This window comes from Battus philenor, unplaced genomic scaffold (genome assembly GCF_028537555.1).
Source record: "Battus philenor isolate CCGP_79_NKW_IND1 unplaced genomic scaffold, ilBatPhil1.0.hap1 SCAF_20, whole genome shotgun sequence".
Lineage (NCBI taxonomy): Eukaryota > Metazoa > Arthropoda > Insecta > Lepidoptera > Papilionidae > Battus > Battus philenor.
The window spans coordinates 1,972,324-2,027,751 of record NW_027181683.1 but is presented as its reverse complement, the minus strand read 5'-3'; the positions used below and the strand labels follow the sequence as shown (position 1 = coordinate 2,027,751).

Here is a 55,428-nt window from a genome sequence, read left to right as displayed (position 1 = left end):
TAGCTTAGTATTCAGCGCTAAAAATTCCATGGCACTGGCCGAACGACAAAGGAAAAAGAAACAATCCATTTTTGACATTAGACACACCCCCGATTCGTTATTGGTTGCTAATATAGAACGTAACGGTTTTTCAACCATTATATGTGGCAAATGAAAGTGTATTTAAGGGGCTTATACTTACAGTTGCATTTTGTTTACAAAGCCAGAGTGGAACATGTTATATTGAAAGATAATAAAACGAAAGAAGGATGGAGTTTTCCCGCCATTTTTAAGATTTGACAGATTTCAGATATATCGTTTAAGAAAGGGTAATATCTATAATCGATTAGTCTCAACAATCAACTGTCTATGAAAATATTTAATTTTATACAATACTGAATTAAATATATATACAGTATATTTAATTCAGTATTGTTGTTGAAATAAATAATACAATATTGAATTAAAAAATTATAATTACTACTAACTATAAAAATTAGATTTATTATAAATCTGACATTTTGTTTTTGTTTTTAATTTTGAGCATGATATGATTGCCTGTGATTAGTCCAGTATTTTTTTTACTTATATATTATCGAATATTGTTAATTTTGTTGGTATTCCAAATGGTAAATAGATAAAAAATGGTGACCTTTTATCATGTCTTAGATATATTTAATATGTACCACATCGTCGTCGTCGTTGTTTCAGTCTATAGCCGCCCACTACAAGTCACTCCCCCAAAGATATCTCCCCTAATTATCTCTATGAGAAGATATGCTGTAATCCTCATGCTTGGCATGGGATTGGTGATCACAGTATGGTATTATAGTACACAAAGGCCGCTGCTGCCCATCCTCTGTAAAATTATTTGTGAGCACAGACAATCCTATATAATTAATGTACAAAATGTGAATTATATAATATTGTACCATATATAAAGAAAGAATTGACAAATTTTGTAGAAAAACAAATTTCAACATCCTTCCAATCTGTAGCGGCCCGGGCCGACGCTCCTACGAGCTCCTATGAGCTGCACTAAAAAAAACACTAATGGCAATAGCGTTTTAAGTGATGAAAGAAACTCCTGCTAAGGTTCTATTTTCTTCTTTTTTGTTTATTCTTCTTTTCTGAAGATCGTGACTGAAACGCCTTGATGGGATCAATAACAAGCTCTTTCCATACCATCTCTGCTTTCCTCGTGGCAATTGAAATGATCTTTTAGTGATTTGACTTGATCAGTTGTAATATCTGATCCGACAAGTCTTGTCGATCGACATTTTGTGTTAATTTTGTGGGTTATGGTTGTTCCAACGTCCGGAAAGTAGAGAAATTATTTCAGTCACCACGGTTCAACGTAAAACATCTATCCATAAATTACAAATGAACTGTTTTGCAGGCTGCAGTTAAACTTATATCTGATTTAGGTTAAGTTTCTAGAATTAATTTCTTCGCATCAATAAAGAACTGACAGTAAATATATAATAGACAGCAAGAGATATCAAAACTGTGTTAGTTCATTTCGTAATTTTTATATTAAAAATAATACATAGCACTAATTGGTTTGATCTCGACAATATTTCATATTTAAAACTCGTGAATAATACGACAAATTACCGCCCGTAATAAAACGCAACCCATATTTATGCAGTTCCTCGCATTCGCCACGCGCAGTTGCAATGGGGAGATGTCAAAACAAAGTTTAATTTTAATAAATTTCCCTTCGAACTTTTTAAATGGATTCCTATTTAAATTTTATAAAGCTTTTACAAAACTTTTTATAGTGATTATTATTTAATACATTAGTTTGCACATTTGGATGTATATTTTTTATTTTACACCGCACAACAACAATGTTAAAAAAACATATCGCCGCCACCAGCAAATAAAATATTTATCAGGTTTTTATACATTTGCAATCTACGAGTTCCAGTACACCTTGTCAATTTTCTTCATAATTTTGTGAAAATGGCGGCGATAGGCAAAGTTATTTTTTTCTCTAAATGAACAAGGCAAAGTACAAACAAGAATAAAAAGATTATACCCAAAGCGTTCTTTCAAATATAAATAATTAAAGATTGTTCGGTCTTTCGGTCTGATCTTTCAAATTAAACATAGATTATAGTTTTAAGTTTTTGATATACAACCAATATTTAATTTTTCGTCTCTCCTCCAAAAGTTCCATTTCCTAACTTATCATTTTATTCGGTGGGGGCTGCGATTTGCGAAAAAAAAGTAAATCTTAAAACTAGTGCTAATAATAGAAAACATTTTAAATAATTGTTCAATAATGAAACACTCTTATTACAATTTAATATTTAACTTAATTACAAGTTTTTTTGGCTGAAGCCAATATATTCAAGAACTATTACTTTCCTTAAGTCGAAGATCACTGAAGGATAAGGGGGGTCCGCATCGTTGGCTACTTGAAAGGATTTTTTGTCTTATGGTTCTAGTTGGTCTCATAATACATTAGATAGTTCAAATAACACAATGATTTGTGTAAACATTTACCTCCTGTTTTTTTTAATTAAAGTAATTGCAAAAAAAAATTCATTAAAAATTATTTGAATATTACATAAGGATTAATTTTTTTATTAATTATCTTCTTATCACACTGGCAACATTCAGTTCATCTTAGTCACAGTACTGTCACTCGGTTCGTTATAACATATTGTCACTACAAGACTCATCCCGTGTCGGATTATTGATAAAAACATTTCAATGTTATCTTCCAACTAAAATATGCAGTTAAAACGTAAGTTCATTTTTGTACACATGTATATATAGATACATAGTTATATTTAAATTAATACTACATTATCAATAAATCATGCATCTAAAAATTAATCATGTTGTTGTGACGCTTGGAAATTAAGATTTTTAACACATAGTGGCAATTACGTCTTAACACGAAAAAGATATGTTCATGTAGTTATGGGTTCGAATTACGAACAAAAGAAAGGACAATAATTTATTATTTATACGTGAATACAACTTTAATAAAAAAAATCTCATTAAGCAGCCACTGTCAGCAATAATTTAAAACTTTTTAACGAGCGCACGCGGTTGTCTGGTGACAAAAGTTTTGGCGGCAAACTGCCCGCACGTGACGCCATCTTTTGTTCGATTCGTCGCGCTTTCCATTCATATATTTGTCACGCGGATTTAGTTTTGTCATAATTATACATTATATCATTTTGTTTGGGCGCACGCCTTTGTCACAGTAATAGCCGATTAAATGGTCTGATTTAAATTTATTAAAATCTGTTATGGTTACTTATTTATATCGATCGTGGTTTTAACGGGTTAAAATTAAAATTTTTTAGTAAAATCCTACGCAAATGAATTAGAATGAAACAACGAATTTCGCTTCTAACGTTTTATGTATTTCGTAACTGTTTTATGTATAAGGTAATTAGATGAATAACATACAATATTTAGAAACAACTCAACACTGCCATCTAGTGTTGAGTAGAACCACGAAATAAAATTTCTAACCTCGTCTTTTTAACCGTAGTGATTTCATCAAACATTTTTTTTGATATGGAATTTTAAATTTTGAAAACAAAAATGTTTAAGGGTATCGTAGCGCGTCAAAAAATTCTTGACTTTTCTTTTTATGCACTTGGATCAGTATTATTACCATATTACATTTTTTTTTAAATAACAAATTTATCATTAAAGACCAATTAGTAGGTAGGACCTTATATATCTAGTTGGATCCGGTAAAGTACGCGGATTGTTAGACTATGAAGGGTAATGACATGTTAGCAATTACAAGTTATTTCGTAAAATTTTGAGTTTTGTTTTGAGTACGCATGAAACAGCTCTGTTTTGCGTGAACTATTTTATAGTAACTCTAAATTTTATATCCGTTTCTTTTATCGGTACTTATAGACCACACGAAATCAGATTTGAGTGTATATTTACATATTTGTGTATATTTACATATTTTTAACTTGGACCACTATAGTTCTTCCTTATTTATTTATCAATACAAATAAATAAAATTGGAGTGTCTGTTTATGTATAAAATTAAAATAACTGCTTTTTACTACATGCTTATGTATATATGTACGGTACATATACCTTAATTACATTTTTTTTTAATTTTGTTAAATTGTTCCTGCTAATCTTTAAATGGCTGCACCCTATATTGACGGGACTTATACTGGCAAGTAACTGATGTAATAAGGAGTAACTAAGGCTACTTTCATTTTAGAAAAAGCCTTAACGTCAAAAACTAATATTTTTGTTATACGAGGGTCAAACTGAAAGTTCTTAGAAAATCAAAAACTAAGCATTCTAGCAAGTTATTAGTTTTATTATAACTTTTCAAAATAGCGTCCATTTACATCAATACATCGCTGCATTCGATGGAACCATTGAGAAAAGCACCTTGCCCACTCGGCCTTGGGGGTCTCTTCGACGGCGTTTTGAAACGCAGCCACTACTTCTTCGGCGTCCATAAAATGTTTTCCTCGAAGTTTTTCTTTTATTTTCGGGAATAAATAAAAATCGCAGGGTGCGAGGTCGGGGCTATACGGCGGGTGACCCAGTAATTCCACGTCTGAGGTCGCCAAATAGTCGATCGTTTGCCTGACGGTGTGCGACGAGGCATTGTCGTGATGAAGGAGGATCCTGCTGCGAGGTCGTTTCTCCCGAACTTTTTCCAAGACAAGTGGCAAACAGTTGTTAGTGTACCACTCTGCATTAACCGTTTTCTGATCCTCTAAGACAACTGTCGCGTAATGACCTGTCTTTCCGAAGAACGAGGCCACCATCTTTTTTCCAACACTTCGACCTCTCTTCACTTTAGTTGGCAACTCTTCGGAAGGAAACACCCACTGAGCAGACTGTCTTATGGTTTCCGGATCATAACAGTAAATCCAGCTTTCGTCACCCGTTAGTATGTCGAACACAGCATTTGAGTCACCTCCGTTAAATTTTTGGATCATTTCTCGGCACCAATCAACACGGCGGAGTTTTTGAGCCTCGGTCAAATTATGCGGTATCCAGCGGGCACAAAGCTTCCTGACCGCTAAATGTTCATGGAGGATTTTGTGCACTTGACTCATACCTATGCCTAGACTTGTCCGAATCTGCTGATCGGTCACTCTTTTGTCAGTCTCTATCATACGCCGCACAACACTGATATTGTCTTCAGTCGTCGCTGTAGAAGGCCGTCCCTCACGCAAATCATCGGTGAGATTAGTTCGACCACGTTTGAATTCATTAAACCAGTTGTAAACTGTGGCACGAGATGGGGCTTCATCGTGAAAAGCCAATCGAAGTCTATCATAACTTTCTTGTTGACTTATATGACATCGAAAGTCATAAAAAATCATTGCACGAAAATTTTCTCGGCTTAAATTCATTCTGACGTGCACAGACAATTTTCAATTTGCCGCCAAATCGTAAAACAAATGACAATATAAGTCAAGTCGTCAAGTAATAATAATATAAGTCTTAAGGTGTTAATGGTTTCTAGCATTCAAGACAAGTATACTTAGGTAAAAATAAAACAACAAACTTATCGAAACAAGCACATTTAATTAATATTCATATAATAGCAAATATACAAAATATTCTTTCAACATATCCACCTATCCCGTTCCTGCTTTGGTCAAACCTGTGATAACGAAACACTAGAAACCAGGAGTCATAACTTCTAACGAAAACTTACAATTTACAAGCCAAATTACAATAGATACAATTCTTTTGATAATATGATTTTTGTACTACACACTATAGTTTATTACTAAATTTAGTAGAAACTAATCTCATACATAGACAAAAGTTACTAATTTATACAAAAAAAAATTTCAACGATTTGACCAATTTTTAACCATCAAACAACTCTGCCGTCTCATATTACAATTAATAATTATTAATGTTATTTGTTAATAAGAGAAGATTTAAAAACACATTGAGATCCATAACCCTAATGATTAGATTCACCAACTACCTTGTAGAATCTTACACTACCAAACATCACTTATGTATATTTCCAAATTGATAAGATTAACAGAACTACATTTAAATAATAATAATAATAATCAAAAAACTTATTATAATCAGCTATATTAAATAATAATATAATTTAAAATTGGTAAATTATACATGGTGGGTTAATAGTGAAGGCACTGTTTAGAAGACTTTAAAAGGAGTTATACTGACACGGATTGTATGAACTTTTAGCCGATCTGCACTTTAGTTCATATATCAATGTTATAATAAATTGGTGGGAAATATACGCAGCTTGGCTTCGAACAAAACATGTGGCAGACATTTTGATATGCATAAAAGATATATGTTACATTTATATCTTTCCAAATGTCAATTTGTGTTATTACTATATAAGATATGCAAGACTAACGAATCTGATTATCGTTGTGCGGAATAGCTACAGTACCCGGCGATAAATATTGCACATCGGCTAATTTCGGCTTCGTAGAGCACTATCTCTGTCTCACACTACCTATATGACGTTTTGTCAGTCGTTGTATTTCGTGCGACAGAGATAAAGTACTACGAAGCCGAAATTAGCCGATTGTTTCTTTCATAAAGTCAATGTGCAATATTTATCGCCGGGTACTTTAGTTCATTTGCGTTAAGAATGTTCGATGATCTACACACGGTGTATAACTAATCAAATTGTTTACAGATTAACTGCTGTTTAAAAGTATTCTTTTAAAACAATTTTCAGTTACAAACAAATTTGGTTAGGTCTGCAAACAATAATCACACTCACATTTATAACGCAAATGAACTATAACGGGAAACATATATATATGAACATGTATTTATACACCGCTTAATATATTACAAAATGCAACATCTATTTAATAATTTAGTCTATTATTTACGTCAAATCGTATCAAGCAAATATAGTCATTGTTAAACAAATTTGTATGAAAATGAATATAACCAAATAATTATGTATATCTTATATAGGGTAAACCAAAACAATCCCGGCAATTGGGTTGAAGCATGCCAAACATATCTTATCACACAGCTATTCAACTTAAATAACTTATGCACTTAATATAAAAATGTTATATCTTTAATTCTATACACGTAAATATAAATATTACATACATTCCTTAAACTAAACCACTAAGCTACCATATATTGTTAAGCTGCATATAAGTATAGTAGGATGATCATGCTCTTGACTTGTATTCTTTATCACCATTTATGTTTGCTAATGTATTTCTTTAATCCAACTGTTGGGACAAAGCTAACCTGTCTAAGAGTACTGTTGTATATAATATCTTTCACATTTTTGGTACTAATATGTGCTTGTTTTCCCAAGTTTTTTTTTCACAATAAAGTAAATTTCAGCCTGTAATTATGTTGTCACTGCTTTAGAATATGTAACATGACAAATGACTTTTTTTATTTCCAAATGCAGCCAATAGCCCAAAGATCTTGAATATGTCTTTGGTCCACCTGGTATGGTCTGCTTACATCTCCCAGCTTATAGATCTTACCCGAGAACCCTTATATATTAAATTTTACAGGAAACTAATTTCTCTTTTCTTACATAATATCAATCGTGTTCTATTATGTTACCCTCCAAAGTTTTTTGCAGTTATCATTCATAAAACAGAATCAAAGTGAACAATTAATACTAAAGAATATATCAGTGATCGGTGAAATAACAATCATAGGAAGTCCACAGTTGGACATAAACCTAAGATTTCCAATAAGACCAGTAGGTAGCAGCCTATACCCAGTATCTTCCAATGACCTTAATTTCGTCTGTCTACCTTATTGACTGTGTTATCTCTTTAAAATGATAACAAACAAGAACGGCGACAAGGAACACAAGCATCGAACATTACCTTACGTCTAAAAAAAAACTAATAACCTTTCAAACAAATATCACAAGAAAGAAAAAAAAATGGAAGAATTATATATCAAAAAACCTACGTTCCCTCGATTATAAATCATACATTAAACATATAATACATCTAAATTCGTTAATTACTAGTAACAAATCACATTTTTTTTTAATTTTCATATAAAGGCACTTGTATTATGACAGGTCATTCCTTTCAAGTCAATGTTTCAAGTCGTAAGTCGGCGGTCACAGAGTTTGTTTGTTGCAATATTTTTCAATTACAAATATTGAAGGTACCTCAACATTATTGACAAATTTGTTTCACAATCATTTTTAATAATCTCCTTTTTAATCTGTTAACATACCAGACAAATTATTATCTTTTCACTTAATACAAAACATCTTGAAAAACAATAATCAATTCATATATTATTAAAAAGGGGTTTCATACTGTTGCACACATGTATTGTAATAAAAAAAATGTCTATGCTCAAGGAATAAACATTTAATTGGACCAACAATATAACTATTAACTAATTATCAACTTTCATTTTTAATTAATAGACACCATATTTATTGAATAACTAGTTTATTGTATGTTAATTAAACTCATTTATTGACAGAATGCATTATACATATAAGAGTTATGAATATTTATATATATTTTATTAAATATATAATTTATTCATTATATTTTTTATTTTTTTCTTTTTTTTTCTTTGTGACTATTTCATAGTTACATTTTACTGAAACATTTTTAGACGCATTTTTATGGATATGTAAATTAATATTAAAAAAAAGCTTTAAACTAAACATCACTGGAAAAGCTTGTTGGTGTAGCAAAAATTAAAACATATTAATTCTTTTAATAATTAAAACAATTAATTTGTCAAATGTTAACTGTGACCGCAGCAAAGTGAGAAGGATAAGAAACGGTCCATTAAGGCTTTTGATTGCAGTATAAAAGTTAATTATTAACAATATACCTAAGCCGTAATCACTTTAACCTTATAATTAACGGCACTTGTGACCTTAATTTGCTTTGCAGAGAAGTGATGGAGAGGTGAAATGGGAGATTAGGGGAGAAGTAGGAGATGCAAGCGGAGTAGGGATGTGCTGTCAGCCAATCCCCGAGGCGATGGGTTGACCGCCTCTGTCCAAGGTCCTGTCACTTGTCAATAGTTGTCTACATATGTTACTTTAAACTCGAAGTGTAATTGTGCGAATCATTCCCACTGTTAGCTCATTTTAATTGTAATTAACATTAATTAGTATTTTAATATACCGATGGGATATGTTGTGTGTAGCATATTTCTACCAACTCGCTGTTAGAACTTCTTACCCCTCCTGTCGGCGTGTCGGTCTGTCCGTATGGGGGACGTCACTGATTTTATGATGTCCACTATCTGCGAATCGACCCTCGGCTTCTGGAGGCGCTTGGCCGATCTGGTACGAAACTTGGCCGATTCTTGGTTCGCTACAATGTTTGATTTTATACATCTGTGAAACAAAAATTTAATATTTAAAGTCTATGCTTCATTTATACAAATTTTAATGGAAATTTGTAGGGTAAAAAGACAAAGTAAGAAAAAAAACAATAAGTAAGATTGAAATTTTGTTAAATCTTGTAAGGTCATCGGAAAAGTCTGATTGCTGATTGCTTCTAACTGGTCCTAATGGAAAGGCAGCAGTCCAACAGGACATCATTATGATGAAGATTGATATAACCTTGTAATTTTCTCTTTGCGATCTTTGAGATTGTATTACTTAATAAAGTAACTAAACGATATTTGTCGGATATAGTTATTAAAGAGCTGGTTTAAATGCACTATCATATGCATGTGAAAGAGGTAGATCATTCTAGAGAGCGACAATAACTATTAAGTAGTTTAAAGATGAGTTTACATGCTTTTTAAAAGACTTGTATTAGTAACAATACTTGTATTTCTTTTTACAATCTTCTAGAATGACGAAAGACACAGTCACAATCTCTTTTGCAATTTTTTGACAAATGGTAATAGTCAAAATACATAATGTCACTGGTTATACAGGGTGATTAGTTACATGTGTAAGAGATGAATGTATAGAATGATATCTTTTGTCAAGAAAAAGCTCTAAAATATGTTACATCAATTTTTCTTCTTAAGGAATGCAATAGGCCAGTCATATCTGCCAATGCAGTCTTTATGGATAAATAATAAATAATTTTTTGAATATGCTTTTACTTACTGTTTATGGAAAGGGTGTACCATATATTAATTAACAATAAATGTAAATATAAATACATATACATACACAATAAGTATAAATACATGTTATTAAATCTTTTACAACTCTAACCAATCGCCTAGTATATAAATTAATCCAAAAACATAATCGATCAAGATTGCACTTTGCAAAGGAAATACATTTAAACGCATCTTCTCGGTGTTACGACTAACCGATGAGACGCATCAAATATAGCGGAGCTGTTGAGGTAGCGTTCCATACCTCGCCGCCTCCTGCAGCTTGCGGGTAAGCAGCTCGTTCTTCAAGCGCGCTGCAGCCAGTTCTCTCCGGAGCTGGGCTTTACTCTTGTTTCCCGCTGGATGGAGAAGAGGATGCCTTTTTAAACGCGCCGCTGACGGTCGCTGCGTGGGATCCGGGTCTACCATTTTCTGTAAAATTAAAAAAATTATTTAGAATTTTATAATTACTTGAACTAGTTTGACAACTCAAAACGCTAAACTCTTTTATTACCAAGGAAAAGGGGCGCACCTAAGCGAAGAATATAGAGCTGAATTTGCAGGGATTTGCGAAAAAAAAGTTGAAAAAGCAACATATTGCAAAATAAACAGACAAGAAAACGACGCGAATCGTGTTTCAATATTTATTTGAATAGAAAAATTCTATCAGTTTCTAAATGTGTATTTTCAAAGATACAAGCTCTGCTAAAAGGCATATTGTTCTATTTTAGAGATGTCACTATGCGAGCAGCGGAAGACTGGTCATCATGGTTATCTTTGACGACTTATGCCTTGGAGTGTCTATCAGCTGATATAACATACCATATATAACAAATAACAATTTTCTTCTAGTTAAGAACATTTACATTTAATGAACGCTAGTATTAAATAGGTTTTAATAATTTAAAATGTTTGATGACATACTTTTAATAGCTCATTGAACTCTCTAGAAAGCTTCGGCAAGTTGGGTAACTTTCCGTTCCTTATGCTGTGCCACTCTTGGCCGTTCTTCGGTAACGGACCTCCACCACCGGCTTCATATAATGTTAGACCTGAAACAAAAATATTATTAGGAATTTTGTTTAAATAAAAACTTAAATTTGTATATATATAAAAAAGTACAGCATCCGGAGATAAATATTGCACATCGACCTTTGGAAAGAGACAATCGGCTAATTTCGGCTTCGTAAAGCGTTATCTCTTTCGCACGAAATACAACGACTGACAAAACGTCACATAGGTAGTGTGGGACAGAGATAGTGCTCTACGAAACCGAAATTAGCCAATTGTCTCTTTCCAAAGCTCGATTTGCAATATTTATCGCCGGGTGCTGTAAAAGAAGAGAAGTACCAAATTTATAACAATTATATGACAGTACAATTCTTATCGGTAAAATGATAAGTTACTATAGAATCGATATATATTATCTAGCTGAAAGGATCATAAGAAAAAATTATATGTACAAATTTTGTGTATATAAACCTAAATTTCAGTGTATAAATCTTTCTATATGCAATATATACACTTTTACATCCTGGGTAAAGTATACAAAAAGCTAAAATTGAAAGATTGAAAAAGAATGTTTGCATGCTGAGGGCAACTGCACTGATAATGTCTTAAAAAGACACATCTTGCAAATGAAATGTTTGACTTTAGGCTATTTCAACAAATTAATTATTATTAAAAATATTTAGTCCGATATCATCCAAACACAAAGAATCAACTCGGAATCAAAGTTATGTCATCGTATGTTAAATAACTTAAATTCATGGTTTTTATAAATTTCACATGAAATAAACTTAAAATTAAGGCTTATAAATTTATATCTCACCGAAAGCAAAAATGTCAGCTTTGGTGAGATGAGAGAAGTCTTCCTGTAACACTTCTTTGGGCAGATATCGGCAATCGCCTTCCTCTACTGACGGTGATGAAATACACGTCACATGGCCTAGGTCACCTGCAACAAAAATAAATATATATCTGGATTAATAAATATAATCTATGAGGAGTGAATTCTGAAGAGTTAGGTGACCAGGTGAGAAAACCCCTAATGACAAGGATTACTTGCTTAGATACAGTAGGCAAAGGAATTTTAAAATTTCTATCAAGACACCCAACTTGTGTAAAGTAATTTTATCTATCATTTTTATGCATATGTTAATAAATAGTAAGTGATGAATGTACAGCACAAGTTCAGGTAATGAAATTTTTGAAGATCTTCCATTCAGGCCGCGTGGGGCGTATAAGACCCACACTTTAGAAATTAAAAGAAGTTTCTTAAGACGCATGCTTTACACTTCTTCAATACTACAAACCTATAATTAGCGGGAAAAAGTTGTCAATTTTAATATGTACGAGCATGCGTAATGTGAAGTTATCTACATTCGAGCCTACAATTAATTTGTTTAAACTTCCTTTGTTTTTCAATGAGAACTGCAAATAACCTGAACGGGAAGTGCTTGGGGTCGTATACGCCCCATATGGCATGGAATGTGTTAATGACCATCCTAAAATTCTATTTAGGTGTGACAGGTCAATTTCTTCTAGCAGTACATCTACAGGGACAGATAATAAACAATAATTCATTTGAAACCGAATTATTATTTCTGATGCCATAGATTTTTAGTTAGGATGTACCATAAATAAATTGCATGTAAATATAATGCAATAATAATAAACTTTCAAGAAACATGTGTATATGATTTAGTTTAGTCTCCAACAAAAGGTTATATGGATAAGTTTTTTAAACCCTTTTAAAACTTTTAGATCTATAAACAATCATCATCAGTATTACATATATTAGTATTACTGCTTGATTGCAATATTCATAATCTTGATTATTGCAATCAAGCATGCAAAGTACGTAATAACAACAGCTCCGCAGTGTACAGTCTATGTAATTATTTCTACTGTATGTCTATGCGAGTGTACACTCACCGAGCTTGTACTTGTGCTGCGAGTTGTGCTGCGGGGCGTCGTCGTCGTCGTAACCGTCGTCGGAGTCGAGCGCCGGCGTCTGCTCGGCGCGGCACACGAAGATGTTCCCTGGCTTCACGTCCATGTGGACCAACTGTCGCGAGTGGATGTACCTGATTCATACAAACACAGTAATGTATAACAACACACACACACACACACGAACGCACGCACGCACGCACACACACACACACATATATATATATGCCCATGTATCTTAAATACAACAATATATATAATTAATTCCATTAACCAATGTAGGTGAGGTAAACCTATTTAACTTTTCCTTTGTCTATGTATATTCAGGTGTATATACCTGAATATACATAAACAAAGGCCCACTCATAATAGGAGAGGCATGGAGAAGGAAAAATAGAGGAAAGGGAGTTGAGACAGAGAAGAGAGGGGAGAGAGGTAGAGAGGAGAGACAAGGCAAGACAATACACACTGACTCGCATGCCATCTGCATTATAAAAAATAAACACCTTATTTTTAGCGACTACACTTCACTGTTCAATGCCCAGACACAGTTGCCTTTCCTACCGAAATTCATCTAGTAACAATTTTTTCTATATATCATTATATTTTAATTTTTATTATAAAAATCGAAATTATAGAAAGTCCTTAAAGTACATATGAATATGAAAAACCAACGTATTTGTTACAAGTACTGCTGCAGCTAATGCAAATAAATAATATTGCAGCGATTCACCACTTACGCTAATCCATCAGCAATGTGTGCCAGCAGTAGCAACAGCTCACTCTCCGGCAGCGGCCCCTCCTCCATCATCTGCTGCAAGGAACCACCATCACAGTACTCGTTCTGGATTATCATGTGATCGTCCTCCGCCCACGCCGAGTAATACCTGTGGCAAATACATTATAACATTATTGATCACAATAATTTATCCAAAGACACAAACATAAGAGCATACTTGTATAAATATTAATTTTGTGTATTCTCCTTATTGCATGCCTGTTAGCTTTTTTTTGTTTTTACATCTTGGTATGAATGATTTAAAGGGGTGAATGTATAGCACATTTGTCAGCAAAAAACTTTTACACCTATTTCCAAGCACCATGTATAAAGTGATCACTCAGAAACTATTAATATTAATATGTGCAATCACAAACATTACATTATTAATCACTTTTGCAACCATTTATTTACTATTAGTGTGTAGCATGCATATTAAGAATTATGACATTAAATGAAGAAGCTTTTACATCTAGAATATAAACAATCAACCTGTATATTTAAGATATTGATACCTATGTTTGAACTATCATAATATCTCTGGAAACATTTAGAGACTTAAATTTTGGAAGGAATATTCATTATATCTAATAGTGTTCAGCTAAGAACGGATTTTATGAATTCCCATCTGGAAAGGAGGCGATGGCGTTTGAAAAGGCTTTGATTAAGGCGTTGATTTTTAATAAAATTCTGCAAAACATTACTAAACTACCATACTATCTATTGATTTCAAAATAAATTGACAAAATATGAGAAGAATCTTTGGCGATGAATGAAAAAAATGTGTTCTTGTGCAGTTTCTTCCTGCTCCTTCTGCACAACTATAACACCTTGCAAAACAGAATAGAACCAGAAATAAAACAGATTTCAAAAATTCGGTTTAGTCTATCCCATGTTGAATAAATTAATTCACTATATATGTTGTTAATTATATATATCCAAAACATTTCAGGTGTTATCTATCTACTATAAAATCCACATTTTTTAATTTCTAGTAGTCCCCGTTTTATTAGTAGTCCCCGTTTTATTAGTAGTCCCCGTTTTTTTAGTAGTCACCGTTTTATTAGTAGTCCCCGTTTTTTTAGTAGTCCCCGTTTTATTAGTAGTTCCAAGATGCAGGCTTACCGTACTACATGCGGATGCATCCCAAGAACAGCGTGCGCGTACACCTCGGTGAGTGCGTTTCGCTCTGCCGCCGATCCCGCCACGGGTCGCAGCGAGCGCTTGAGCGCGTAAACGCACCCGTCCAGCTTGTTGACGCAGCGGCTCACGCGCCCAAACGCACCGCGACCCACCGTCTCCAGCTCCACGAACTCCACGCTGTACCGCGATATGTTTGACTCCTGAAAACATGCATACTCAAAAAGAATACCTACTAAAGGTAAATAACACTTTTAACCCTTTAACTGTTTAATTTTGTTTCGAAAAACTTTTTCTGCCTGCTTAGTTAATTTCCGAAACGAAGACGAGTATACTCGTCATAAACGAAGTAAAAAGGTTCTGCCTATAAAAGTAGGCAGTTATGATTAAAATCAAACGTTACGTGTTTGGTTTTTTAAAAAATATTGCTAACAAACAACCGTCCATGTTGAATTTGAATTACTTTTATTTTCTATGCCTAGTTAATTGTATTCTACATCTTCCTTATCTTCCTGCACCTTCATCACTGCTATCATCAGAAGACGACAAATGTATTATTGTTTTGCGTTTTTTTGTGTTCAAACACATATCTCCGTCACTATCGTAATAACTCATCTGGCAGGGATAATTAAAATTATGTAATTCACAATTTTATGCCCAAGGAATTAAAGCATTTAATATTACTTATCATATCAATAAAATCCACAAGTCTCTTTCTTTCTTTCAATTATTGCATCGCACAATCAACTGCAAAACGCACCGATAGTGCTTCTTTATATAAAAAAATCGTTTTGTAACAGTGCTTCCCCGTTTGTAATTTCTGTTTAATACAACCCATTGTGTAATAAAATAAATAACGTTGCCAGACTAACGAATATTCTAAAACTATCTTTATTTGACGTTTTTTAGGACAAAAAATTACAGTTGATTCGTTTAATAATAAAACAAATGCAATTTAATTATCTTTGCGACGAGTATACTCGACATTATACCAAAAATTAGTTTCGCTATGACGAGTATACTCGACATAATCAGTCAAAGGGTTAATATTACTACTGTTGACCATACACACTATCCCTGTGCAATTTGTGAATGTCACATAATGCAGGTTTTTTAATGACTACTTTTAAATAAATTATCTAGTATTGTAAGTGATTAACTTAATCAATCACTAGGCTACGAGCACAATAAGACACATGCACTAATCTAATACTTGCATACATGCACTAGTCCAAACTACATTAACAACTTAGTTGAACACTTACATTAGTCTAAATCAAATAATTTTAATAAATACATATACCAGGGGTGGCCAAGCTCCTTGATACTTCAAACCATTGTTCAATATTTGAAATTTTTCAATTCAATAAGCATTTAAAACAGGCAAACGAATATTTTAAAATATATGTTTAAATTATATGACAAAAATACAAAATATTTGTATTGAAGTAAGATATAATGCCACATGTATATAACAGCACTTCTAATAATATTTAAGATGCTTGTTAGTTAATTATGATTGGTGTTTGGATTTTGCTAATTTTATAGTAGAATAATAACAATTATTTACACTAGTAATTTGTTTCAATTTCCCAGGAGCTGACATAGGTTATATATATATATTTAAATATTGAAATAATTCGACAATCCAAAAATAGTTGTTCGAAAAGCCAGTATGGCCACCCCTGACATACACTATTCAATTTGAACATGCATATTGTACATACTTGTGTATTACATGAAACACATAAAAAGCTACAAACCCTTAATCTCTTGGCAGGTTGCTCCGGAGACCTCTCACCCCAGAGTGTCGGTGTTTTAGACAGGGCACGCTTCTTCTTGTTCAGCGCTTGACCTAAGCAAACACCAATTGAATTAAATATTTTTAAATTAGTTAATTTAATACATAGAAATAACATAACATACTATACAGAGATAGTGTTACATTATAAAAGGCTATATTTCTATAACTTCAATGACCGATCTGAATTCTTTTTTGATAGTTTTATCAAGCCATGCACAGTGGTGTTGTCCAGCGAGTAGGTGACCGTCATTAAATAAAACTGTGCAAAATAAAATCCTTATTAGTTTTAGCAATTTCATTATTTAATTCAATCAAAAACAGTGCGTGATTAATCATATTATTAAATAACTATTTTTAATATATACCCAATTCTTTTTACACACTGGATATGTTTCTTAGAAAAATGTGCAAAAAAACCGGTGACATGATAGTTTGAGGACATGTTAGACCAATTTTAAAAATTCTGAAAACTTAATATTTTTCCAAAATATTCATAAGGTAAAATCCATACTATGTATTTATAAAACCAACACAATAACTTTTTATAACCAAAAAAAATGAATTTTGGACCAAAATTGGAACAAAAAATTTTTTTGTGTCAATACCAGAAATAAAAAACCCTGTAAAAAGTGCATTTATTCCCATATATATATTGCATTATTTCAACTTGTGTAAAAAACCGGGATGTATGTATATTTTAAGGCTAGATACAGATGGCTTCCTATCTCCTATTGGAAACACTATATATAGCTTATATCAAGGATGGCCAACCTGCGGCTAGGAAGCCACATGCGGCTCTATTTAGCAAACAATGTTCTACAGCCTAAATGATGTTAATTACCTTTATGCATGTAATATACATCATGTGTTCATAATAGCCTAGAAAATGTTAAATTAATTTTTATTTGTAGATTGTTATAATTAAAGATTTTGTATAATACACTCACCCTCCGGCGTGAACGGATTGATGTTGACGAGCGGACGGCGAGAATCGTCCAGCTCGTCGGGTGGCAGGCTGCCCAGCGCGCTGTCATCATCGGCAGACGGTGGGTGCAGGTGATGACTCGAACCCGATGGTACGCCTGGTGTATTGACATTACCTTACATTATTTGCAATAACTATACATGTTTATGCTATGTTTCCGCCAGAGATATGTGAGAACCAATAAAATAGATTACATCTAAGTACAAATCCTCGCACTCGCCAAATTCCGTTACATATATATATATTTAATTATAGGAATCTGGTTTACCTTTAAGCCATATAGCAACTATCTCCGTCGTATATTAAAAAATGCAGGGAAATAAATGCTTGTTTTATTTCCGTTTCAAGTTTAAAAATAGAATTTAAAGATAATTATTCACACCAAAATATCTCACGCACGAAATTTCCGGTACCGGAAGTAGTGGACTGAATGCCAATGTGGCGGCGATGTCGAAATCTTTTTCTCTTTGTTATATAATTAATACACACGTAATATGCTCGCGAAAAAAACGGAACATAAGATTCGGTTCTCGTAAACAATCGAGGTGAGTATCATCGACTAGTTAGTGAACTAGAAAAGAGTTACGGGATTAATAGACTTCTGCAGAAAAGTCATATGAGAAATTATTAAAGAATGATTATTTACGAAAAGTTACAGATACTGTCATTGAATAGTAATAAAAATTTATGATAAAATTGCATAGAAGATAAAGAAGTAAAATCAGAAATTAAAAACTAAAAAGCTAAAGAAACAAAAACGAAATACACCAAATTTGTAACATGTAGTATTTCGGATAGATGGCAAGAGATAAAATTCGTTTATTCGTCATTTGTTGTTTTTACAGAACTCTTATTGATCGTCAACTGATCTATGTTTTAATATACTTTATTTTTGACTCTACTCTGCTTCGCAAAGTTATGGGAAAGAAGCAGGAAGAAATTCCGCTATACACATTTTTAAACTCGCAAAAAGCCACCAACAGCTGGCAACACTACAAGTAGTATCGCGCGCAAAATAGTATCGCTGAGTTCTGTTAGTGTTTTGTTTAGGTACACATGTCAAAAAGTTTTTTGTCTTTATAAGTGCTCGTGCCCTTTCATCATGGCAAACGAAATAGGCGACACGATTATTTATGATGAACGCGCAGACGTCTTGTCTGACGTTCCGGACGATTTGGCCGATTCGGAAGAAGACATTGAAGATGAAAAAAGTGAAAGTGGAGCAGAATCGTAGGAAGATAGTGAAATATTTACAAGGCGAATTCGACGTTACATTTTGGAGTCTGTTTTGTTTCCTACCATACGAAATAAAAATACTGAATACCAAAGAGAATGGAAATAAACAAATATAAAAAAAAATGTATTTATTAACGTATGTATATCTTCGAAATTTCTTGAAAGTAAGGGAACAGAGTTGAGAATGCATGAAAACTAGCGATGAGTTGATTAAAACTTTACAATTCATAATTTCCAGATAATGTCTAAAACGGCCAGCGACTGTCGGCTGTCGGCGCCAAGCGAATAGATTTTTATGGAACGTGCGGACGGCAAAGTGTTAGTAGTCTGCAAAATGCTTTCGCTTATCTGTCAATCCATCGGTCTACGCATGCGCAAATTGTAAGAACGCGCGGCGTATGATTTGTAGTCGGTTGTCAAAAACCGCGTCTCGCGCCGAAAAATATTATGAAATATAATAATGGCGAACGGCGTCATGTGACGTATGTGTTATTGTTTGTGAATTTGTATTAAATCTTTAGTGCTTGATGGGATATTGAATTAAAGACTATCCTATATTAATTTTGAATCAATGTTTAATATGTACAAATGTGTGGTGAAAGTTTTATGTAAAAATTATTTCATTCGCATGACAAATAATTTATTACGGCGTTGGTGTGTCTGAAGTTGTTGGCGGATGACTTTTAATATAAACTGTATCTTTCATCCAAGCGTTTTAAAAGTTCAACGCAGAATTAAACGTATACACTATCAGATATAGCCTAAAAGAAATCAAAACAATCAGGCGATGTCACTGCCAAGGATTATTATCATTTAAATATTCGTTTATTATATAATAAACTTATTCTGCCAATTTATTTTTAATACGCGTTTTAAATTCTTTTAATGGTAGCCCAATAATATTTTTAATTGGAAAGCGACGGAAGCGACGCGATTTATGGAAGGATATGTGATATTGAAACAGATACAACATGAGAGTGAAAATAGAAATTTTATGTAGTGAGGAAAAGTAAAAAAAAAAAACGAAATATGTTTAGAATGTTTTTTGTTTTTAACCGGACAGAGTTTAGAGGAGCATAGAATAAAAAATCGTATTGGGAGGAGCTTGGGATAAGAGACTAACATTGGCTAGTGGTGTTGTAGTATACTTTAAACGATTGACCCTTTTTTATTTAAGTTGATTTCTCAAAAATTAATACGCAATAGATAATTACAAATAAACATTAACAATATTATACATATACTATATATAATATTATATAGTGAAACAATCATTAATCTATGGAGAAACTGCATGCATTACGGAAAAAATAAGACAAATATATTAGGGGGACCAAGTAATATCGCTTTCTTAAGTTAAATTCACACGACTACATTTAAACAAGTTTTTATTTCTAATCAACTATATATTCGCCCTCGTTATCAACAACCTTTTGCCATCTAGTACACATCTACCAAGTAAGTAATGAGCTACCAAATGGCAATCAAATGTCGACAATACTATGTGATATTAAACTAAAAATATTGACAACAAAAATTTAAACATCTGAAGAATATTTAGATGAAGAAATATTAGAATATAATAGATAGGTTTAAGGATGCTATTATAAGGGAGATCAATCTGATTCTTGTATCTATCGACATGATATTCTTCACATGACGTACACACGCGTTCAAATTGCCCTTACTGGATAGTAATACGTTATATACAAGATATATCATTATTTATATTTTTTTAATATTTTTTTTTACCTACAGTTATTTTCGTCGTGTGAAATCAAATTATGGGCATTATTAAATACAATAAAAACTTTTTTTTGCAAGTTAATCATATTTTGAAAAACAAAAAATATAGTTAAACTTACCCGTAGGCGCACTGGCTTTTGGTGGAAAGAGTCTAGCTCTGGACGGATACTGTGACGGAGTCGAACACTTCTCGAGCAGGGCTTTGGGCGTGAATGGGGTGTCAAACAACCTGCAAAACAATTAACATTTAATTATAATCAACAGAAAAGTGGACTACCACGCTTTCTCATCATTACTACTTCAGCCGAATGACGTCATTTCGATTTATTCCAATAGGACCGGTAAGAAACGGCCTATATCCAGATTTTCCGATCTTAACCCTTCCCTTACCGCAGTCCGTTCCGCCAAATTGACGCTACTGAACCGTGCATATGCGCCGCGAAGTGAGCACATTGTATGTCGGTAAGCTGATGTTCGAATTTTCTCATTTGGTGTTACATATTTAAATATTTTACTGGTATATTAATTAAAAATAGAAGTTAGGATAATTCTTAGTAATTTATTTGGCTGTAATAAATCTTAAAACACGGATCTACACATAAGCCCACATTACAAGGTGGACGCCGTCTAACTCCGGCGCTTGTAACGAAAGGGTTAACAAGATCCTCTATCCACAATATGAGTGAACGTTCAACGCTGGGATTGCTATTCCGTGATCTCCAATCCACAAGCTTAAAGCCCGCCATCTTTTATCTGCTATATTCCAATAGTCAGTTTCAACACATTATCAAATTTTTAAATCCGTGACTTCCGACTTCGAACAATATTAACCCTTTGAGGCACGGAATTTTAGAAAATAAAAATACCCATGTTGCGCAGAAATTTAATTTCGTTCAAAATTTAACAAAATTGGTGTGTTATGTATTAATAAGGATATACAATGATATAAAAAATAAAAGTTAATTCTATTATTAACTACTAAAAATTTTCGGTTTCAACACTTTATGAACCTGTCATATGATGATAAACCTTGCCAGCGCAATCGGATATATTTGTAACAATTGCTAATGGTGTTGCCAATTACTTTAAATAATAAAGTATAGAAAAAAATGTATGAGCGCGCAACTATTCTAATATTTCCAGGTGGGTCGAGAAATGTCCCACCATGCGTTATTACGCATCAAAAAGGTGCCCCAAAGGGTTAGATCGCAGTCTGACAACTCGCGGTCGCCACTAGAACCTTTCGGACGCAACAGCCATCAGTTACACGAGCAATGTGTTCCTCTCGCTGTCACTTCAGACGAACAATTCTTCTAACATTCGTTCTACCACCGATCTCCTCATTTTTAATTCGATCTGACTGCGAAACTCCGAGCATTGGCCTGCCTCTCCATCTCTCTGGATGACCTTGAACTTTGTTGGCCCATCGTGAACGACTCCGAGTTAGAGCCACATATAAATAATAATGAGTTAGAAAAGGACAAATATTTAGCCACTTTCGCACATGCAGCAGTAGTCGTGCAATGTAATGCACCGCCCGCCAGCCAGCTGATAAATGCGCATGCGGCAAACAATGCGAATCACACAACTGCCACCGCCAAATCACTCAACACGTGTTTCACCCCTACACGGGGCATCTTCAGGAGTTATGTTACACCGATTAGTGCCAAACACAGAGTGACTAGACTCTGTGTTTGGCGGACGGTGCACTTTGTTGCACGACTACTGCTGCATGTGCGGAAGTGGCTAAATATTGGTCCTTTTCTTATTTAGGATGGACTTCCGCAAGGTAACGCCTGATTCCATTAAATAATGATGAAATTTAGGATTAGCTTAACCTATATTATATTTTAGTGTATTGTAGCGACTGCTATATGTGTATTTTTGCAGTTTAATTACGTTTCAATGTAATGAAAATTTGTTAAAAAAAAATGTATTTGTTATGAATTTTGTACAGATTAATAATAAATATATATAAAAAGCTATTTCAATATTTGCTCTTAAAATATACCAGACGCCAGTTTGTCAGTTAAGATCCGAAGCGAATCCATTGTACGACGGTCCCCTATATTTTTTAAAAAAGGAACTCCGACGCACACAAACGTGATACAGCTACGATCAAACGTACACACACGCACAAGTTCTATTCACAACACCTGAGTGGCGAATTCTTAACAAAAAAAAACCTTCAAGAAACAAGTTACATTACAATATACACCTTGAATCTACAACTCTGTATTTAAAACTCCTTGGCAAAAAAAGGATACATTTTTTTCTACTAATTCGACAATTACGTAACATATGCAATAAAAGATTACCAGTCATAATATAAAAGCAATATTTATACAAAAATACACTTTATTACCACGCAGCAAAAACCAAAATGATACGTATTTTTGAAGTAGTATGAAAGCTACGATGTAGTAGAAAGTAAATTTTATGCCATAACCATAAGGTTCAAATTGTAATGGTCGAACAGACTCAAGGTGTTTATGTCTGTAGTTTTTTCGAAAGTGTAGGCGTATTTTTTTGCACTGGGCAGATGTCAGCTGTTCTCCGATCATATGTTTGTCCCTTTGTGTCGAATAACTGTAGTACAACGGATTTTTCAAACGGATTCTTCAAACATCTGACTTGTTAACAAGAATATCTACACCATCGTGTTTGAAAGAAATTTATTTTTGCGTTTTAAGTACTCTAATATGCTAACCATATTAGCTAACTATAATATTTGAGCAATTTACGATCTTAAATCTCTAATAGAACCTAGAGATGCAATTTACGATCTTAAATCTCTAATAGAACCTAGAGATGCAGCTCACTCTGAAATATACAGGATGATTATTGATGACTCAATAGTTAGTAATCTGAATATATTACATTAATTTTTTTTTTTCGAGTGAAATGGTCAATAATTTCTGTCAGAATAAACTCAGAAACAGAGAGTAAAAAACAATTAATTTTACTAAGTAGTAATCCGAATTCTAAGTGTTTTTTCGCCACTACGTTATTTATTGTTTCTGAAACCATAGGTTCATGAAAAGGGATGCCATACATTATTTGACATAAATGAGCTATACATTCTACCTTTGAAAGCCTATAACCCATATATATCTATTTTCGACATTGAAAATTGTAAAATATCTATATAACACAAATATCTTCTCTCTGAAGACCTGTATAAATTTATTTTTATAGGAATAAGGTCTGTCTACCTCCTCATGTAGGCAAGTAAAGCTAGACCCTGTAATCAATAACAACACAAATGGCCTAGGCTAGATGAGGCTACTTCTGATCTTTTAGAAGTGTAACTATGAGATATAAACCTAGTACACCAGTGCACCTTAGTGGTAACTCAGATAACTCTCTAAGCTATGATCTAAAAGCCTGTATGCCCAAAACTAGAATAATCTTCTAGTTCCATTTACTAGATGAGGAACCACAGAATTTCATCAACTACATCTTAAAGATTGTTTCAGATTTTTTTTGTTTATAGTAGATGTATAATTTGTAATATACAAGAAGATTAGATATATGTAAAGGGGAGATTGGTAAAGGTTTAAAGAGGTAAATATATAGCTGTTCGCTAATAAATTACTGTTACAGAAATAATAAATTACACATTGATAATAGAGTCAGAAAAAACATTTTCAAAATTTGATTATTAAAATTACTTATAACTTATTATCTGTACATATAGACTACTGATAAGATATTGTCTTGTTGCATTTTAATAGGAAAACAAATTAATGTAACTTATCTTTTAGTGACTTACTTTACAAAGAGTGATTAAATTAGGTAAAAATGTAAAAACTTTTTAGTGAGTGATTCACACCTTTAAAGTTTTTAACAACTATTGACAATCATACTGTATAATAAACTAGTAACATGGATATTATAAAATATTCCATTTAAATAAATATAAATGCTATAAAGCGGTATACAAAGAAAATGCTAGAAGAAACAACTTTTACCAAAGTATGTACTGGTCAGGCGAGTTTGGTATTACAAATTCTTGTTTAGACATGTTTATGCATGAACTAATTTTTGGGCTTGTTTGGAACATGTTTTATACAGGATTTGTCATGCTACACATGTTATGTTTATCCTTAAATTTTATACATTACATAATAAATACAGTTATAATACAAATTATTAATATTTATTCCTAATAAAAAAGGTCATTGTGCTTTTGAGATGGAATACAGATTTTATTTATAAATGAGGAATATTTGAGGAAAATGGGAGTTTAATTTTTGTATGTCATAAGTGTGTAACATATATATTTAAATTTTTATTTAAATATTAATAGGTACACCCATAATAACATTTTTCGTATGGTTGTTTGGAAGATATCGCTTTATATATTAAGTCCATGTATTGTTACAATAGCATCATAGCATAATGAACACAATGATGTACACAAAACATAAATGGTGTGAGAATGTGTAAGGATAATTAGTATAAGGATATATTAGACTTTTTAGCAAATTTAGAAATCCTTCAAAACTATTTTGAATTATATATGAACAATAATCCTACTTTTTTATATTACTGCAAACATTTATCCTACTAGAACTTTAATAAAAATTATCATATAAGTCCCAACTTAACCCTTGTACCAGTGTCTTGTAAGTTTATTCAATTTTTATGAAAACATCAAGCTTCCTTTTATATTTATTGTCAGGGTTGATATTTTTATATATACACAATAAATTATTGTGTGAGAAATATTGTCCTTGTTTAAGACATACAATGTATATATTAACAGGTCAATAGAAATAACTTAATCTATGCTTTCTATTTAAGTGCACCTGTCATATAAAAGTATGCTTTGGTAGTAGAAGTCACAAACTGCCTACAGACAATAAGTTATTATTAATATTCGGGGGACCAGAAAGTAATGTTGTTTCAGTCCACATGTTTTACAGAAAAAAGTTTTTACCATTCCGGTCTTGAATATTTGTATACTAGATGGCACAAGGTTGTTGAAAACAAAGGTGAATATATTGTTGGTTAGAAATAATAACTTGTTAAAAATGTAGTCATGTGATCTTAACTTAAGAAAGCGCCATTACTTTCCTGTCCCCCTAATATATGAAATGTACTGAAGCCAGTTTAAGATACCGCTTTGGGCAGCCAAGAACTCTGATATCTATATTATCTAACACACAGATGATACCGAGATACAATCTCATGGTACATAACACATACATCCACAAACATCTAAAGAAAACAACAGTCAAAGAATAAATCAGGACATTGGCCAAGTCCTTTCAATAGCTTGCTAACCATCCAAACCAGTTGGCCTCACAAATTCCTCACATTGGCAAATTATACATGAAACTACATAAATGCATCTATGTGTGCAAAGGAAGTGCCTTTGGTGAAAAAAAAAACATTTACTTTCCTATTTTAATAATGAGCACAAGTAATTAGAAATAAGTTTAAGATTTACTGAATAGATCAGCCAGGTTCAGATTTGTAGAATATTATTTCAACACACAGTGCTCTGACAGCTTGATATGAATGTAGAGTAATTAAAACTGATCAAGTTTATTTATCCATTTAAGAATCAATATATCTTGCTGGACATAGGATGACCATCCACAGCCCTGGTTGGAAGTGGCCTGTACCCAGTGTCTTTCAACAGTCCTAATGGGTGGACAGTCTATTATACATTTGCAGATTGTATTTAAGTTTAATATTTCAGATGTGCCAAACCAAAAGCCTGACAGTATACTATAGCTTGTTCTTATATGAAGTTTCAATGCAATATTAAGGGAATACATTTAATAATCAATTGTCAACTAGTATAAGGTTGAAAATCATTTTAAAATATATCTTTTATTGCAGTTCAATGTAGTTTCAATTACATCTTGTAGAGTTTGGGTTAATTGGAATCCTTTAGGAATGCATTACAAAACAGTTTTATGTAATACACTCATAGGATATAGGGTCAAAAATTAGTAAAAATGCCAGGTTAAAAGTTAACACTTTCTATGACATACAAATTCCAGTGAAAACTTTCACCTTGTCTTTATTAACTCCCATTTGGTCCTTAAAATATAAAGTTGATTTTTCTATGTACAATCAACAAACGCTCAATATAAAATCGAATACAACTCAAAATGGAATAACAAAAAGAATATGACGCGTTAAAAGATCTAGATTGTTCTTCGAAAAAGAGATGAGTAAGCAAGGGAAAACTAAGACCGTTCATTTACTAAAGTTCGTGCTTTTATTATCAATTTTGTTATTTATTTAATCGAAGTTTTTGTCAAATTTAACGATTTTCTAATGCTTTAATGTAATAAAGGAAGTGTCACTGATTTTGAATTCATGTATCTATAAGACAGTCATATTGGACATACGCAAACTCCAATATACACCTGTAAACCAAAACAATAACAATAAAACAGGTAAACGTTTTTTCCGATATTTTAACAGTAATTTCCCAGATTTTTGATGTTTAATGGTCGTACAATTGAACTTATATGAACTTACCTCAGAGCTCTAACCCTTTTGTAAGGTGGACTGAGCGAAACGGGTGCTGGAGACGCATTCCGTATACCTTCGTCCTCGTCGTCATCCAAGTTGCCGAAATCCAATTTCCTAGGCACAATCGAAGGCGGTATGGGGCTCAAATAGTCCGAAAACATGTTATACGACTCCGACATCTCACAAGAGGTTTCCACTGACAATTCTGACGAATCGTGCTTTTTGTTATAACTATTTTCAATTCTGTCCCACTGACTCATATTTGTTAACACATTAAATACACTTATATAAAACGAAACAAATGAAAATTCAATATAATTCTTAAGTGCAAATAGAATTCCGCTTGACTTTCACAAACTACAACGTTATGGCGGATGACGCATAGCACCTGTTTAATGGCGCGGCCAATCAGCGTTTGGCTTTTGACCGGTGAGGAAATTACTTGAATTCTATTGGCTGCAGTTATTTTTTTAAATAACGAAGACTCTTTGTCTATTCTTGACCATAAAATACCAGATACATCCATAGTTCAACAACGCTAAATTAAATTTAAAATGAAATAAAATTATAATAAAATGAAACATCATTCTATTAAAAATAGGGCAATCCTTTTGACTAAAATGAATAACAGGTCAAATGCATTTTTGTTATACATTATAAGTCATCTGTATTGTTTTTTTTCCATAGATTATGAATAGAATTAATTTTTTTTTCGTAAATTTACTCGGTTTAATGTTAAAACTTATAATATTTATAGACAAAAACCCGTAACAGATTGTAAAGTACTTTTTGTGATCGTGGATTTTATGCTTTATTTTAGTTCTTATAACTATTACGATGATCCTATTCTTTTTAATACTTTGTGAAATTTAATTTTGGACTTCGAGATTATCTAATTTAAAAAAGATTAGGCTATGACTCCTATATGCGTGAACACCTAGTCTTGTTTTCATTTCAATTAATTATTCTTAGGTCGTAATATATCAGTCACGTAATTTTCTTTATTTCTAATAGAGACAAAAATCGAAGCGTACTCAGTTGATGTTTTCTGATGTTGAAGATTTTTTTAAAAGAAAAGGGGGTTGAAACTGGGAGACGATATATTTCCGAAAGTGTTGATTGCTCTCATGGAAGATGTCTTCAAGCAAGCACGATTCTTAAAGTTTTTGACTCGTAATTTAATCTTTAAGAAACTTGGTCCTTTTTAAGGTCTTTGAAAAATGCTGAATGAAGGTTGCTCCTAACCGGCCTTAATAAAAATCTAGAGGAGTGGATCTAGCAGCAAACGTCCATCGGCTAGTTCTGATTTTGTAAAAGTATTAAATTAACATTGAGATAACAATAAGCATTTAATTTTCTAAAAAACGGTTGTAGAAGATTTTATTCTGGCAATTTCATTAAGCTGTCTGACAGATGTCATTAATTAACATGTCAAAACATTTATACGTCATTCATCATTGTCTACAGTGGTGTTCGATATTTCTTTTTTCAGTTTTATTTAGATCAAATTTTAGTATTTTTGATTGAACTAAATGAATTTTAATTTCGTTTTATAACCATGATCTCTGACGTGTTTAATTTTATTCTAGTGATATAAATTAATTAAACAAAATGTTGTTAATGTTATGTCTGATATTATTTATTCCTTCAACTCTTTGTCAACAGAAAAGGAGCGGAGGAATAATATTTCATTACAATAATACGTGAGTATTTAAATAATTTATCTAAACATTTTTATATTTACCATTCTAATAAAAAGTAAATTGATCTTGTAATGATTTTATTTTAAATGTTGTGTAATAAAAAAAAAGTTACGATTTGATTTTGAATGTCTAAATAATTTTTCTCAGTGTTTAAAGACACTCCATTTGATTTCACTGGTTATTTCGTGTATTCAGTGATGAAATCTCAAGGTCAGCTAGAAACGAACTTCTTATAATTATGAAATAGTTATTACAAAATGAGGCTTCGGTTTTTCAGAGAAAAAAAAATTAACACAGTAAAATCTTCACTATTGTTATGATATTGTATGAAAATGCTCTAGTTTGGTAAATCAGTGTTGATAAATAAAACTATTCATATATCACATATAAACAAAGAAATTAATTTAAAATTAAAATTGTTATGACAATATATTGTTAGTGTCAAAATATGCAATCCCACAGCTGTAGGGGATTTTTTTCACACAACCTTTTTGTCTGGTCTCTAATTGCATTTAAGATAACCATATAAAGATAAGTGGACTTAGTAACATGCTGCATGCAAGCTGGAGAAAGTATTTATATTCCTAGAAATTTTCTTAATGTCTACACACATGAATTTATGAAAAAAAATGAATGTTAAAATCTATCTCAATTTTATTTCATTTATAAAAGCATTTTGAAATTTTATATTACTTATACAGTAAAAACTTTTTTCTTACTGTATTATAATTACATTATTTATTATCTCTGAACATATTTTTGGATAGGGTGTACTATAAATTAATTATAAAACAAACTTTAAACCAAATAAATACAAAAAAGACCATCAATGGATTATTTATTGCATCTAAAAATAAAATATGGCTATATGTACCGAGTTAGTTATCATAGGAAGTAGCTGATATTACTGGCACAGGGAACCGCTTGCATGTAAAACATAAAATGTTGTTCCTGTGTTTGTATTTATCATAAAATGCGGGAAATAATTAAAGGCTCATTTGCAAAAAGTATTAAAGCTTAGGCATCAATTTTCTATCATCCTGTATAATGTGATTGCTCTGAAATTCCTTCATTTATGTCAGCTGATAGACACCCACTGCAAGGCCTCCCAAATATTGTCACAAGGACTGGTCTGCAGGACTGGGTCACAGGTACATGAGGGTCTCTTAAGTGTAGTGTCTCTGTAGATACTCTGAGAATCTCCCATGTGTAGGGCTGAATCTGTCTGCATCTCAGCTGATTGATGCATGCTGGTATTTATACACTATATATATAATGCACTGTATAGTTATGCTATATAAAATATGTATATATATATATATATATATAAATATAGCATAATTAGTTTATGTAATGAGTAATTATTTATACCGTGAATATGGAATGGTAATTTATATGAGATTATATGGGATATGTTCCTAGGTGACGAAATAAAAATACAAACAAATACATAAAAAATAATTTTGTAATTTTCTCTTGCTATGTAGTTTTTAAAAGCACTTTCAGACTGATATGCAGCAGTCGCATTAGCAATTTGCCTGTTAAAAATAAAACATCTTTGTTCTTAAAATAATATTTGTTCCATAGATGGATCAATGTTCATAAAGAAATCGCAAATCTCATTTCCTATTCCTAAGCCTTCGCTAAGATTATTCAAATTAAATATCACATTTCTAGTGCTTGTTGAAGCCTCTTCTACAATGGGCTGCGAACTTGACTTTTCATCACAACTGTTTTTTATTTAACCATTTGACAGTATTTACAAAGGGTATTTATATTGGGTTGGATAATTATTGGTATATATTACTAGCTGATCCCGCAAATGTTGTTCTGCAAAAAAAATTAAAGTTTTTAATTAACAAATGTAAGATAAGGGTTGATCATAGAGGGGTGAAAATTTAGATTTGTATGTATTTTTGTATGCTGTATCATAATAAAATAAAAACCAAAAAAATTGTCTAAAAAATTAAAAATAAAATTTAGGGGTGGACCACCCTTATCACTTAGGGGTATGGAAAATAGATAGTAGCCGATTCTCAGACATACTGAATACGCATGTAAAATTTGGTAAAAATCGGGCAAGCCGTTTCGGAGGAGTTCAAGTTCAAACACCGTGACACGAGAAATTTATATATTAGATTATGTATGTACTTATAAGATCTGCGAATAAAGAAATTTTTAGCCGTGAATATAGGTATAAGGAGCCTTTAGTCTATTTCATACACTTAGAAACACAAGGAAATATACCTTGAAGTAATCATCCAATATAATTTGAGGGCTATGTACTTATAATGGGTTGATAAAAACTTAATGGTTGAAAGATATCACAAATTTAATTGTGTTGTTTTTCTCAGATGTTTATTTTTAAATGTTGCTTACTAATTGTATGAATGTTTGCATTTCCGAGAGTAGTATAGATAAAGTGAATTAATAATAATATATATTATAACTTATGAAAGTACACACAACAAAACTATAAAAAAATATACTTTAATAGACACATACATGTAAACATCTTTTAATTGTTATCCGGGTATATGTGCTTATTTATGTGTGTGTGTATGTATGTTAATCTGGCACGGCAACCCTCGCTGATCCAAGAGGCGCTTTGTTTGTTTTCGATGGAAGTCTTCCAGACATGGATAAGAGATACGCTGCTGACTGGGAGAGGATGATATTATATGGGGTTAATATTTATTAAAACCAAATCATTGGTCATCATGATCGACGATAAGATCCTCTCGGGGTTAGCTGAACATCCTCCAGCATCCTCTCTGTGCTGCAGAAACATTAGACCACTTCTCGATGCTGTTTTGCTCGATTCCATTTTAGAGGGGGGTACCTGGGGAAATCCTGCTTGAGATATCTTTCCGTTGCAAAGACAACGAAAGAATTACAAAATTAAAGGCCTCCTTAGGCGCCTTTTGTTAAAAATATGGGGACGCCTTCGCATACTACCCTAGTTTCAAAGGCGATGGCCTGGTGCTTCGATGTCTTAGTATAGAGCTGCAACACGACCCACCTTCTCAAAGTTAGAGGTGTAACCTTACTGATGTGTCTATTTAGGGCAATGAAGCTATTCGAGTTGTTTCAAAATTGTGACGTAGGGTACATTTTAATTTTTATAAATTAAAAAAAACAGGCAATGTAGGCACTGTTTTTGAAGCATACATATATTTGACTGCTAATTTGTCGTTAACGAGTATTATGTATGTCCAGTTTTAACTGCATTATTTGTCACACAAAAAACAAAAGGGAAAAAAAAATGAGAAAATTGTGAATCTAGAAATCCAAGTTTGGACCCGTATGAAAATGATGGAGATGCCCATCGTGGGTAGAAATAAATTTTGTAGTCCAGGTTGATTTTGACCGTTTACTAAGAAAATTCCCTATGTTTATGAGAATTGCTTGACTAAAATTCGACACGACGCGAGCGTGGGGCAGTAGTCTATCTCCTTCGCTCCTATAGCGCGCCCGCCTGCACACTAGACCGCCGCCGATGGTTACGCCATCTCGTGGTATATGCACCCATTCCAGTTTTGAAGCTAATTTTTTTTGTCTCATCGTTTTGTCTATAGACACTGACTGCAAGGCATAGGTCTCCTATAAAGTTATTTAAGTGGGGGATATACCACAATCGCCACATTTGGCAGGCAGGTTGTCGATAGCAGTATGGTATTATGGTACAGAAGATACCGCTGCCCATCTTCCTGGAAACTTGTTTCTGAGCAGTGGCGATTAAAAATCAAAGCATTGTATCTCGGAAATCGAATCTACAGTCTAAGATCGCAAGTCTCAGTTCTCTACCACTGATTATTTTTATAACTATTCTATCATATTTATAATTTTGCTTACTACAGTAATACCTCGCTTAACGGCGTAAGATAAGGTCCATCGAAGTAGAGCGTAATGCGAAACAGCGCTAAACGGGGTTATCTAAACATGTAAATAATAGGGTTAGAGAAAAATATATAGAAAATTGGTTAGGTAATGTATTTAATAATGTTTTTTTATTAAAATGAATCCAAACATTTATTTCTCGCAAATATTTAAACGAATGAAACAAATATACTTATAAGAACAAACAAAATATAATTCAGTCTATTGTATGCTTCCAATTTTCTGCCTTTTTATCAAGGCATCTAATTCAGTTTTCGTTTTTCTTTTGCGTTCTGTTAGAAGTTAGAGTTAGAATATAAAACATCTAATACACTCCGCGCTGCTTTTAAACTCCTGTCGAAATTTGAAACAAACTGGTCCATTCCAGTTACAGTATTCAAATACCTTTCTACAAACATCATCATAAGTTCTCTACGCGCTTCTTCGAAATCATCACTATCCATATTTTTCTTTTCTTCTTCTTCAGTTACTTCCTTGAGTTCATCATTAGAACGACCAGCCGCTGTTTCTTGAACTATTTCTTTGAGGTCTTCTATATTTGCCTTGTCTAAAGCGGGTTTATTTCGCTAATTGCACTATTTCTTCCATTATTATATCTAAATTGATAGTATTCAATGTCTTTGCTTTTACTTAAATGTTACCAAATGTCCTTTCATAAAGGATTTTTTATGATCGAAAGGATTTAAAGCACTTTCCGTTATTTTATTGTAAGCAAAGTTTATGTTTTCTACAGCATTCATGATATTGTAGTTTTTCCAAAGTTCTCTTATTGTTTGCTTTTCTTCTTCGTCTATTTTAAACATCTGGTTGGACTAAAGCAATTATTAGGCGTAACATTATTGCTAAGTTTGAAGTAATTACAGTTGCCGGTGACATTATTTTTCTTAATCAAGAATGGTCGTTATTGTTGAAATTGCCAAATTCAATGCATAACACAGAGATTGACGTTCTCCAGAACTTATCTTCTAATTTCTTTTTTTGTTTTTATTTATCATACATGATCAAAATTAATGTCTACTGTATTAATCGTTACGGTATTATATAAATTTATACTTACGTAGGGACAACATCACGCCGTTATCAGCGACGCATCAAAAAAGGGGAATTCCAAAGACATATAATTCTTTTCTTTTGACTTGTGATTTCCTGTCGAAAATAAATCGGTATAAATATGAGGGTAGCTTGAATGAATAAACACACCTTTACTTTAGGGTTCGTGTTGTTAATACCTCAAGACCTACCGGCTGTAGGAAGAATCCCACACTTACAATAATGTCAAAAACTGTTTCAAATGATAAAAATGCATCTGTACATCACCGCATTAAACAAGGAACATGATTCCTCTATTTTGGATATGTTGTAGGAGCTTCATAACGTCATCGTCAGCGACGCATCAAAAAAGGGGAATTCCACAGAAATATATTTTTTTACTTTTGACTTGTGATTGGCTGACGAAAATAAATCGGTATAGATATGGGGAAAGTTTTTTTGAATATACACACTTCTACTTCGGACTTTGTGTTGTTATTATCTTCAAGATCTACCGGCCCATAATGTAAACAAACATAGCACTGTGCACAATTTCGGGGAATCCCGGGGTCGAAATAAAAGAACGCTAAACGAAACGTTAAGTGGGGTCTTACTGTATAATGTATGTATATTACTTTGTTCCAGGTATATGTACAATGTGCCTTATGTGGTGTATGTCAGTAAGAACACGGAATACATCATGGAGTTTGCCGGGGTAAAATAATATTCCTTTTTTACCGTTTAATTTCATGTAATACATAACGAATCTGGAAATGTTTCTTTTGAACATCTCTCGGTTTTTTTTAATGGCCCCCGCTATAGGGAGTCTCTTACCCTCTTTCTAGTTTGGGACAGGGACTTTAGTTACACATAATTTTTTCAGAGTTTTATCTTTATTCGACACTCACTTTCATACTTCTCAATTTCTTTTATTCTTTCCTTTATCCTTTAGAATATCTTGCAAGTTTTGTTCTTTCATTCCTTCTTGCTTTCATCGCCTTCCTTTCCTCATCTTTTTTACTCTTAGGTCTTTATCTTTATTTTTTGATATCACAGATTTGTTTGGATTTGAACTTTTTAATACATTGCTAGACTTGTCTTATATTCTATTATTATTTGATAAGTTCGTTTACATGTACATTTATGAACATCTCTTGGTTGTTTTATTAAGTGTAAACTATCGAACTGGTGATTTGCAATCGTAAGTCCTAACCAGGATAGGGTTGCAACTGTTACCAGTAACAAAGGTCTTGTTTTAAGGATCACGACACATACGACACGCCGGCCAGGGTGACGGTCGCCAGTGACTTCGCTAATCGCACCTATCCGCTCTTCATTACTGCCCGACAGCAGAAAGGTAACTATTCACTTCTTATGTCTATTAAATTTATTGTCTATCCAATTTCCACTCTGAAAGTTAAGTTAAAAAATTATAGTTTTCACTATACGTCAAAGGAAGTATTACAGAAGATCAGAGAGATAAAAACTATCTCAGTCCTCCTATAATGAAATCATCATCATCTTATATATATATATAAAAAAAATTCTACAATTCCCTTAAAATTTTGAGGTATTTTCTTATAGAATTTTAAAGGAATTGTAGAATATTATGAAAAGTTTCTCACTTTAACATAAGGTACCATAATTAGTCAGTTTAGATGTTATTAAAGTTAGCTTAGTAGATATTAAAGTCTGGTATTTTAGTAATAATCTATTACCTTTTTCATAATCAATGAAAAGGGATGGAGGGGACCTCAAAACCTATTCTTTTTCACCCCACGTGTATTCAAATTGTTTGGCGGATATTTCACAATTCGAGATTATTTAAATATCCGGTTCCTTCAGAGAACTTAATGACACATTTTATAATATGAAGTACTTGAAGGCTGTTCCGGAAAATACTACTACGACTGTTTTGAGGACTGAAAAAGGCTTCGGCAAAAGTGCGTCTTATCGAACGGAGATACTTGGAAAAGGATGAAATTATTTTGGGAAAATAAATAAAGAATTAGCATTTTATAAATAAACTAGCTGATCCCGCAAACGTTGTTTTGCAAATAAAATATGTTTAATTTTCAATTTAAAAATAAGGGTTGATCATAGAGGGGTGAAAATTTAGGGTTGTATGTATTTTTGTATGTTGTATCATAAAAAAATAAAAACAAAAAATTTCGTCAAAAAAATAAAAAAAATTTTTAAGGGTGAACAACCCTTATCACTTAGGGGTATGAAAAATAGATAGTAGCCGATTCTCAGACCTACTAAATACGCATATAAAATTTGGTAAAAATCGGTCAAGCCGTTTCAGAGGAGTTAAAGTTAGAACACCGTGACACGAGAATTTTATATATTAGATTCATTTTAATTTTTCTATCACAGTATTATGTCATGTTGTTTTGAATAGGATGCCAGTGGATTTGGTTGATTTGTATATTCTGAATTTTTTGAGATTTGTACTATAATGATAATGTTCCCTGGCAGGAGTGTTCTCGTGGCAGCTCCCAATGCTGGTGCAGACCCCGGTGGTCCTGGAGCAGTTCACCAACATCTCGCGCACGCTGTGCCCCCACAACAACATCTTCTCCGAAGACGAGGACACTTGTGGTGAGACACGACAAAGGAAGATATCCATTGTTTTACTAAATAAATTTCGTTTTCCTCTTCCTTTACCTATTACCTGTTATTTAATGCAGGTCGCTAATATGTTATTATAGCTAAGTTATTATGGAGACGGCTTAAATGAGTCATTGCGTATTTTTGTTTATAAGTTCCTCGAAAATATTACAAGTTAATATTAAAAATACAATACAAGACTATGCGTAGTTGAGGTAAAATGCATAACAACAAAAAAATAGGTAACTGAAATAAACTCAACTCTAAATGAATGCGAGAGAGTATCTACGTGACGAAAGTGGTTCAACCACTTTACCAAGATTTACGAATTCCTAGGTACTTTGTAAGGTTAATTGTTCTCTACGCGATAGTAATTTTTTTATACTTTTATTATTCGGAACCGCTTTACCGCATAAAAATTATTTATTATAGCAAATCATGAAAAGAAACTGCGCAACTTTTTATTTCCCGTGCCTTTTCTTTTTTGCGCTCCGTTCCACCAAAGCTTCGTTCCACAAAGCAGTTTGAGTATACTTTTTGTATTGGCGGAATTGTCAAATTTTGTTTATTATTTAAATGTATAATGGCGAACTTAATGCCGAAGGGTAATGCAGAAATAAATTGATAAAGGCAGGTTAAATAAGATAATACCATAAAAGACTAAAAAGTAAATATCATTTTGTATTTCAAAATCGGAATCCGCTCGTGTATCTGAAGAGTTTCTTCGCCGGATTCTTCACCAAGTGCTAGCGCTCCGAATTATTTGTAACTTTAACTAGGATCTAGTAACCTACTTAGTTGTGGTTCAGCTCTCTCGTGTGCCTTTAATTTGGAGTGTTACATGGATGTTATCGAAGAGCTTATGCCGAGATCCATCTTCCTAAACCAGAGGTCCGCAACTTTTTATGTTGGTACTGCCAAAAATTACAATTTTACAAAATTTTAAAGTTTTTAAATAGCCACTAAATTTTTTCTTTACTAAACGAAATAGTACGTGTATAAATATTTACAATAAAATAAATACTAAATATTACGTACACACACACACGTGTGTGTAGTGTATTTTAATTTAACACAAGAAAGTGACATTACTTTCCAGTCCCCCTAATAAATTGCACTAGGAACTAGGTTTAAAACTTTAAAGTTTATTGCTATATATGATGTATACATTCACCTTTTGCAAGCATTTACACAATTAACCCATCACCCTGTATATACATTGAAAGTCTCTGCATATGTTTATTGTATTAAGAAGTTATTTGTTTTTCCAATAAATCAGTTATCGAACCTCTAATCATGTTATTTCTTTCTGTTCACGGCCGCTCAGTCAAAGGAGACCGGATAAGGGTCTACTGTGGCCCTTTGATACGTAAATAGACCTTGAATTATGTTTAAACAATTCGCATTAATTATTGAAACGTAGAAAAATGTAAATTGAACATTTGTAAATTAAAATTCATTTATATTCTATTTCCCTGGTTTTTTAACTGTCAATCATATCTCACAGACTATAAATCCTTAATTATACAGATAAATAATTGACTTAATCTTATTTTTGATATATAATCTTTATTGTTTTACCATTCACTTCTCTGGTATTTTAAGGTTTAATTAAATATATTCATTTGCGTCGCTTTGTAATTAAAAACGTAGAAAAATTATAGACATGAATTTAATTTCAGATATATCGACTCTAAATACACCGATAGTACATCTAACATCATCATCACCAGACCCTATAATGGTCACCATCACAGTAGAGACAGTCCAAGATTTTTATATAAAACTGAACAAAGAGACGAATTTAACCAGCACACCGAGTCAGCCGAAATATTATTTTTATCCATTCGATCAAGAACCAAACAAAATGGTGGATTTGACAGCGCAGAGTATAAAAAGAAAGTATGTTTGTAATAAACAATTGGATGATTCGGAACAAAGGACATTAGAAAGGTACTTCGTGCAAAGTAACAAAGAAAGAAGCTACGGATGGTTCTCGCGGCCGAAGAGTGTTATTGTGATGATAGAATCTGATGATGATATATGTGCTGTTATATCAATACAGAATTTTTCGGTGAGTAATATCAAAATTTTGAGAGAAGCTTTTGCCTTGTAATGGGCGTCCATCGATTGAAAAGTAGAAGAAATTCAAAGTACATACTTTAGTCATATTGGTCACGGATGGTCGTTGGGTCCGACAGATGGTCAAGTGGCGACCACGTGCCGGTAGACGTGGCATCTAAGTAAACCCTCCACATAGTTAAGTTAAAGGCAAGTCGCTAGATGCGGGCAGTGCAAGGTTGCTCATTGAGGCGATATTTGGTAATGCCTTTTGCCTCCCAGTACAGCCTAAAGGTTGTCATAGAACATTTTAAAAGTTAGATCTAACTATGAAAACGTTGTAATTGTTTAGTTAATTAATTCAATGTGCTATCATTCTTCTTCTTCTTGAAGTGCCTCTCCAACTAGTGGAGGTTGGCTATCAGCTTCCTGCTCTCTTCCTTATTTTTGGTTCTGCGTAATAGCTCAGCAGCGCTGGCGATTCCGGTCCACTCTCTAATGTTACGAAGCCACGACTTCTTTCTCCTACCAACCTTCCTTTTACCAGCGACCTTTCCCATCATGATAAGTTGAAGGAGATTGTATCGTTGGTGTCGAAGAACGTGTCCCAAGTAAGCGATCTTCCTTTGTTTTACTGTGAGAATTAGTGCGCGTATATGGCCGATTCGTTTCAGAACTTCGACGTTGGTCACCTTCTGTGTATGTATGTATGTGCTATCATTGGATGATAAAAATTTAATGTTGGCCTAACACTTTGTTTCTTTACTTCTCTGCCCCCTTACACCCCTCCACCCAAACTCCCCCAGTAGTCGCAGATCTTAAAATATTATCTGCTTAAATTGTTAGGTGATTTAAAGTTTTCACTCGTTGAACACTGAATTCTTTACTTCCGCTATGCAGCAGTAGTCGTGCAATAAAGTGCACAGCCCGCTGATTAATGTACTTGCGGTAAACAATGCGAAACACAACTACCACCGTTAATCTACTTTACACGTGTATCACCCCTCCACGGGGCATTCTCAGGAGATGTTAGACCGACCAGTGCCGAACACCGAGTGCTAAAAAAACTGGTAGGTGGCGCATTTATCGTCATATCATTGCACGACTACTGCTACATAGCGGAAGTAGCTATATATTAGTCCCTTTCTTAGGATGGCCTTCCGCGAGGTAACGCCTGAATCTATTAGATACTGATTTCTCTGTGACCCCTTCGTAGACCATATCTAGTCTCCCATGGAACCTCTGAGTACGAATTTAAGGCGTAGTCCCCTTAAACAGCCTCTCCTAGAGACTATTTTCCATACTACTATACTATTTCATTACATATTTAATTCATTTTTGAATTAGTATTCACACGTAAGTTTTTAATTTGAAATTATGAATCTCTGTCGTATGCTATGCTTTATTTATTATAAACTAGCTGTACCGGCGAATTCATTCGCGTGGAATTTAACAAAAAAAAATAGTTTATTTAGTTTTTTTTCCTTCGTTTAAGAAATTTTCTAAAATAAAAGTAGCCTAGGTTATTCCTTATTACATCAGCTACCTACTAGTATAAGTCCCGTCAAAATTGTTCCAGCCATTTCAGGTAATAGCCGGAACAAACAGACACACAAAAATTTTAAAAATGTTATTTTTATATACTTACCGTATATATTTTCATATGCATGTAGTATAGACACTACAATTTTATTTATATATATGTGTTATAGACATAATTGAATAAATTCATCCTTTTTCAGTGTCCAGTTTTCGATAACGAAAGAGATATACTTTATGACGGATACTATTTGACTATGACAAGACGCGGTGGGATAACATTGACGGTAAGTGTTGAGTGGGAGTGGGCATTAGCTTGCCCACGGCGTGAACGTATGTCCTCTGAAGCCTTAAGGTCCTGAAGTAGAGAACACGAAACGACAAGCGTAGCGTAGGGAGCCCACAAGGACTTTATTAAAAAGTTGGGTGGACGCTTTCTGGTCGTATTAAAAACGAGGTCTATGTTCAGTAATTGAAATTCTATAGCTGAATCAAGACAAACATATATTATTGTTTGTGTAGGTTCTGACTCTAAATGAAACACCATTGGTTTACAAGGAGTCCTTTATTCACAAATCATATGGTCACCCTACTGTAACAAAAAGTATGCTTTCGCTTAGTCCAAACTTCGCTTTCAAATATATCACGATATTAAGATATCACTGTCCAAATAACTTACCAAATAGTCACATTATATCACTGATAGATCTTATACTCGTAACTGGAAAAATGACACTGAACTGTCGACATGGGGAGTACACCTATTTATACTATGGAGAAGGTTCTAGTATGTTCGCGATAGTACTCTGTTAGAATTTTCGAGAACCGTGCACAAAAATCTATAAATCACTTCAAGGTCACGCGTGTTTACAGCACTTCTTGATCCTAGGGTTCTGTATCACGTGCTTTGTAACATTATTATTATCAATGTCTGCGTCTTTATTTTATTATTAACCCTTTCAGGACCATAAGGTTACGGTACCTTATTTAATTAATTTAGCTAGATGTAATGAATTAATAGGCATCCTAAAAACATAATTTATACTAAAAATTCAAAAAAGTTTTACATTTTTCTTGGAAATTTATGGGACAAATATGTCCCTATGGTCGCTAAGGGTTACTTTCTATTTAAACTCTAAATTTTGGTTTACTTGTTGGTAAGTCTGTTTTGTTGTAAATAATGTACATTTGTTACTCAGTGTACTCTTTTTTACTTTTTTATGAATAATATAAATATAATAGGGCAAGTTATTTGTGGTACTCGGCGAAACAATTCCTGTTGTTGATGGATTGGTTAATGATTAGATGGATTGATTTTTTGAGACGTTGAAGGTTCAGGTGATTCTTGCCGTTGAAGAGTCGTCGTTTCTTCAACCTCGACATCAAATACCCCTTGGTCATCACACTGTACTAGAAGTCTTTGGTCTTCGTCATCAAGCACTAAGTCATCTTCCTCATCGCTATTGTCGCCCACAAAAATTTGAAGAATTTTATTTTTTCGAAGTTCAAAAATTCCAATTCCCTTACGAAACACATTCTGAGAAAAATATGAATAAGAAAATGATAGCATTTTGGTATATCACCAGGTCAAAAGTTAAGAAATTCCGTATAAAAAGTATCCCTTTACGCCGACAGGGACATCCGTGTCCCATAATCTTTATAACGATTTATCACAGAATACAACATAAATACATAACTACTGAATATTTAGAATAACAATTTACTTAACAGGTAATGATAATTTGACACTGTAAAAACTTGAAAAGCACTTTTACAATATCAATTATTTATTCCAAACAGCAGATCATTCGCGCCAAAAGAACTCTAACGTTCCGATGACGATAAACAATAAACGGTGTTAGTTATCCTATATTGTCAGTAAAAAATAATAAAAAGGTACTTTCCGAAATATTAAAACAAAAAAATAATTTACAATGGTTACGTAAATATTTAATTAATCCATGATTTTTGCTTGGGACACCGGCGTCCCCGTGGTCGTGAAAGGGTTAAACTACAATTACCAACATAATATTTCTAATTTAAATTACTTTTATTTTAAATACTTTTTGATCATGTTATCGATTTATTTTCTGAACAATTTCGATTGGATTTCCAACATTATGCTTTTAAAATTGAATGATTTTAATTTGAATTATATATAAATAAAAAGTTGTATTACGATTTAGCAAGATACCTTCCCTGTGGGTTTCTACATCGTGTTCATTGTGAAGACTTCCGATGATGACTGTACAGCTGTTAGTGGGAACGCCACACTGCCTCGCATGGCGAAGATCCTTGGCTGGGATGAAAGGAAGATTGATGTTGCAGCTCCTGATGGAAGACTCAAACATTTTAGGTTTGTGACAAAACTATCAAACATATTTTCTTTCTGGTAGATCAATATCTACTGTATAGGTAGATATCTCCTGCGAGCGAGGAGAAATGTGGAGATTCTTTGAAGAAGTAAGGCTATCTTAAGTAGATCGAGGAATTGTATGTCTGAAGTGCTGCTGAACGACAGCTGTGGTCGAAAAGATCTCAAGTGGTGGACCAATGAAATATATACATACATAGTATATTTAAGTCGGATATTTTTATATTATTTATGTTTTCCTTTGCATTTTGTTTTTGTTATCTCTACCTTGACCAAATTTTAACTTGTAAGCCTTCGGTTTTAAGTTCTCTGGTATATATACATATATGTATATGTATAGTATAAGATGTGTTTACATGTGTAATTGTTTATATTTTAATTAATTAGATATATTCGTAATAATTTTGTCGTCAGCAAATATTTTAAATCAATAGTAATTATTAGTAAAATTTCAATTTTTTAATTTCAAATTATTTTAAAACATGATTATTGGTTATAGGTGTAAAGGTTGAAGGTGTCGATCAAAAATATATTTTGCACATTTGCTGTCAATTATTGTTTAGTACACCCATATCCAAAAATCAATGGTTTGATATATAATACATATCATAATGATAATATATCATAATTAAAAAAGGTGTTCAAAAATCTAATTAATCAATTTTAAAATTAATTATTTGTTTACTATCTGTCTCTGTACACTTTGTACTGTACAAAAGTATTTCTTGTTGTTGTTGCTTGTCTTGTCACATTCTAATTTGAAAACATAAATATAAAAACATATATAAAAGGTTTTAAATAATTTTGTTGTCGAATTAGTTATACATCATTCCATTAAAGCTTTTAAATCTATAAATAATCACCCTGTGAATATAACTTTAGAACAAGGTAAATTATTGTATGACGACACGTGTGTTTGTATTGCTTTCCAGGTTCAAGATAATAGAGACGATATCTTATAGGGAGTATATGATAGCCGCTGGTGCAGCCTTGGCCTTCTTCCTCTCGTTTTACGTCGCCTTTATAATAGCTATCCTGTGTCAGAGAGGACGGGGAGATTCCAATACCTCTACCTCTCAGAGTGAAGGTAAATACAACAGTGATATTTTTAATTAATATGTCTAAATCAAAATTAGTTAATTGTCACCACAAATAAGTTTTTACGAGATCGATTCAGAAATGAGGTGTTCCGTAGACGAACGTAATCAGCATAGTTCAGCTGATTGACAAGTCGAATTGGCAGTGTGAACAGATGGCCACTGCGGATTGAAGATTCAAGGTCACCGTCAACCGTAGAGTAGGACGTTCGTCCACACGGTGGACAAGTAGTCATGTTGCAAATGTAATTAAGCAAACCATCAATAGATGGCGCCTCTAGTTAGATATACTATTTTCAAAAATACCTCTTTCCGACCTAGGATAATACATGATTTTTTATTTTAAAAAAGTGTTGCCTCTGATCAGTTGGAGTTTGTCACCAGATGCACTCGTGGCTACTATTGGCGTACCACCAAGCGAGCCCCAGCCGCGCAGACGTCGAACCGTGAACGTGTCGGACGGAAGTGGAAGTTCCCGGCAGTGCTTGCCAACGGATCCACAAGCAAGTCGAACTGGTAATACATTTCAGTATCAATATACAATACCCGCGGTAAATATTGCACGTCGACCGTTGGAAAGAGACAATCGGCTAATTTCGTCTTCGTAGCGCGTTATCTCTGTCGCACGAAATACAACGACTGACAAAACGTCACATAGGTAGTGTGGGAAAGAGATAACGTCCCCGATTGTCTCTTTCCAAAGGTCGATGTGCAATATTTATCGCCGGGTACTATACGAAGTTTTACGTCAACTTTTTTAAACACCTAGATATCATTGACTGTAATAAACTGCCAACAAAACAATGAATTAATTGTGAAACAATAAAATAAAACATTGCGAAAAAATAAAAAAAAGGTTTTTGAAAAAAAAAATACTTTCGTATTATAAAATTTGGAAAGTACTAATACCTCGAAGTTGCGGAATATGCTAGTACTGTAAAGGGAGCAGTGTAAGTCAAATAAAAAAGAAAACTCTGCAGAGTAAACAGTATTTGTATTTAAATCAAAAGTGATTAGATTAACTACCTATGGAATTTAAAAAAACTATATTAAGTTTAAGAAGCATTGAAAGCCAAGTAAAAAAGTAAATTCCGCATAGCAAACAGTATTTGTAATTGAATAAAAAGTGATAGATTAACTAGCTGTGGAATTTTAAAAAAAACTATATTTAGTTTATTTAGTTTTTTAATTAACATTTAAGATTTTTATTCTAGAATGAAAGTAGCCTAAGTTACTCTTTATCACATCAACAACCTGCCAGTATAAGTCCCGCTTAAATCGGTCCATCCATTTTAGAGATTAGCCAGAACAAATAGATAGGCAAAAATTAAAAAGATAAAATTGTAATTTTGGTATATTTATTTATATGCATATAGTAAAAAGCGGTTATTTTAATATTGCAAATGGACGTTCAAGTTTTCTTTATTTGTATAGAAATGTACAAAATTGTTTTTGATATGTTAATGCGGTGTGTGTAGTACCCCCCCCCCCTCCCCACAAGTGGACTGAAGACATAGTCAAAGCAACTGCGCTGGACCGCACAGCAAAAGAGCGGTCATGGTGATGATCTTTGAAGGTGGCCTATGCTCTCCAATGGGCGTCTATCAGCTGATATGATGATGAGAGAATACGTCAAATAGTTATTACAATGAATTACAGACAGCAGTTCAAGTTCGGATACAGAGTCCGACTTCGACGATGACGTGAAGATGGAAAAGGGTGACTATCTTCAAGGCGGCAAGCTCTGTGTAGCCAACCTATCTAGGTTAGTTTAAACTTATTAAATATAGTACTGTACACATAAAAAGGCTCAACGTCACCCAGAGATGACGAAGAGGAATATGTTCAAAGTTCTGTGGGTTCAAACCAGAAATGAGCTAATCCGAAGAAGAACCAAGGTTTTCCATATATGGAAAACCTTGGTTCTTCTTTGAGCATATTCATCAAGCTATAGCTTGATGAATATGCTCAAAGTTATAGGTTCAAACCAGAAATGAGCTAATCCGGAGAAGAATCAAGGTGTTCCATATAGCTTGAAGGATTGCTCGTTAGAAATAGCAGTTGGCGGGGCACACCGCTCCCGCTTGCCCAAACGTGGCTGCAAAACCGGTTCACAGAATCTGGCCCCACTTATCAAGCGACAGCGACTAAAATGTTAGGTGTTGGCCCAAGATATCGTAACAGCGACTTCAGATGCCCCACGTCCCAAGGTTCTCAAGTGGTGACCACGAGGCAGTAGACGCGGCGTAGATAGGCACACTAAGTAGACCGACGACATATATATATATATATATATGTGTGTGCGTGTGTGTGATGAAAATAACCCACTCAGCCCAGCGAATTGGCAGCTGGCAGCCCATATAGCGCGCAGAACAGATGGCTTAAGATTCGACAGTGGAAACCACAGACCAGCTAGCGCAGTTTAATAAATGGGCCAATAGTTACGAAAATTGGCTACAAATAATTTTAACCATATCACGTCTATTGCTTGACACAGGATACCGGTTGGAAGCGGTCATCATTCAGCGTCTTCTAAGAACCTATCGAGTCTGTTTGTCCACCTTGTAAGTGGACGCCGTACCTTGCGCTTCTACTCTTGCTTCTTCTTCTTCTTCTTTTCTTTTCGTCTGTGGGTGTTCAGCATCCAGCGTAGTCCAAAAAACTTTGACATGGTTGTCTTTAAATTAAGTATAGAATTAAAGAACGGGTGATGTTTGTACAGGTGCCGACCAAGAGTATTGTCAGCTCGTTCCAAGATGTATCTCTGGAACGTTCTCACGGTGGCCGTGTTCTACACGCTGCCCGTGGTTCAGCTGGTCGTGACTTACCAGAGGGTGAGTTGCCTCATCATCAGTGATACATACGCCTCCTCCAAAGACTGTCACGTTTGGTCTTACGCAGCCTGTATCCAGCTACTTGTTCACCTTAACGATTGCACCACATTTTTTGGTCATTCTAGGGGATGGAATAGTTATGTGGGAATCCTACTCACTAAAACCCAATTATAATAGATTTGATAGATTTGATTGACATTGACTCTGCCCCATGTTTGGATTATAAATGCCCCAGACCTGCTGATAGGTAAAAGCTAACAGCTAAACTCAGCGGGATTATACATTTACATTTATTTATAAAATATACTATCGGAATCGAGCCGTCGAACTCTCCCCATCTCACCGCGTACATACCTAAGGCGCGGTACAGCAGTTTCGGTTACACTATAGAACAGTACTAGCTGTCTTTCTTCCGTTTCGCTTGGCCCTCACTGTCTTTTAGGCGAGAAATTACTTATATAATAGAATTTTATATCTTTAAAAGGAAAGTTTGAAACGTGTAATATGCATTTTATAACGAAAGCTCCCACAAACCTCCTTGAGGTTGGAATTTTATAAAATCCGTTCTTAGCCGACCTATAATGGACGAAATAAAAATTCTTATGGTTCCACAGATATCATGATGAGTCAGTACTTAAGTGGATATGTCATATATGTAGAGACTTACATTTTTATTTAATTTAAAATATGGCAAATTTACATTTAATAAAACCTAAGTAACCCTAAAGTAGATGATTAATCGCCAATGATTTGCTTTCACTTATAGCCATATTTAATTTTCAATGTGCCAAATAAAATGCCGGGTGAACTCTGTCTTTAAAAACGAAACGAATTTGTTCTCAAATATAATGTTCATTGTTGTTACTGAATTAATTGCGCAGCTGCTGAACCAGTCCGGCAACCAGGACCTGTGCTATTTCAACTTCCTTTGTGCGCATCCTCTGATGATGCTCTCGGACTTCAACCACGTGTACTCCAACCTGGGATACGTGTTGCTCGGTGCGCTGTTCCTGGCTCAAGTTTGGCGGCGCCACCAGCGTCACCGTAGCAAGACGCCGCGGGAGGTGAGTACAGTCATCATCTATATCATCATCATGTTGATAGACGCCTCTAAAGAACCTTTCGTATGCCTCTTTCTGCCACTCAGACACTCAGACAAGCAATTTTTCTAGCTACATCAGTGACATTGGTTCATCTGCAGACATTCTAATTTCTGATTGGATCTCGCAGCGAAGCTCCGAGCATGATCATGTGATCATGTTATATTGCAGAAGGCGATGGGAATCCCCCAACACTTCGGTCTACTGTACGCTATGGGGGTGGCGCTAGTGAGCGAGGGCCTTCTCTCAGCCGCCTACCACGTCTGTCCAAACAGCATGAACTTCCAGTTTGGTACGCATTAATATTTTTTTTTTATTATACTGCTGTTTATTTTTGTTTTTTTTTTCCCAGCACTTAATGATCGAAAATTATAAAAAAGTCTTCTATAGAGAAATCTGGTGTTTACTGGAATTATTTAACTGATGTAGTATTCTCCATCAGACACTTCGTTTATGTACGTGACCGCGGTGCTTTGCATGGTGAAGATCTACCAGGCGCGTCACCCGGATATCAACGCACGCGCCCACGCAACCTTCGGAGTGCTGGCATTGATCATATTCGTAGGTATGTTATTTTTAGATAGGAGCTGTATATAAACACCTTTGATTTGAGTCGCTTAGAGTGACAAAAAGGGAGGGAGAGGCTCGCTTAAAGTGACTATCTAATAATGATATGTAGGGTGTCACCTAGAGTGACTAGAGGGAGTAGGGAGTGGAGGTCACCTAGAGTTACTAGAGGGGGTAGGGAGTGTGGGTCACCTAGCGTTACTAGAGGGGGTAGGGAGTGTGGGTCACCTAGCGTTACTAGAGGGGGTAGGGAGTGTGGGTCACCTAGCGTTACTGGAGAGGGTAGGGAGTGGGGATCACCTAGCGTTACTAGATAGGGTAGGGAGTGAAAGTCGCCAAGAGTAACTAAAGGGGGTAGGGAGTAGCGGTCGTTTAGAGTGACTTGAGGGGGGAGAGAGTGGGTGGTAACTTAGAGTGACTAGAGAGGAGAGTCGCTCAGAGTACCAAGAGGGGTGATGGAGAGAGGAGTCGCTTAAAGTGACTAGAGAGGAAAGGAATGGGGGGTCGCTGAGAGTGACTAGTGGGGAGAGAAGTGACGGCCTACAATGATTTAAAGGGTGGGGGGAGTAAGGGGTCGCTTTCAGTGACTTGAAGTGGTGAATGGGATCTATCACTGTTAAGATATTTCTTTTTTATTAGTCCTGAGTCCGAAAGATGACCCGCTCGAGTCTGAAGTAAGCGCAACTCATTACGTCTACCCACGAGGTGGACTTTGTGGGTGGAAGTCGGAAAATTGTGGATACGGAACGCCCCCGACTGATCTTATTGGAAATAAATGGAAAGACCTATTTCCAGCAGTAGAAGTAATACTACTATATTTATGGAAGTAAAATAAACTAAACCATAGACCGACAAGCGAAGCGTAGGGCGCCCACTCAAGATGTCCATGACCGCTTCTTAAAAGACTGGTCTTATTAAAACAAAGTCTATGGGGCAGGCAAAGTCCAGAAATAAACGTTCCTACTTCTACCATTAACTGCAACCAGCAACTATCTTATAGCTTTGTCAGACAAACCTTGCTCGTCTTATTTAAGGATACACGGGAAGAAAGAGGTATGAAATAATCCTAACGCACAATGGATTTAAAAACAAAGTTGCATCTTTAAGATCCCAATAATACTATTTCATGAAATATATATTTTTTGTATCTGCTAAAATTCTTGTATAGACATCCTAATTGGTTCTCGAATAGCGACCAGGGCTTGGTGGATGCTTCACCAGGTGGTGGACGACATCGCTGATATGTTAAATCTAATACTGCCTTAGTTATTTCAAAATGGGTGATGTCAATTCCAGGTCTAGTGGGTGTGCTGAACGCAAACTTCTACTTCTGGGTGGCGTTCACGGTGCTGCACCTCGTCACGTGTCTGATCATGACCTTCCAGATCTACTATCTAGGCAGGTTTAGACTTGGTAAGTTTTTTTTTATTTTTTTATTATCGCGTTTTCCCTGCTTTGGGGACATTATGGGGGACAATGCGAGTGCAAATTTTTTTTCATTTTATAGCATATTCTTTCATATCTAATAGATTCAGGCGTTACTTTGCCGAAGTCCATCCTAAGTAAGACAAAGACAAATATACAGCTACTTCCGCTATGTAGCAGTAGCCGTCTTCTTTCACCTTCATCCTTTCCTCACAAACTCTTTCTCCCTTTTCCTCAATTCCTTTTCCTATTCTTTCATCGTCTACATTCCTAATTACATTGATTTCTATTTCGCAGCATATATGTATTTGTTTCCTTTATTTTTGATTTTTTATTCAAATACGTATAATAAGATTAAAGTTTTTGTAGTCATGTAGAAACTTCTATTCTACTGTATTCTGGTCAACTTGCTCATTGCATTTTTTGCCATTTGAATTCGTCTTCGGATCTCTTTGTCGCACTCCTGAGACCCTAGATATACGATCTCCCTTACGTATACTATCCCTGGAAGCTAGCGTCTGTGAGAGCTGGTACCCTTCGTCGATTCACATTTCTTTGGTCTGCATATATAGTTATGTTATTTTAAAGAGTACATTTGTACTGTGTACCAGACGGCGGCGTGGTATGGCGCGCGGCCCGGGAGCTGGTCACCCATCCTCGTGCGGCGATCACCCCCCAGCGCTGCGGCCGCTGTGTACTGCTGGTGATGGCCAACCTGGCCAACTGGGCTATCGCAGCTTATGGGTATATGCTTATTGTTTTCTTATGTCTAATAATAGTAAAATACCGTTTACGCGCATCTTGATATCCCCTTGGAATTCAATGCATGTGTGCAATATACCGTCGTTGCGACTCTTAGATACTGCAAGGCCTAAGCCTCCCCTAAAGATATTTAGGGGAGATATACCACATTTGCGATAAGTGTAGTATTTTGGTTAGCCGAGGATGCTGCTGCTCATCCTCTGAAAACTTGTTTATACAAAACAGTGGCAATCCTATATATTTAATGCACAAAGTGTGCACAAATATAAAATTGTATCCTGGCAATCCAAGCCACAACCTACGACTACACTATCTATATATACATATAGAGGCGGTAGGTAGTATATAATATCGTATATATAGAAATGTTTTACATAATTAATAAATAAATGATAACAATTGTTACAAATGTTATCAATATCTTTATATTTTCTAATCATTATTATGTCTTATAAATAATTTTATATTTTTAATCATTAATACGGATTATCTTGTATTAGATTCATGAAAATCGTTTTAACTTTGGCGTTGCGAGCTCAAAAGGTTCCATATCACTGTTATGTCGCATTGCGGTACGTAGCCGAGTAAGAGTTGAGATAGTGGGTAATTTAAAAAAAAAAAAATTTCAAAAATTATATTATTCTATGTCTACTTATATATTAAAACCCGAAAAATGGTGATTATTCTGTGACAGTTTTGTTATGCCCAGCGATGGGATGTGAGTTACCAAATTACACATTTGTGGTCAGGGTGGTGCAACACAGTCGCGACTTCGCGTCGCATCTCCTGCTCGTGCTCATGAGTAACCTGTTCCTCTACACGCTGTTCTACATCGCCATGAAGCTCTTGCATCGGGAGACAATACGCTGGTACAGGTGAGTTTGGTGGCCAAAAGCCTGTATCCTGTTTTTGGTAGGTAGTCATACATTGTGTGCAAGAGACTACAGATGCAATTGTCCTCCTTGATACAAATCTGTTTTTGCCGTCTTTATATTGACAAGATGCTATTGGCCTGTTACATTTCAATAGAAAAATGAATTAATGTAATATTTTTCAGTGTTATTACTTTAAATTGGGTGATAGGAAATAGATGTAAAAACTTTATTGCAGGCTAATGAGCTCTATATATAGATACTAGCTGATCCCGCAAACGTTGTTTTGCAAAAAAAATTCAAGTTTTTAATTAACAAATGTAAGATAAGGGTTGATCGTAGAGGGGTGAAAATTTAGGTTTGTATGTATTTTTGTATGCTGTATCATAATAAAATAAAAACCAAAAAAATTGTCTAAAAAATTAAAAATAAAATTTAGGGGTGGACCACCCTTATCACTTAGGGGTATGGAAAATAGATAGTAGCCGATTCTCAGACATAATGAATACGCATGTAAAATTTGGTAAAAATCGGTCAAGCCGTTTCGGAGGAGTTCAAGTTTGAACACCGTGACACGAGAATTTTATATTTTAGATGTGTATGTGTATATATATATATATTATAGATATTAACGAAGAGAACTTTTGTTTCCTTGTCAGCTGGGTGTTCATAGCGCTTACGTACTCCGTGTGGTTCGGCTCGAGTTATTTCTACCTTGACCTGAGCACCAACTGGGCGGTATGTATCTTTTATCTCAATTGTAGGTTCAATTTCACCCAGTCCCTGATGGAACTCTTGAGAACCTAGCGTCTGGTCCTCATGAGGGTCCACAAATCTGAAGGTTAAGATTGTATAAAGTGACAATGCTAATCGAAGTCACAAGTCACTTCGAGGGTCCGTAGTATCAAGATACCATGCGAAAGTCTACCATTCAGGTAATATAGATAAAATGGTGATCAGAGTTGAATCTTTGAGTCAAGTTTAGTTATAGAAAAGATGATGGTAAAATAGATGATGAATATTGGAAATGAATGGAGGAGGCTGCACATCGTATCATGACAGAAATCGTAGATATTAATGACATAATCGAATGTTATCTGTGACAAGAAAAATAATTGTCTATGGTTGGTATCATAGATATATTTGCTATCTTAGTTCGTAATGGTAAGTAAATATGAAGTCACGAAATGTTCACAGCTAACGCCAGCGGAGTCCCGTCGCAGTAACCGCGAATGCTCGATCCTACAGCTGTACGACTCTCACGACGCCTGGCATTTTCTCTCTTCTGCCGCTATGTTCTTCTCCTTCAACATGTATCTCACCATTGACGACAACCTTGCTCTCGTTCCACGTAGCGATATTATGGTCTTCTAGACTCCTACCACTCCTTTTATCTCACGTTAATTCAGTGAATACTAGAGCTTAACCTCGCCCAAAAAACTAGAAAAGCAATGTCACAGTGACCAGTGGCATACTTGCTAGGTCGGTGGAAAATGATTTTATGTCAATAAACGCGAATATGGTGAACGTTGTGAGGGTATTTCGATATATCGAGAAATCTTGGCTCACGAGTGAAATGCCTTATGTATCAAGGGGATCAGATTTAGATAATTTGTCGACTGTGCTACTAAATATATATAAAAGTCGCAAAAATTATTATCTGTGGTCAATAATACCTACAGATATTTTTTTCACAGATATAATTGTCTTTAGATCATATATTGTCTATGGTAATCATTGGTATAGACAAAACTTTTATTTATGTCAATAATTTATTTGATGATTTATTTATTTGTAAAATGAAATATATCATTTGGCTATAATTAAGCAAAAGGAAAATTTAAACAGTGAACAAAATGTGAAGGATATTGTTGTAAATAAACAAATGTATTTAAATACATATGACAGAGTAAACACAAAGATAATATTTTTCGCGTTTTTACATAACTTTGCACCCCCATCTCATAACGAGATCAAATTGAACTCGAATGAGTAAACGAATTGTTTTAAAAATGAACAATAAAGGCAACAATTGTCTATTTGCAAACATTACCATAGACAATAATTTTGTTCACAGATAAATTATAATTATTTAATAACATTATTTGCATGTATATTTGCGAAAGATTAAATGAACCCTTTCACAAACTAGATAAAAGAAAAATGTGAACAGTAAATTATATTTTTAGTAATTTTACAGTATTTTCGTTTGATAATTTAAGAGAATGCATTAATTAAAAGTGACGATACTTTTTTACACATGGTAACATTTTAATTTGTATTTAACAGATTATATCTAAATTACTATACCAAAACATAGTAAAATAAATTTAATTTATATATATGTATGGCCTTAGATTTTCAGGAGAATTTTCCAATCGGTAGGTGAAAATATTGTTATACAGGATGATTGGGTATAGGTGTAAAAAGCTTTAAAATGTTGAATGTATACCTCGGACAACAAAAATATCTGAAATTTATTACATTATTTTTTTTTTACTTCTGGCAGTGCGAATTTTCCAGGACATTTAATATATAGTAATGCGATTTTTTAATTATTTCTGAAACCTTCGTTTTTTGTACAGATTATATAAATATCATTAATTGACAGCAAATGAGATATACATTCACACCTTTAAAGTATTTACAACTCTTATAAATTCTGCCACATTTGTGGGTAGATCAAAACTGACCATGTAACTGCCTTTTTTAAAATTTGACACGTTCCGTGCCGCGGCAATTTTATAAAATTCTCCATTAAGGACTCGTGGAGCATATATGACCCACACTTTAAAAAAGGCCTTTAATACGTATGCTTTACACTTCTTCAATACTGTAAAGCTATAATCAGCGGGAAAAAGTTATAAATTATAATATACATTACGTACGCGCATGCGTGATGTGAAGTTATCTATATTCAACCCTGCAATTCATTTGTTTAAGAATCCTTTGTTTTTCAATGAGAACTGCAAATGTCCTGAACGGAAAGTGCAACGGGGGTCGTATACGCCCCTCATGGTATGGAACGTGTTAATAGACCGTATTTCATTCACTAGTTGACATCTGTCATTACTGTCATCCAAATTTTAAGGCAATAGTTCACGCCTTTTTAGCAACAATCATGTATTTGTAATTGAAAATATGTGTTCTACTCGTCAATGGAAACAAAGTTCGTCATACGTCAGATATTTATTTATGTAGTAACACCAAAAATGTAGATTAAAGTATTTTAAAAGTTGATCGACTCACAAGAAATTTGAGATTACAGCGATTAATTTTTTCACGAGAGATCGATGAATCGAATATATGACCTTGAATTATTACATAGAATAGATATCTACTGTTCTTTATAGTTCTGGTACACGGAACGGCAAGCGTATCACGTTAATTTATAAAGTGGACAGATGACTTTAAGGTCCGGTGATATGGCACGCTAATGGGATTGTACCGCCTTTGTCAAGCTTACCCTTTAAATCGATGCCGTCAACACTACACGAATATATAAATAACGAATTATTTAAACTATTATGACAATTGTGAACGCTTCCGTAATATTTTTGCAATCAAGAATGAGTCTTTATAACTTGTGTGTAGTGAACTTGAAATTTTTAAATGGATATTTTAATGTGTTTAAATTTCCTCTAATAGTTTTTATTATAAATCAAATTTTACGACCTTCCGCCTATAATTTTAAAGAATTAGTATCATATGGGTATTTGTCTCAGTTACGTGAATGGTTTGAACTAATCTTTGATCGCCACCTGTATAGTCCGACAATAGAATTTGTTAAACAGAATGCTTATGGCGTATTAAGTTGGTTGGGTTGCTTCTTACAGTCTTCCTAAACGATCTAAGAACTTGACTTATATATGTATATATATATATATATATATATATATATATATATTATGTTCATTAGCCAAATAATTCCTTATAAAGTATTTTTGCTATGTAGCTTTTGGCAATAAACCTGAAAACACCAAAGAATTGCAAAGATATTTTGCGTGATTTCGTATAGAAGCTAGAGACATCTATTGGTAGTATTATAAAACCTCTCTAAACGGTGGGTAGATATACAATTGTACTAAATCACTATTATATTGTTAAGTTGTGTATTGTAAATGTATGTTGTGAATTAATATATTTAGTATGTTAATAAGGCTTGTTCTCGTGTGCAATATATTAATTTCGAATCTAGAGATGAGTTATAAGAATTTCAATGTTCACCGTGTAAATAAAATTGCTTTTAAAATAAAATTTGTTTTTGATTTTTTATTTTGTCGTAATAAAATATCAGCCCATATCAGCCTACCTACAGCCTTCTATCCTCTTCTTTGTTGCATCCAGCTGC

At 33.9% G+C, this 55,428-nt stretch overlaps 2 protein-coding genes across 2 annotated transcripts; one reads left to right on the top strand and one right to left on the bottom strand.

Annotated features, from left to right (window-relative positions):
- Positions 1-8,523: 8,523 nt before the first annotated feature.
- Positions 8,524-27,592, bottom strand: LOC137922684 (wee1-like protein kinase). The gene is made up of 11 exons (XM_068765710.1): positions 27,208-27,592; positions 20,820-20,929; positions 17,681-17,815; positions 16,693-16,784; positions 14,915-15,132; positions 13,752-13,898; positions 12,994-13,145; positions 11,888-12,013; positions 10,981-11,108; positions 10,322-10,488; positions 8,524-9,331 (listed from the first exon to the last, which is right to left on the bottom strand). Exons 1-11 carry the CDS (start codon positions 27,459-27,461, stop codon positions 9,160-9,162), a joined length of 1,701 nt encoding a protein of 566 aa, XP_068621811.1. The 5' UTR covers positions 27,462-27,592; the 3' UTR covers positions 8,524-9,159.
- Positions 27,593-28,666: 1,074 nt separating this feature from the next.
- Positions 28,667-52,511, top strand: LOC137922948 (SID1 transmembrane family member 1-like). Its single transcript, XM_068766061.1, has 19 exons — positions 28,667-28,904; positions 34,479-34,548; positions 35,094-35,190; positions 36,315-36,437; positions 38,129-38,520; positions 40,250-40,333; positions 42,233-42,402; positions 43,353-43,507; positions 43,902-44,033; positions 45,177-45,282; positions 46,240-46,351; positions 47,233-47,415; positions 47,623-47,743; positions 47,894-48,016; positions 49,315-49,431; positions 50,055-50,187; positions 50,955-51,080; positions 51,737-51,815; positions 52,275-52,511. The coding sequence occupies exons 1-19, from the start codon at positions 28,813-28,815 to the stop codon at positions 52,449-52,451; spliced, it is 2,592 nt and encodes an 863-aa protein (XP_068622162.1). The 5' UTR covers positions 28,667-28,812; the 3' UTR covers positions 52,452-52,511.
- Positions 52,512-55,428: the final 2,917 nt, after the last annotated feature.

Excerpts from the sequence above, each read along its gene's own strand:
- LOC137922948 (XM_068766061.1), top strand. The coding sequence starts at position 28,813 with ATGTTGTTAATGTTATGTCTGATATTATTTATTCCTTCAACTCTTTGT. Across the intron at positions 47,744-47,893 it reads CAGCATGAACTTCCAGTTTG|ACACTTCGTTTATGTACGTG; the intron begins GTACGCATTAAT and ends ATTCTCCATCAG. Across the intron at positions 51,081-51,736 it reads GAGACAATACGCTGGTACAG|CTGGGTGTTCATAGCGCTTA; the intron begins GTGAGTTTGGTG and ends TTTCCTTGTCAG.
- LOC137922684 (XM_068765710.1), bottom strand. The coding sequence starts at position 27,461 with ATGAGTCAGTGGGACAGAATTGAAAATAGTTATAACAAAAAGCACGAT. Across the intron at positions 13,899-14,914 it reads ATGCATCCGCATGTAGTACG|GTATTACTCGGCGTGGGCGG; the intron begins GTAAGCCTGCAT and ends TATTTGCCACAG. Across the intron at positions 12,014-12,993 it reads GCAGCACAAGTACAAGCTCG|GTGACCTAGGCCATGTGACG; the intron begins GTGAGTGTACAC and ends TTTTTGTTGCAG.